We start from the raw sequence: 72089 nt of genomic DNA, 5'->3' as shown, positions 1-72089 counted from the left end.
TTTTAGATTGTAAGCCTGCAGGGGCCAGGGCTGCCTTATCTTAACTGATAAGGCAAGCTGCTCTGGGAACCATTTTTGTTGTTCTTGTTGAAAAGCCTGGAACAAATGCTCTCAGAAAACAAACAAAAATGGTCTGTCAGATCTGCTTAAAGGAGAAGACTGACCCTGACTGGTGCACAGATCAGCAGCAATAACAAAAGTTGGCCAGGAGTGGTGACTGAGATAGGGGAGCAATTCAGACAAAACCACCCAGAGGAATGGGCCTTTGCCCTGCCAAACCTCCAGGGTTGCATACCTATATGGCCAAATATACATCATCCTAGCTGTTCATGGTTTAGCCAGCCACCTGCTGTCCAGCACCTTGACATCTCTCATCCAACCATAGTCCTTGGAAAGACATTCACTACCCATTTTTCACTGTGCATACTAGAACCCTCCTTGTAGCTAATATGGGGCTGTTCTTCATTTTAGCATACAGTCATAAAATCACAGAGTTTTAGAGTTGGAAGGGACCGCAAGGGTCATCTAATCTAATCCCCTGCAGTGCAGGAAACTTGCCCAAAATGGGGATCAAACCCACAACCCTGAGATTAAGAGTCTCCTTTTTTTAGTTTTTTATTTATATTTTCAAATTTATACATTTCATTAGTTTCACAATCAATTTAACATTTCAAAATTTGACTTCCTTCCCCCTCTTACTGCGGTTCCTTAAATTCATTTTTTCTGTCTTCTGCATATCCATACTCTTATAAAATTGCAGGTTATTACATTAATCCCGCTAATATTTTTATCTGTTTATAATTTATCTGGAAATATTCAATAAACCATTTCCATTCTTTTATAAAAAGTTTGTTATCTTGATTTCTTATTTTTCCGGTAAGTTTTGCCATTTGTGCATATTCCATGAGTTTTTCTATCCATTCTTCCTTTACTGGGACTTCTGCTTCTTTCCACTTTGGGGCAAGTCACATTCTTGCTGCTGTAGTAGCATACAGAAATAAATTTCTATACAATTTAGGTAGTTCTGTCCCTGTAATTCCCAAAAGGAAAGCTTCTGGGTTGTTGTTGTTTTTTACAAACGTTATTTTAAACATCTTTTCCAGTTCATTATATATCATTTCCCAATAAGCTTTAACCTTACTACAAGACCACCACATATGATAAAAAGAACCTTCCTTCTCTTGACATTTCCAACATGTATTTGATTTAAATTGATACATTTTTGCTAATTTGAGATTAAGAGTCTCATGCTCTACCAACTGGAGAGTCGTTAGGTTCCTCCTTAACTGGTTCATACCAGATTGATGGTCTCACTGGTAATGTGCCCAACCTAAATTCCACATCGCTCCCCTTCCCCACTTGACTCAGGGTGTGCTGTGAGGACCACTGAGCAGGAATCTGTTTCCTAATTGCCTTGCATGTAAGAGATCAACTGGCTTGACTGTAATAGCAAAATTAGAAAAACACTATCAGGTGTTGTCATTTTTACTCCATACAGTGGTACCTTGGTTCTCAAACTTAATCTGTTCCGGAAGTCCGTTCCAAAACCAAAACGTTCCAAAACCAAGGCACACTTTCCCATAGAAAGTAATGCAAAATTGATTAATCCGTTCCAGACTTTTAAAAACAAGCCCTAAAACAGCAATTTAACATGGATTTTACTATCTAACAAGACCATTGATCCATAAAATGAAAGCAATAAACAATGTACTGCAGTCATACAATCAATCAGTCAATCAGTAGCTGAAGTGGGTTCCACACAGTCACAAAAACAAAAAGAGTCGCATAAACAACAACACAAAATAAATAACAAAGACAGACAGACCTCAGTGTAACACTCAAAACGGAAGTGTGGCACTCAAAACAGAAGCATAAGACTCAAAATGGAGCACGTTTGCCTTCTGAAAAAAGTTTGCAAACTGGGACACTTACTTCCGGGTTTGCAGTGTTTGGGTTCCAAGTTGTTTGAGTACCAAGGCATTTGAGAAACAAGGTACCACTGTACTGTATTTTAACTTGGATGGGTCTCTATGCCCATAACAAGACATGATTTCAACAACAAAAGATTAGTCCTGGGGGTGGGGAGCAGATGGACCCCTGCTATCTCCAAAAGGAGAGGCCAACGCAACTTGAATTTCCTTTGTTCCCACAACACCTGCCCCAGGGATGTTCCAGGTGAGGAATGTGGTCTGGAGGTGCAAACCTTATTCTAACATCAGTTACAACTGGCTCTCAGCTCCTTTTGATCATAGCCCAGGCCTCCATTGGTGGTGAAGTTCACCGTAAACCACCACCCACAACTAACTAACCCACAGGCCTTGGAGTCCTTCAGAACAAGCATCGAAGGGCAGAGTGTTCTCGGGTTCTTAGAAAATGTACTCACCACGGATAACAATTAGTTCTGAAAATCACCTGGTTCCCTCTCTCAAACACCCCACGACCTCTTTTAATGGCAGGGCTGTACTGCATTAGATGAAATTTGGGGACATAAGCAGAGGGATATAAATCCAGGCATCGCTTGAAGAGCCAAGGTCTCTGCAGAAGTCTCAAACGTTCCTGAACTACTGCAAAGCCTTGCAAGGATGAACATTGTGCTGATTACTATTGTGTTTGCTGGCACCTGCTCAGCAGTTCCTAAGTACGAGGTTCCTGTACCCATTCCGATGATGCCAGACTTGAATCTAAAGAAGGTAAACAACAACATTTTTCTCCTTCACTTATAACTAGGGATGGTGACCAATTTATCAATAATCGAGCTTGCACAGCCTTGTTCACCAGCTTACAGACTTTGCAAGCTGACTGTGCCCTCTTTATAACCCACCTGTGTTTCCACAGAGTGCAAGGTGATGTACCTGGTTCTCCCCTTCCTCATTTAATCCCCACAACAACCCTATGAGGTAGATTGGGCTGAGAGGCAGTGACTGTGAGCTTCATGGCTGAACAGGAATTCGAACCCTGGTCTCTCCCATGCCCCAACCCAGTGGTTCTCCAAGGCTTTGTTGTACCACACTGGTGTGGCAGGAGAGGATGGCAAGTTTAGCAGGAAGAATCAAGGACCAATAAAGAAAGATTTAAACATTTCAGTGTAGTATGTATATATAGCATTGTTTTATACAGCTGTACCTTAGTTCTCGAACGCCTTGGTACTCATACGTTTTGGCTCCTGAACGCTGCAAACCCGGAAATAAGTGTTCCAGTTTGCGAACGTTTTTCGGAAGCCGAACATCTGATGCAGGTTCTGCTCGACTGCAGGAAGCTCCTGCAGCCAATCAGAAGCCGCTCCTTGGTTTCCAAACAGTTTCGGGAGGCGAACGGACTCCAGGAACTGATTAAGTTTAAGAACCAAGGTGCTACTGTACTTATAAAGTAGTTGTGTTCTGTGTTATTAATCAAGCACTGCTAGGAGTTGCTTCTTTTCATTTTGCAATGTGTTTATTATCAATAATAATAATAATAATAATAATAATAATAATAATAATTAATAAATAAATAAATAAATAAATAAACCTTAATGTGGCTTGAAAAAAATTCCATTCTGAAAGAGGGGCCCAGAGTGGGAAGTCTGAGACCACTATGCTACTATAGCTACCAGTCTACAATATATATTAAAATGTCTTTCTCAATAACACACAAACAAACCTCTTCTTTGTAGCTCACTGGTAAGTGGTTTCCTATTGCAACGGTACAGTATGACAAACAGACGAGAGAAGTCTATGGCTATTTAATGGAGCCCCAAAATAATGGAGAACTGGTCCTCAAAATTGACGTTCCTAAGTAAGTCTGCATCCACTGCTATGATCATTATCTACCTTCACAGTATAAAGGGAAGGGTCCTGAGGCTTGGCCTGTTGCCTACCTACCCCTGCCTCTTTCAGCAGGGAGGCTAGGTTGTACACCCAGGGGTCCAACCTTAGCTGCATCCCTGGTCCCCGAAAGTCAATTACATCAGCTGAGACTCTGAATGTCTATTGGGCAGCTTCCAGTTGCTCCCTCTTCTTCTGAAACTGGGCAATGGGCCCCACAGAACTCCAGGACTGGCCTACTCCAAGCTGCTGATGGGGATGATGTCACAGGAAAAAAATGGGGGAGGGGCTGGGAAGGGGAAGGAGTTGAAAGGTCAGGACCATCTTGGCAGGCTGGGACAGAGGAAACCATATTTCCTAAAGGCACTACAACTTGATTCTCAGAGGAAACATGGCCCTGGTAGAGCACCTGGAACCCCTGTGAAATCTTGTGCAGGGATTGGGGGGGGGGGGCGTGCTGATTGGGTGGGGAAGCAACTTGACAACCCTGCCTTTCTTTCCAGAAATGGAGAATGTCGGCGTAGAAGAGTTGTTCTATACCCTATAAAGCGGGCTGAATTTGATACTGAAGGTAAGTTTAATAGATTTCTCCATTATCTCCATCAACACACGCACGCCCTTTCTTTTGCATCTGTGTAAGTGACTTCCATGGCTGTTAATGGATCTTTTGCGGCTCTTTTTTCAATAGATGAGAAGACTACAGTACACATTGTGGATACAGATTATGAGACTTACCATATCATCCACTTCCTAATGGAGCATAATGGCATGCTACAGCTCTATGGTATGTCTGGAGCTTGTTTGGGTGCCCTAGGTTACAATCTCTTTTGAAAATCTCACCCTTCCTCCCAGTTTGTCTAAGGATATGTAAATACCACCACTAATGGCCAATAGAGTAATCCACCACCCACTACCACAAACCCGCCACTAGATTTGTCACAATACTTTGAGCATCATGATAAAACACCAACAACAAATTTGACATAATCTACTGGCAATTCAAATTTTTGTCCCCACGCCAACCCTGCGAGGCAGGGGACCTTAAGGCGCTGGTTGGCATGCTCTGTGCAAATGTGCCTCACAAGCCCCTGAGGGTTGCATCAGGATGGGACAATTCAGAATGGAGAAGGAACTTTGCCCTACACTTCTGGTTTTTTATTTCAAACCTCCTCCTTCTGAAGCTGTTCTTTAAAAAGGGGATGGGGAGGGAAGGAGTCCGACAAGAGGGATTTGTTAAGAAACTAAACAGCATGATGCTGCAGCAAAAAAAGAGCTAATGCAAATCTCAGCTACATCAGCAGAAGTATTGTGTCTAGATCCAAAGAAGTCACAGGACCACTCCATTCTGCCTTGGTCAAACCACACCTGGAATACAGTGTCCACCTCTGGGTGCCACAATTTAAGGAGGATATTGACAAGCTGGGATGTGTGCAGAGGAGGGCAACCAAGGTGATCAAAGGAATGCAAATGAAGCCTTATGAGGAATGGTTGAGGGAGTGTTTATTTTTGCTTGGAAAAGAGACTGAGAGAATATATGACAGTCATATTCAAATATCGAAAGGACTGTCACATGGAAGGGGGAGCAGGTTTGTTTTCTCCACCAGAGGGTAAGACTTAATCCAATGGATTCAAGTTACAAGGAAGGAGATTCAGAATAAACATCCAGAAGTATTTTCTGACAGTGAGAGCTGTTCAACAGTGGAATGGACTCCCTCAGGAGGTTGTGGACTCTCCTTCCTTAGAAGTTTTTGAGCAGAGTTTGGGTGGCCATCTGTCATGGATCCTTTATCTGAGATTCCTGCATTGCAGGGGACTAGATGACCCCAACTGTACCATTCTATGATCTATCCTCCTGCACTATGATGCTGATTCTCAATGCCAACTCCTTGTTTGTGTCTTAAGGCAGGGAACAGACTGTGTCAGATGAAGTGAAAGAAAAATTTAAAACTTTGGCCACAGATTTGCAATTCGATCCAGATGCAATCGCCTATGTATCCGAAAATAGTAAGGGCAATTAATGCTTAAGATTTTCTCCGTCCTGGTTTGAAGGTATGGTGATGATGATGCTAGCCGCTTGGACTCTAGAGATCACCAGGTATTATTAGAATATGGATATGAAGCCTGATAAGGAACAGTTGAGGGAGTTGGGTGGTGTTTAGCCTGGAGCAGAGGAGATTGAGAGAGGATGGGATAGTCCTCTTCAAATGTCTCCTGGGCTGTCACATGGAAGATGGAGTTAGCTTATTTTCTTCCCTGTTCAGGGAAGTTTTTAATGTATGACATATTAGTGTAGGGAAGTTTTTAATGTATGACATATTAGTGTATTTTTGGTATTTGTTGAAGCCGCCCAGAGTGGCTGGGGAAACCCAGCCAGATGGGCGAGGTTACAAATAAATTATTATTATTATTATTATTATTATTATTATTATTATTATTATTATTATTATTATTTCTCCTGCTCTGGAGGCTAGCTTTTGAACTAGTGGATTCCAATTACAAGAAAGGGGATTCCAACTAAACATCAGGAAGTACTTTCTTACATTATTAGGATTTATTAAATTTGAAGATCTCGGGACAGTTCACAGTATAAAAATACAATATAAAAACACAAAAATGCCGTATTTTTCGCACGATTGGACGCACCGGACCATAGGACGCACCTAGTTTTTTGGGGGGGAAATAAAGGAAAAAAATTTTGGGGGGGAAATAAAGGAAAAAACTCCTGCAAGCCTCCCCACTCTGCGGATGTCTGCCTGGCGCGAGGGGCGCTCTGCTTCAGGGCGCCCCACCCGCCAGGCAGCAGGCTGCTATCCGCAGCGTGGGGAGCCCTGTGGGGAACTCCTGCAAGGCTCCCCACTCTGCGGGTGTATGCCTGGCGCGAGGGGCGCTCTGCTTCAGGGCGCCCCACCCGCCAGGCAGCAGGCTGCTATCCGCAGCGTGGGGAGCCTTGTGGGGAACTCCTGCAAGGCTCCCCACTCTGCGGATGTCTGCCTGGCGCGAGGGGCGCTCTGCTTCAGGGCGCCCCACCCGCCAGGCAGCAGGCTGCTATCCGCAGCGTGGGGAGCCCTGTGGGGAACTCCTGCAAGCCTCCCCACTCTGCGGATGTCTGCCTGGCGCGAGGGGCGCTCTGCTTCAGGGCGCCCCACCCGCCAGGCAGCAGGCTGCTATCCGCAGCGTGGGGAGCCCTGTGGGGAACTCCTGCAAGCCTCCCCACGCTGCGGATGTGTTCCCGAAGCGCCTGGAGCTCTGCTTTCAGGGCGCCCGGCGCTCCGGGAAGCAGGCTACTATCCGCAGCCTAGACACGGCTAGAGGAGCGCTAATCCCGAAGCCCCAAGCTTCGGGATTAGCGCGGCGCTTCGCTAGCCCTGGGAGAGCCACGCAACGTCGCGGGGCTCTCCCAGGGCTAGCGAGACCTTGCCGGCGCCCAGAAGCTTGGGGCGCGCGGAGCTCAGCTTCGGGATTAGCGCGGCGCTTCGCTAGCCCTGGGAGAGCCACGCAACGTCGCGGGGCTCTCCCAGGGCTAGCGAGACCTTGCCGGCGCCCAGAAGCTTGGGGCACGCTGAGCTCCGCGCGCCCCAAGCTTCGGGATTAGCGCAGCGCTTCGCTAGCCCTGGGAGAGCCACGCAACGTCGCGGGGCTCTCCCAGGGCTAGCGAGACCTTGCCGGCGCCCAGAAGCTTGGGGCGCGCTGAGCTCCGCGCGCCCCAAGCTTCGGGATTAGCGCGGCGCTTCGCTAGCCCTGGGAGAGCCACGCAACGTCGCGGGGCTCTCCCAGGGCTAGCGAGACCTTGCCGGCGCCCAGAAGCTTGGGGCGCGCTGACCTCCGCGCGCCCCAAGCTTCGGGATTAGCGCGGCGCTTCGCTAGCCCTGGGAGAGCCACGCAACGTCGCGGGGCTCTCCCAGGGATAGCGAGACCTTGCCGGCGCCCAGAAGCTTGGGGCGCGCTGAGCTCCGCGCGCCCCAAGCTTCGGGATTAGCGCGGCGCTTCGCTAGCCCTGGGAGAGCCACGCAACGTCGCGGGGCTCTCCCAGGGCTAGCGAGACCTTGCCGGCACCGAGAAGCTTGGGGCGCGCTGAGCTCCGCGCGCCCCAAGCTTCGGGATTAGCGCGGCGCTTCGCTAGCCCTGGGAGAGCCACGCAACGTCGCGGGGCTCTCCCAGGGCTAGCGAGACCTTGCCGGCACCCAGAAGCTTGGGGCGCGCTGAGCTCCGCGCGCCCCAAGCTTCGGGATTAATGCAGCGCTCCGCTAGCCGCGGCTAGCGGATAGCTTCCTGAAGCCTGGAGAGCGAGAGGGGTCGGTGCGCACCGACCCCTCTCACTCTCCAGGCTTCAGCGAAAGCCTGCATTCGCTCCATAGGACGCACACACATTTCCCCTTGCTTTTTAGGAGGGAAAAAGTGCGTCCTATGGTGCGAAAAATACGGTACATAATAAAAAGGAGGGAAAAAAACCAAAAAAAAAACCACCCATAAGCCATCCCTCCCACAAATACATGTAAAAGGACATAGACTGTTCATCAGCCCAAGGCCTGGGTGAAGGGGAATGTTTTTGCCCAGTGCCTAAATAGATATAAGGGTGGTTCCAGGCGATCCTCCCTGGGGAGAATGCCCGCAAAATGGGGAGCCACTGCAGGAAAGGTCCGTTCTTGTGTTGCCACCTTCCAGACCTTTTGTGGAAGAAGCACATGAAGAAAGGCCTCACATGATGATTGCAGAATCCAGGTTGGTTCATGTGGAGAAAAGCAGCCCTTGAGGTTTTATCAAGAGAAGGTTTTCCCCACATGTAGATAAGCATTATGGATCCTTTAAAAAAGAGAAACCCTACTGATATCTGAGAGCCAGTCTATTGTTGGCTATGGAGCATGGCCCATAAGGAACAAAATAATCATCATCATCATCATCCTTAACTTCTTCTGTTCCCTGGACCCAATCCCACATCTTGCTCATTCACTGACAGCATTTCTTTTCATCCACAGATCTCTGTATATAAGAAGATATGGAAAAGGTAAGACAATTAGTCCTCTGCACACTTACCTGGGAGGTCATAAGCTTTATGGAATTCAGTGGTGTTTACTCATGAGTAGACACATCTAAGGCAGTGGCGGAGCTTCATGCTATGGCACCAGGGGGTGGAGAGCAGGCAGGGCTGGGGCTGGCTCGTGTCCCAGGGGCTTTAAAGGTCAGCACCAACACTTTGAATTGTGCTCGGAAACATACTGGGAGCCAATGAAGATTTTCAGGACCAGTGCTATACGGTCTCGGCGGCCACTCCCAGTCACCAGTCATCAGTCTAGCTGCCGCATTCTGGATTAGTTGTAATTTCCGGGTCACCTTCAAAGGTAGCCCCAGGCCTCAGGCAGAAGTCTCCATGAATACTGATAATTTTAGCTAGTTCAGACCTGAGACCCCTCCAGCAACTGAATCTGACATTGACATCTTCCTGCTGATTTGCTGATATTATTATTAAGATTATAAGGATTTTATGTACTACCCTCTACTCAGAGGTCCCAGGGCACTTATCACCTATGGCCTGGAGAGTAGGAACATTATCATCTGAAAACATCGGCAAATCAGGCTTTTGTTAAATGACCAGGGGCAGGGTCCAGAGGAATACAACTGCAACCTTTGTGGGTTTTCTCCATGGGCCGAGGCCCCCACCTCTTGCTGTGATAACGGGATCTCTTGTCTTTTGCAATTCCATGCAGAAAGTCAAAAATAACATGGGAAAGATGTCTGCATGAGGATGGGGATGGAGGAATCGTCCTGGAATCTGCCTCCTGCATTGCAAATACCAACCACCATTGTGAACCATTCCATTTGGAAAGAAAACTTGAATCATTTGGATCAGATATATATTCATAAATGGTATTCTAATCACATAAGTGGTACTGTTTTCTCGTCTGTTGGCCTAAGAGGAAAAAAAAACTATTATGTGTACACCCCAAATTCATAGCACTATATAAAAAGGAAACTTCCTGGATTCCAAGATCCAGGCTTGGGGCAAGTACTCTTTGGTGAGAGAACTCCAGTCGAGATCACAAAATACGCAGCAAAGTAAAGCATGGAAATATAGGTTGTTGGACCTTTAAAATATACTCTCTAAAGTGAATTCCAAAATGTCCCCATTAAAAAAAAAACCTTTCTAAAGTTTCCTTCTTCCCCCAGGAGACCACAAGCTTGGAAAATAAAACGTAGTTTACTTACAAACTCATCAAAGGTCAGGTTCTTGGACTTCAGAAAATCACATAGGCAGTAACACTTGTCTTAGTTAGAAAGTAGTGGAACTTCCTAAATTTCACAATTCACAAAATGCCTCTGAAATGAAAACAGCCTCTCTCTTTTTCTAATTTCAAGGTGCTGAACCCAATAATGATAATAAAATTTGTTGACCGGCTCCTGTTGAGGAGATACAAAGATGGTCATGTATAAACGACCCAGTCCACATTGTGTACATGATTTCACTTGGCAACATTGCATTTCATACTCCTGATTGCACAATATGGTGCCATATCGCATCATACACACCAACCCCAGGACCAATGACCTGCAGTTGAGTCATGACATCTCGGCTTTATGATCTCTGACATAAGATGATGCTCTCATTAGTGTAAAGCAAAGTCTCACAGGCATCACAGGAGGAAAGAAGTGGACAGTAGCATAACCAGTTCTGCACAGTGAAGGACTTCCCGTTCCTTAACCTCTGAAAGTATTTTTGATCAATTCAGACAACAACAAGGGAGGCAAACTGACGTCAGGTTCTCCTCAGCCTTCAGCATGTAATGATGATCCATACGTCTGCCTCAGAAAATAATTGGCAGCCAGCGCAGTTGGGCCAGGATCAGTGTAATATGCTCAACCATCTTGCCCCAGTGAGCAATCAAGTCACCAAATTCTGTAACCAGCTGAAATTTCTGAACTAAGAGGCAGTGGTGAAGCTGCATGCTGCACTACTGGGGGCAGAGAGCAGGCAGGGGGTGTGGCGTGTGCCCTGGGGGGCGTGGTGCACATCCCGGGGGCATGGTACGCCGCCCGCGAGGGCGTGATGCGCATTCTGGGGGCGTGATGTGGCGCCTGTGGTGGCGTGACGCCTGGGCACATGCGGGGTGGTGCACGGTGCGTATCTGGGGGGAACGCCATGATGGCACCCTACTGGAATAGTGGTACCGGGGGCGGTCTGCTCCCTCCTTGACACCGTTCCTCTGCCAGTGTTAAGAGGTAGTCATGAAATTGTGAGCCTGCCTGCGACTCCCAAGCCTACCCCGAGCCGTCGGGGAAGGGACAGAGCTGCGCCGCCTTGCCAGTGGCCTTCGCCGCTTACCCCTTCATTTTGACTGTTAGATTGTGGGTGAACATATCAGACGACAAAGCGATTCTTCAAACAACTCTTGTTTATTCACAGGCCAGAACTGAACTGAACTGAAGGGTTCAGCCAGCCTGCTTATATAGAGCTCCACTACAATGCAACTGTAACACTTTCTGTAACTATCCAATCACTGAACGTCACTTTCAATCCCTTATTTGCATATGTGGACATAAGTGAAAACTATGTACAGTATCCCCCTCCTGGCCCAGGGTGAGAACTTCAGTACATAACATTGACAGCTCGGGGAGGCTTGGGAGTCACGGGCGGGTGGAGCACCATTGCCCTGCGCTCTCGGGCTGCTTACTGGGGGGGGGGGAGCCTCCTCAGAGCTGTCAAAAGGAAGAGAGAAGGGAGGAAGGCTGCTGGAAAAGCGGCGCAGCTCCCTACCCCCCCCCCCAACCAGGAAGCAGCCTGCCATGGGCGTGTTGCTCCACACACACCCCATGGGTGTCTTGCTCTACCCCATGGGCGTCTCGCCCCACCCCACTGGGATGCTTGCCCCTCCCCCATGGCCCTGCCCCCGGGTACACAGCATGTGTGCCATTCCGCATGCCAAAGCAGCTAGCTCCGCCTCTGAGCTCAGGCAGGGAGACTGCTGGACAGCAAGGTGGGAGGCAACTGGACAGACAGCCTGGAGAGAGAAAGTCTCTATTTTTAAAAAGATAAAGGTAAAAGACTCCTGGACAGTTAAGTCCAGTCAAAGGCGACGATGGGTTGTGGCACTCATCTCACTTTTCAGGCAGAGTGAGCCGACGTTTGTCCACAGACAGCTTCCCGGGTCATGTGGCCAGAATGACTAAACCACTTCTGGCGCAATGGAACACTGTGACAGAAGCCAGAGCACATGGAAATGCTGTTAACCTTCCAGCCGCAGCGGTACCTATTTATCTACTTGCACTGGTACACTTTTGAACTGCTAGGTCGGCTGGAGCTGGGACAGAACAACAGGAACTCACCCCGTTGCACAGATTTGAACTGCTGACCTTCCAATTGGCAAGCCCAAGAGGCTCAGTGGTTTAGACCTCAGCGCCACCTGCTCCCTCAAATCTCTATAAAGGTAAAGGTAAAGGTACCCCTGCCAGTACGGGCCAGTCTTGACAGACTCTAGGGTTGTGCGCTCATCTCACTCTAGAGGCCGGGAGCCAGCGTTGTCCGAAGACACTTCCAGGTCACGTGGCCAGCGTAGCACACGGAAATGCCGTTTACCTTCCCGCTAGTAAGCGGTCCCTATTTATCTACTTGCACCCGGGGGTGCTTTCGAACTGCTAGGTTGGCAGGCGCTGGGACCGAGCAACGGGAGCGCACCCCACCGCGGGGATTCGAACCGCCGACCATGCGATCGGCAAGTCCCGCTCCCCAACCCTCAAGTGGGCCTGGTGTACATGGTGGGTACAACTGAGTGACACCAACTGCACCCTGCTCAGCAGCCCAAGTCTCATTTATATAGACCAGATAAGCCTCCTCATCCATAATCAGATCATGGGTGAGGGAGGTCTTATTGTGAGCCGACACGACATTCAGTAGCAACACCCAGAGATGCCTGGACTCAGCAGAAGAACATAAAATATAATTAAATAAAACATTGACACTTCCAGGCTGCTGAGAGCAACCCAAGCTTTCCCACCTCTCCATAAAAAGGGGGTGCTAAAATCGTTGATGAAGGTTGGCAATATTCCCATTGACCTTTGGAGTGGGATCTAGTCACAGGTTGGCTCATTAGATTCCCAGCAGAACAAGTGGTGATGAGCACAGTGTCCTATATGTTTCAGATGATGCCTACTAATGAAACAATTACCGGTACTTCTCAAAATAACCCAGTAATCTTCCTTTCCGGTGCAGAAGTAGCTTCAAAGAGATGGGTGGGTGGATACTCTTGGATAAGTTTTGAGGAAGGAAGATCTATACTGACACTGCAGATCTTGCCCAGTCTAGAGACCATTGCAAGGATGAAACATCGACTGTTGAGTTTGGCATTGACCTGTCTATACTTGCTTCATGCTTCAGCCCTTGTCAATGTTCAGCCAGACTTCGATATCACAAAGGTAACCACAAACGTATCTCCAAATGGGTGTTTTTATCCAGACCAAAGCAGAAAGTAGAGGGTAGGAGGGGACACTACATCTGTCAGCTCTACTTCTGATGGAGACACTTGTCCCATTACAAAATGGCAGCTATTGCAGTGTTGTGGCAGCAAGAAAAGTGTTGAATGCCTCCCAGCAGTCAGTTCAAGGCTCCAAAGCCACAGTGAGGCTATGATTTGACACTGCCATTTTGGGTCCTTGAACTTTGGAACACAATGACCACCTGTCTTGGGCTGCGGGCAGGAGGTAGGAAATATCCCAACAATCCTTTAATCTAAGGAGGGCACAAAATAGTAGCACATGGAGATCTTTGACATATGTAGCCAATGGGATTTGGTCTCTTATTTACTCAGGCGTTATGGAAGTTGTGAGCACTTCCAGTAGCTGTGAACTATATGCAAGTGAGTGAGAGGATGTTATCTTTGTTCTGCTGTTTGTGTGCCTATATGTGTGTGTGTGTGTGTGTGTACACACACACACACACACACACACACACACACATCTCCAATATGCTTAATTATGGTTGGATAGTGTTTTCGAGGTTACCAGCATGAGTTTGACCAAACTGCGGGTAGTAGTGGAGGACAGAGGTGCCTGGCGTGCTCTGGTCCATGGGGTCACAAAGAGTCGGACACGACTAAACGACTAAACAACAACAACAACATGCTTAATTAATGCATGAAGGGGTTAATACTTTAACATAAGCTGTCCCACCAGCCTTAGCTATGCCCTCAGCTTGGGAGGAATCTTGTTCTCCTTTAAGTCTACCTGGGAAGCTCTGTATGTAAAGAGGTTTGAACTGGTTGCTCCAGTTCAACTGCATGGCTCTCACCAGCCACTCTTGAGTTCCTATTCCACTAATTTAGGAACCTTCATCACTTTGTAGCTATGCTGTGTTTTACTGCCTGTGCAACCTTTTCTGAAGCACATGAATCTGACCTTTGGAGGGTTTGTAAGGAAAGCAGTTTTTCACTGACCCAACATGTGGTCTTTTTCCTATGCTGGAGAAGCAGGAAATGTTAAAAAGAAACTGCTTAAAGGGGGCATTTTGGAACTCACTTTACATGGCAAACTTTAAAGGTCTAACAGCCTATATTTCCACCATTTGCTGCTTTTCAACATCTATACGAAGCCACTGGGAGAGATCACCAGGGGAGTTGGGCTGGGTGTTTGTGGATGTTTGTGGATGATACCCGGCTCTGCCTCTCCTTCAAATGAGAACCAGTGAGCGCAGTGAAGGTTCTCCGTGAGTGCCTGGAAGTGGTTGGAGGATGGATGACGGCTAACATATTGAGGTTGAATCCTAACAAGACAAGACAGAAGTACTGTTTTGGGGGGACAGGGGTGTGTGGATGTGGGGGACTCCCTGGTCCTGAATGGGATAACTGTGCCCCTGAAGGACCAGGTGCACAGCCTGGGAGTCACTTTGGACTCACAGCTGTCCATGGAGGTGCAGGTCAATTCTGTATCCAGGGCAACTGTCTACCAGCTCCACCTGGTATGCCAGCTGAGGCCCTACCTGCCTACACACTGTTTCACCAGAGTGGTGCATGCTCTAGCTATCTCCCGCTTGGACTATTGCAATGCGCTCTATGTGGGTCTACCTTTGAAGGTGACCCGGAAACTACAACTAATCCAAAATGCAGCAGCTAGACTGGTGGTCGGGAGTGGCTGTCAAGACCATGACACCGGTCCTAAAGGATCTTCATTGGCTCCCAGTACGTTTCCGAGCACAATTCAAAGTGTTGGTGCTGACCTTTAAAGCCCTAAACAGCCTTGGTCCAGTATATCTGAAGGTGTGTCTCCACCTCCATCATTCAGCCTGGACACTGAGGTCCTCCTCTGAGGGTCTTCTGCTAGTTCCCTAACTGCAAGAAGCGAGATTACAGGGAACCAGGCAGAGGGCCTTCTTGGTAGTGGTTCCCCCCCTGTGGAACGCCCTCCCATCAGATGTCAAGGAAATAAACAACTATCTGACTTTTAGAATACATCTGAAGGCAGCCCTGTTCAGGGAAGTTTTAAATGTTTGATGTTTTATTGGTTTTGCTATTCTGCTGGGAGATGCCCCGTATGTTTGGGGAAACCCAGCCAGATTGGGAGGGGGGGTATTAATGATGATGATGATGTTGCTGCATATTTTATTACTTTAAATCTCTGCTGGGTTCTCTTACCAAAGAGTACTTGCCCCAAACTTGAATCTTGACATCCAGGAATTCTGCTTTCTATATACTATTCCCCCACCACCACTACCATCAAAGAGTGAGCATTGCTTCCTGAAATGATGTGAGTGGAAAGAGGATCATTCCAATGCATGCATTTTTGGCGAGGAAATTGACTTAACTCCTCTTTCTAGTTTGCTGGAAAATGGAACCTCATTGCACTGGCTATGAAAGAAGGTCAACCATCAGAGGACAACAGGATTCATACTACAGTTGCATTTGATAATGGAGTCATCGCTTTCAAAACACGGGTTCCAGTGTAAGTTCTCTTGAATTACTTTGAGACCACCTTCCTTTGTTTTGCAAGGCCCATCAGTTCACTTGCTGGAGTGAAGGGGCGGGGGTGGGGGCACTAAAATGCAATGATCTGGAGAGGCTTCCAAATTTCAGCTGCTGCAGGTGCAAATAGTGGGAGGAAGTTCACTTCTGCAGAAGTGCCATGATCTTATATTTTCTTTCCAGAGGGAAGGAGTGTAAAAGATTGCAGACTCATTTTTCCCCAGATGAGCAGCCTGGAATATACAGGACAGGTAAACAGCAAGTGATTCACTCTTCGTTCAGGGTGGAAGGAAATCACAATATTCCAACGACCCTCCCATGGGAAGCCAAGTTGTTTCCAATCCACCTCTATCCCCCTCTGATAGGGGCTTCCAGTTGGGGGCTTAATGTTGCAGTTGGGGACTTGAGATAATCACAAATGGATTACTGACAATGGGTTTATTTAACATTGGATTTTCGCTGAAAAGGGAGAAATCTGATTTAATGCGGGGGGGGGGGGTCCAGAAACTGGTATTCAGGAGCACTGCTGTCTACAACTGTGGATATCAGAGCATAGCTACTGTGACTAATAGCCATCAATAGATCTCCCCCACCCTTTAAAGCCATCCATATTTGTGGCCATCACTGCCTCCTATAGGAGTCCCACAGTATAATAATAATAATAATAATAATAATAATAATAATAATAATAATTTATGTCCCCCGCCCATCTGGCTGGGTTTCCCCAGCCACTCTGTGCGGCTTCCACAAGACCAAAAATACACCAATATGTCATACATTAAAAACTTCCCTGAACAGGGCTGCCTTAAGATGTCTTCTGAATGTTGTTTATCTCTTTGACATCTGGTGGGAGGGCGTTCCACAGGGTGGGCGCCACTACTGAGAAGGCCCTCTGCCTGGTTCCCTATAGTTTTGCTTCTCGCAATGAGGGAACCGCCAGAAGGCCCTCAGCGCTGGACCTCAGCGTCCGGGCAGAACGATGGGGGTGGAGACACTCCTTCAGGTATACTGGGCCGAGGCCGTTTAGGGCTTTAAAGGTCAACACCAACACTTTGAATTGTGCTCGGAAACGTACTGGGAGCCAATGTAGGTCTTTCAAGACCGGTTTAAGTATGCACTGCGTAAGAAAGTGCTTTCTTTTAAATGTCCCAAGTCTTCCAGCATTCAGAATCATTGGGTGCCCTTGAATTCTAGTGCTACGAGAGAGGAAGGAAAGCTTCTATCCACTTTCTCCAGCAAAACCTTGTATGGTGATGTCATTGCCAATACATTGGAGAACTGGGGTGGGGGTGGAATCAATTCTACTTGGAACTGCGCCCCCCCCCCAAGGCATATGCCCATCTGAGGCAACTGCTGCACCAAACTGTAAGAGAAGTGTGTGCCCTTAAAGGATCTCTTTTGTGGTCCTGATTCAGATGCAGGGAAGACCACCATTTACATCATGAAGACAGATTACGTCCATTACGCCATTATTTTCGTTTACACACAAGAAATGGAGGTCCTGCAGCTATACGGTATGTGTCTTCATTGATGGGAAAGAGTGTGTTGTGCGATGTAAATGTGAGGCTACTGAATGTGTCAGGTATACTGGCTAGCTGCAAATATACAAGTGTTAGATCCTCTGAAGGCCTTCCTCCACTCTCTGTTGTGCAATTTGAAGCAGAGATGAAGTTTCTTCATTTCCACTCCAAATCACCTCCACCAAAGCTCCTCTTTTATCATGAGTAGCATTTACCTCCCCAACCACAGAGCTGGTCCAGGAGAATATGATGGCACTGGTGTAGCATGGAGGCGGCACAGGGGCAGTTGCCCCAGGTGCAAAATGGTTGGGGGAAACAAACTTTCAACACTTGCTGCTGCCTCAATACAGCAGCATGCTTCTGTTGCTGGGCTCCACTGATAACAGCTTCTCCATGCAAACCAGGAAGTGACCTCTCCAGACAATGGAACGACTCTTCTTATCTCTACGGGGGACACAGATGCCATTAGGCAGTTCAATGTGCATATGTACTCCATCCGTTTCCCTCCCTCCTCTCTGCGAGGCCCCAGGTGCTGGCAACCCACGCTAGGCCACTGTACCATGGTCAATGGTATCCAAAATCACTGCACCATGAAGAAGCAAGAGCAGGCCCATTCTCTTCTCTAATATAAGTCATCCATTGTGCTGAGCAGAGTCATTTCAGTGCCAATCCCAGGTCAAAAATCAACCAGAAATGGGCCTAGATAACTCGTTTCCTCTTAGCATGCCTGAAGCCACAGGACCAATGTTCTCTTGAGCACCTTTCCTGAAAAGGGAATGTTTGGAACTGCGGGTGGTAGTTGTCATACATGCCAGATGTGCTTTGTCTTATAAAGTCTTCTCTAGTGGGATATAGCTAGAGAAAGGCAGGTACAGAGATACAGACAGGAGAGCAGGAGTAAAGTGAAAACGGAGTCTTTTGGGCCTGGGCATCGTTGCATTGCAGAAGGGCTTTAGAGCACTCTGAATCTGCAGCAGCATAATGCGTTATACAAATTGGCTCCCTGAAGGCACACACAAGCAGCTCTTCTCCCACCATATGCCTCTAAAGACTTTCTAAGCTAAAACTAGTACAGCATATTTTATTGCTGCGGTGCAGTTAGCATTTGAAAGACTATTCAGCCAGCACAGCAGATATTTCAGAATATACTGATGTGATATTATACACTGCATCTGCATTGCAATGTTGGGAAGCCACACAGCATGGATTGTTTATAGTGTCTGTTCTATTCCCCTATCCCCTTTAGAAAATAATAATAATCTAATAATTTTATTATTTATATGCCGCCCATCAGACTGGGATGCCCCAGTCACTCTGCGTGACTCCCAACCAAATATTAAAATCACAATAAAACAACAGCCATTAAAAACTTCCTTTTGAAGCCATCCACATCCTTTTTGTGGCAGGTTTCATCCTTTAACTATGTGCTTCAGATCCAAAATGCGTTTGTTGCTTGAGATCCGAAATAAGTATGTTCCATCTCCTTTTTTCTCCCTCTTATTTCTCAATGTGACAACTTTCTGGGGGGTCTGAAGTCAGGGAAGAGGAAGCATCAACCGAAGTGATAGAAATATACAAGGAGATTGCAGCGTCAATAAATCTGTCTGTCGACAAGATCATCTATCTTCAGAGATCTGGTAATACGAGGTTCTCTTATGCCTTATTATTTCCAGATTTGAGATAAACAGTGATGCAATTTTCTAGCAATGATGATCAAGGTAGTTTATGTTGGGGAAATAAGTAGTATGACGTATATCCTGATTGCCCCTGGTTGGTGTTTACTTGCATTCTGTATCTTGGTCCCAATTCCACATCCTGCTCTGAGAGCTTATCTCTTTTATTCCACAGATTCTTGCACAGATGCATGAGTAAGACACTTGAACCTGGAACTGTGTGTGACTGCAAAGGTGAATCAAAGTTGTTAAACCCTCCCATTTGGAAAGAAAATCAGCTGGATCTCATTCCCATAAATGTTACAAGATGATGCACCAATACCACGACCAGTCACATAATTATCTTGAAAACTAGTCGAAACTGAAATAAAACCATCCAAGAGCCATATAAATGTGTTCAATTTATTTTCACTTAATCAATTTATTCTACGAATCTATAGGCCACCTTCATAACACTTCAAGGGGTTAGCACTGCAAAAATGTGTAATATAAAGGAAAGGAAATCACCGTATTATAACAAGAAGTTGCCGTTGTAACAGCAATTATAAGAATTTTAAAAGACATTAAGAGTTCTTCTTTGTGCTCTCTGTGCAGATAATCATAGAAAAGTGGGTGTGGCCAATGGGAAAGGTGGATTAAGGGCCACGGCTTTGTTGCAAAGCACCTGCCTTCCTTCCACGCAGAAGTTCTATCCTCATCAACATCTCCAGGTAGGACTTCCCTGGAGCATCTGGTTTGCTCCAATTCTGGCAAAATAGCTCTTTTCATATCTTATAGGCAGACACAAACACCAGCCTGTTCTCCACAGTGACAGTGTGGAGTATCACTTCTGTGTGAGTTTGTGTGTGTGATGCCCCTTTCAGTTGTTTTATGACACATCACATGGAGGGATTTCAAAATTCCCTCCAAAAGAAAAGGATTGACAAGATTTAGGGACATACACAGTACAATCTGTTCAGGACCATCCCATCCTCTGTGAGGAGGAATCCCCAAAGAGTGTCCTGGAAGCATCAAGAAGAGGATATAAGCCGAGGTATGTCAGAGAGCAGAGAAAATCAATGGAGTGTTGCTTGGAGCTGGTGCAGAACATATTGATGCATACCACCCAAACTCTGAGGGGTGCAAGATTCCAGGTGCTTAACCTAGGGTTCATGTTTCCTTTTGGAATGAGGCATAGTGGAGACTGTGGTATCTTTATGATATATGGTTTATTCACAAATATATACAACCTGAGACAATGATGGAGGGGTTCACAGCTAACACCCCAAAGGGTATTGGTCCTCTCATAGCCACAGCCTTGGATTCAAACAAACATCAGAAATTGTTCTCTTTCTCTCCAGCTTGCTGTGTTTCCTTCCAGGTCGCATCCCTGCCCCCAAACACTCAACCCTGGCTCTCCCCTGCCCTGAATTGAGGGGTGGTATTTGCCATCTCCCACACTATCCCTTAATCTTGCTTAATGGTTCATCACCCAGGCTATCGCCTCATCAGGAAGATAGCTTGGCTTGATTTAGATTTTATCACTTGCTGGTTCCAGTGATTAGTGGGGTCTTGCATCCAGTTTAACTTCCCTAATTCAGAACACTATATAGAAAGAAGAATTCCTGGATGCCAGGTTTGGGGCAAGTACTCTTTGGCATGAGAACTCCAGCAGTTATTTAAAATCACAAAATAAGGAACAAAGTACAGGATGGGAATATAGGTGGTTAGACCTTTAAAATATGCTCTTGAAAAAGAGTTCCTTAATGTCTTTTACAAACTTACTTTCTCAGGTTTCCCTCTCCCCCCCAGCATAAAAATCACGTTACTTAAAAACTCTTCAAAGGTCAGGTTCGTGGACTTCAGATAACTGCACAGCCAGTAAATCGTGGCTTAGTTAGAATGTAGTGAAAATTCCTAAAGAACACAAAAGTGGCTTGTGCGAGCCATGCAGCTAAGCTGGATCAACCAGTTTTCCACACACCGAGTTCATCAGATAGATTGGTGTGTTTGTGACAATCAGCTTGTTGACCTATTTCCTCCCAAGGTGAGGGGAAGTGACCTAGGTTAAGCCTGGCAGGACAGCTTACTTTATGGTATTAACCACTTCATGCATTAAGCATATTGGTTGTATGATGCTGGTTATCCCACAGTTGGGAGTCAGAGAAGCAGCTGGAGTGTGTGGTGAGACTGGCAATTGGAAAGATGAAAACGGAGGACAAAGAATGAGAAGAATGAGATGGGAGGGAGAATGGAAATGCAGGGGAAGGGTTTGGAGGAGGAGAGCCAGCTAGCTGAAGTTAGGGTTCAAGAATGGGTATTTAGCATTTCATATGGATGATCTGTTCTGGGCATTACTTTGTATATACATACCCTGGTCAGCGCCTAGGACTTGCCGATCGCATGGTCGGCGGTTCGAATCCCCGCGGCGGGGTGCGCACCTGTCGTTCGGTCCCAGTGCCTGCCAACCTAGCAGTTCGAAAGCACCCCCGGGTGCAAGTAGATAAATAGGGACCGCTTACTAGCAGGAAGGTAAACGGCGTTCCGTGTGCTGCGCTGGCTCACCAGATGCAGCTTGTCATGCTGGCCACGTGACCCGGAAGTGTCTGCGGACAGCGCTGGCTCCCGGCCTCTAGAGTGAGATGAGCGCACAACCCTAGAGTCTGTCAAGACTGGCCTGTACGGGCAGGGGTACCTTTACCTTTACCCTTAATACTGGTTTTAGCTAACTGTGTCATGGTCTGAATGTTCTCAGGCAGGAGCATTTTCAAGCCCTACATGGGATCTGGACCTGGAATGCTCCCACACAGGTGCATTGACTGCCAAGACCCCTTCAACCAATAGAGCTAAATAAACGTAAAACATGTTGATGTCACAGGAGTGAAGCCTTTTGCATGTTACAACCGTTGGCACAAAATGTATTGTGGGTTTACACAATTTGACACAATCACAAGAGGGAAAGTGCTACTGTTTGCTCTGATATAGCCATCTGTTTACTTCATCATTACCACATCTCAACCTTTCCTATAAATAATGAACTTCTGAACAGATGGTATTATCAGTGTTATATGGCTGTTGTAGAGTGCTTCTATCTAGTACTTATCCAGGCAATGCATATTGTATTTTTAATAAGACAGAGGCGTAGGTGTCTTTTTGATCAAGGTGGCTAGTCCAACTCCCTGCAATGCAGGCATCCTGTCCACAGCCATATATATAAAATAATTACAACAGAAAAAAACCCTCTCCCACATGACATATATCGATAAGCCTCCATTTCATCCCCACCTAACTTCCAATGTGTTGGAAATTTTAAAAAGGACAAGAATTTAAGAAAAACACATTTATAAAAATTATGTCTTGCTAGCATTCCCCCCCCAGTAGTTGGAATAACTGTATTGCTTATATATCTATACTCCGTACCGTATCACAATTTCAAGTATTCTTTTTATTTTTATTTTCCCTTTCCCTTTCTCACTGAAAATTTTCAATAAAAAGTAAGTATGAAAAAAAGAATTTAACAAAAATGGCAGGAATGCTTTATGGCACATAAGGTATTGGAAAAATCATTTTAAAGAGCGATCCTAGGATATTCAGCTCCATTAGATACACTGTACACACACACACACACACTTGAACTGCATGAATGAACTAAATTACCAAAACCAAAGAATTAGCACCCCTCATAATCACAACAGCCAGGATTCTCTGTGCATAATATTTGAGAATACAAGTTACACCCGCCTTCAGGTAATGGATAAACCAAATGGTGGATTTTGAAATTAAACTCACCATGTGAGAAAAATGAAAAATACAACTATGGAGCAAATTTACTGTAAACTTATCTCCTTTTATTCATTTTTGTAAAATGAACACTTTATAATGAAATATGCAGCTTTTGTTTTTTAAAGGTTATTCCAGATACTGTGTATAGTTTTGTCCCATGTTGTGTTGTAAAGTTTTTTTGTTTTTTTTTAAAGTAACTAAACAGTAAAAGGAGGCAGAGAACAAAATGCAGGGAACTATTCTGGCAGGATGCAGGAGTGGTATCTGGGATTTTGTGCATTTGGACTACTGAGTAAAAAACAGGGCATCGTCTTCCAGAGGCACCAATCTTCCTCGGGTCAAGGCAATGGTGTTTTTAAATGTCTCATTTTGGCTTCTCTTCTGCCAGAACTATGCTTTCCAATACCACAAACTCTAGATTACAGGACTAGGTGGAATAACATGCATACAAGAAACATTTTCGTAACATTCTTCCTGTTAGTGTTTGAGAATGGGCAAGGCCATGTACAAAGATAGGAATAAAATGCAGCGGCAGAATCCCACGTTTGCTCGGGTTTTCATCAGAAAAGCAGGCAACAAATCCTTTTTTAAGTTTCACCAAAGCAATCCTCACTATTGCACTGAACAATTAGAAGGGTTTCAGCCTCCATAAACCTTTGATACAGCAAACGAACAAACATACAATCTCAAAATTGTGTGTTTTATGTGACAAGACACAGGCCTGCTTGATAGCTTCCCATCTGGTGAAAACTGGATGCTGGAGTAGATGTGCCATTGGTCTGATTTAGCAGGCTCTCTGTATGTTCTTAGCATACTGAGAAAACTCCTGGCTTCATTAATAGCACAGAAAGGAAATTTTAACAAACAGCATTTTCCACCAGAGTGTCATAGTGACGAAAGGAACTGTTCCCTAAAATGTACTGGCAGGCTTATGTGAGATTTTCCCCAACCCACTTTGCAACGAACCGCTTCTCTTTGCAAGATCTTAGTTGCTGGTACTCAGCTATTCATTGGTTGCCACTAAACAATACTTTCAAGTTGGGTTGCTGTCCCTAGGCTATCATGACTTTCACATGTAGCTTATCTCAGGTGTCACCACTATCAAGGATGGGTACAATACTCTTGGTAAGGGGAAACAAGAACATGGGTACTCTGTGCATTTTATATTAATTGCTTTACTGAAGTTGCTCTTGAGATGCAATTTGGGGCTTTCACAGTTGTCTACTACCATACTAGGATGGCAATTTAGTGTTTGTCCATGATAAAAGGATCTGAACAGATATATTTAGAGTTCATTATTTGGCCAAAACTGCTAAAGGTATTATTAAATTTGAAATACTCAAGCTAGTGAAATACTTAAAATGGTCATGGCTATATCTCTGTCATGGATATTCATGACAGCCTATATTCCATCAACATGTGGGATATTTGTACAGAATGATTTTATGGTCATAGTTGCTAAGGCAACTTTCCATTAGAAACAAAATTTTTGAAGGCCTTAAGCCTTCAGCCAAAAATAAATGCGTAATTGCAATAATCTAGGGATACTGCTTTGCGAGTCAAGACTCCCTACAGAAACATGACTTGCTAAAGTGATACAGATTCCTCCTTCAATCCTCTCCCCAACCAGATTGTGTATGTCTTGATTGGTATGCAAGATTAGGTGGAATGAGGCACAAACTATTTGTTTACTGACATGCGGAAAACTTCCAATGCCAAGGCTTGATCATTTCTAAATAATCAGGATGAACTGTGCTGTTAATGAGAGAAGTAAAAAACCCAAACTCAACCCCACCCCCATGCTCAAAATTCTAATAATCTAACAAATTCCCATTAGGACATGAAGCTTTGCAGATCCCCTTAGATTCCACAGAAGGCAGCTGTGCACTGTTGGCATGTATTCAGAATCCGTACACATGTATAGTACTAACACTGGGAAGCAGGTTTCATCAAAGTAACACAGAGGTCAACTTGCACGAGGAGCCAACTGATTTGACCACAATTAGTTACAGAAGAATCACATACACATAATTTTCTTTAATTGCAGTTTATTGAGCATCTTCTATTATATGACGAAAACGTTATTCCCACTGATGCCATTTTGTTTCAGTCTCTGGACTTTATGCCACCCTGCACCATTCCCTTCACAACTGGAGAAACAAAGGGCAACGAACAAAACCCATAAAAAGAAGGAAGGAAGGTCTCTTGATGCTTCATATACCCTACAGAAATAAGAGAGAAATGGTCACCGTAATATAAAACCAGGGAACTGGAATGCTGGGGAGGGGGAATGGAGAGACAAGTAGCACAAAAACCACCATCAGAGTAGTTGGCTTCGTCGTTGGTAGCCACCAGAGACTCATCAAGGATACTGACTAGCCTTGAAGATGGTTCTTCATTATTGGGGAAGAAAGAGGTATAGTAGAAAATATGAGCTCAGGTCAAACAAGCATGTTGCTACCATTACCCCCCTGCCATGCATTACCTGTCCTCTGGCGAGATGGTGGCAGTCTCTGGGGCTGCTGACCCAGCATCAGAGTCCTGTGAAAATATTGCATAGAAAGGGGGGGGAGTGCATAAGTAGTTTCACAAGCTCAACAGTACTCTATTCTCCTGCAGTTACAAAGCTTGCCTCTGGAAATGTCATTTGGAACAAAAACAGTTCTGGAATTCGTGGAGAAGCAGTTTTGCCTCCAAGGCCTTCTAGAGCAAACTGTAATCTTGCTTATTCCTCCAAACACTGGGTCAGAGGCTGGTGGGGCTCCTGCTACCCGCTTTTCTGAGGGACAGGTGAGTCTGTGTAAAATCTTCATGTGAAAGGAAGGGGAAAACACTTTAGTAGCAATTCTCTTTGCTCCTTTATCAAATGAATTTGCAGTATTTGCCAGTACCTGCAGACTAACCATATGATTGAAAGTCTGCTTTAGTCAAAACTAAAAATCCAGTAGCCCAAGAACTCAAGACTGTTAGGACACAAGTGGAATAAACTCTGCAGGTTGCACAAAGTAAGCAATTTGAACGTGTTCTTTTAAAATGCACTTGAGGGAAACTAAGCCCCTCCCTTCTCTTATTGCATTCCACTGCAGCAAGAGTTTCTCTAGAGTTCAGCTTCCTTTGCTAATAGGGCTTGACTGGGCAGGAGAAGCGGCGGATTTTTAGAAATACTGGAATGTAGCAAGCTAAGGCAAGAGGGGTTTCATTCTCTTTACTGACACTGCTTTTCATGCAAAAATAGATCCAGCCTAACCCCCTGTTCTGCATATGAACAACACACACGTACACGGTTGTCTTGTCACATCTAGTTTGACTCATAGATGGTCATGTCACCTTTTGTTCAAAGTTTCTATTTGGATGGAAGAGTAGCTTCACGCGGAGCCCAAGGACTGATGAGGCTGTAGGGAGCAAGAGGGAGGAATCTTGAGAAGACACAGGAGTGCCTGGTAAAGAAAGTAGCTGAGGTCTTGGAAGAGGAGACCCCCAGAATGCGGCAGCTAGACTGGTGACTGGGGGCGGCCGCCGAGACCACATAACACCGGTCTTGAAAGACCTACATTGGCTCCCAGTACGTTTCCGAGCACAATTCAAAGTGCTGGTGTTGACCTTTAAAGCCCTAAACGGCCTCGGCCCAGTATACCTGAAGGAGCGTCTCCACCCCCATCGTTCTGCCCGGATGCTGAGGTCCAGCGCAGAGGGCCTTCTGGCAGTTCCCTCATTGCGAGAAGCAAAGCTACAGGGAACCAGGCAGAGGGCCTTCTCGGTAGTGGCGCCCGCCCTGTGGAACGCCCTCCCATCAGATGTCAAAGCGATAACTACCTGACATTCAGAAGACATCTTAAGGCAGCCCTGTTCAGGGAAGTTTTTAATCTGTGATATTTTACTGTATCTTTGGTTTCTATGGAAGCTGCCCAGAGTGGCTGGGGAAACCCAGCCAGATGGGCGGGGTACAAATAATAAATTATTATTATTATTATTATTATTATTATTATTATTATTATTATATAGAGGCACGAAGGAGGGCAGTGTAAAAAAGCTGGACAAGTTATTTCAAATTACACCTTTTTTCCATGACAGAACTGAAGGTAGTGTGCCTGGAGCTTCCATGAGCTTTGTGTAGCTTTAAACCATTACTAGCCTTTATGCGGCGTGTATAGGGTGCTGGGGGAGAAGTAGTGCCTCTGGTGGGGGACACGCCATGCTCCTTCTGGGGTAGTTCGTCCACTATTCGTCCCCACCCTACAGTCAGCTCTCACCTGTGGCTCCTAGAAGCTGTCAGAGTGACAGCGGCCACATCCTGGGAATGGCATCGACTGGCTGACTAAACCAGGTGAGAGTAGCTGATGGGTCTCAAACCCTTGGTGAGTTAGGGACTTCCCCTGAATGTGAATACAGGCTCCACTGGATTGAGCAAGAGTGGGTCCAACGGTCAAGAAGGCAGTTTCCACACGTGCTGTAGAGGGAAGTGAGGGACAGATGGGACTAGTCAACCTGGGAAGGTAGCTCATCTAGGAAAAGGCAAACTCTGATCCTAAACCTCTGTTGACTCATGAGATATATTCAGGAGAAGAGCAAGCTAAGGAGCAAACCCTACACAAAATCCGGAATGGAGTGTCTAAGATGGTTGGATGGTGCCTGATACGTCTCCTTCCTGCAAATCCTGCAGCCAAACAAGGCCAAGACGGGGGTCTTGTCATCTGGGCAGCCCAGGACCTCCATACACACTGCCCAAGCTTGCTTCCCAGGGAGGTCACTTTAGTACTTCTAATGCAGCGGTTTGGCTGCGCCCCTAGAGGTGCACTCCGTTGTCTATCAAGACAGACAGATGTGAACAACAACAACAGCAGCCCTTATGTACAGGACCATGAAAAAGAAGAGCAAAGAGAAGCATGGGTTGGAGAAATGAAGGCACTGAAGGAAAGCTGTATTAGGCAGGACGTAAAAGGGGCTCTGGAAACTAGAGATGGGAGTGGGAGAGGAAGAATTTTGCATATTAACTCAATCAGTGAAGAATCTGGCTGTATATCTCTAACTCTGTAGCAATGGTTTCAATTTTTTTAAAAAAATGCATGAGAGTGCAGTGTCTCTGGCTTTTTTCTACTCCCCCTTTTAAGCACAAATCACATTTTATTACAAGTACTCAACTGAGAGATTGGTCTGCAGTACTTATGTAGACCTACATATCAGGTGGGGGGCAGATGGGCTGACACCTTGGCTCTTTGTTAAACAGTGGCACAGCAGCAAAGGAAGATTGAAGTGCTGGCTCCTAATGCTCCTCTCTCCTTTTCACTTACAAAGCTTTCCTCCCAGCTGCTTCCCTTGGCCCTCCAGTGACATGAACACACTCATCAAGTATGCCAGCTGGGAAAAGCAGGTGTGGTGGAAAGACTACATGCATGTCTGCAGTATGCACTGAAATCAGCATTCTTTAGCCACATTAAAAAGAGAGGACCTGGGTGGAAGGATTCTAGGTTATTGAATTACTCCTTAGACACAGGTGACTACTTTTACTGAATTTAATTTTATTATTTACATTGTTTTTAGCAAGTTTTTATATGAAATGAGCTTAGGGAGGCATACAATCAATGGTCCAGTTCACACATCACTTTAAACTACAGTTAAGTTAGTGCACTGGGAGAAAACCAGGACCACATCACTCTTTCCTAGTCCTGCTATTCTGCAATACAGTGGTACCTTGGTTCTTGAACTTAATCCATTCCGGGAGTTCGTTCGACTCCTGAAACTGTTCCAAAACCAAGGTGCGGCTTCTGATTGGCTGCAGGAGCTTCCTGCACTCAAGCTGTGAACCAGTTCAAGAGGGAGTGCTATCCCATCTTGCACAAACTGAATGCCTCCTACCCACCCACTAATCACACCTCCAGCTTATCTAGGTTGAGCTTCAATTTATTAGCCCGCATCCAGTCCATTACTGGAAATGAGGTTGCCACATCTGAATTAGAGGGAGTTGGATGACGCCCACAAACTAAGGTCACTTCAAGCCAAATTCTTGGCCATCACTCAGCAAGTTCAAGTAAATATCATTGGGGTGGGGAAGCCAGGGCCTATTCAAGATGTTTTACTGCCTGAGACAGATCAGCAAATGTTGTCCAGCTGCCACCTGCTCCACTGCTTCCTCCTGCTCCAGCGTTTCTCCCTCCCCACGCTCTGCACCTCCAACATGACTGTTGCACATTGCACTGTGAATAAAGGCCTTGATCCACCCCACTGTTTCTCTAAGTCAGTCTGTCACATATCTCTTGGAAGTCTCTTCAAATGCAAAAAGGGTGCTTAAGATACCTGCTCCTCTAAGGCACCCCTACCATGTGCTCTGTTGGTGGAAAAAGGTAACGTTGCATTATTATATCATTCAGGGTTGCCTTGCTTTTTCTAACTGAAGTTCTGTCTTGTAAGCATATCCAGTTTCCATGCAATTTCCCCCCCTGGAATAAGACAGGCAGCCCAAAACTCATGTTGTGCTTCTCAGAAGTGTCATATTTCAGACACTCAAAAAATCATTGAGAAACAAGGGGCACCTTGGTCTAACCAAACACAGAACAAGTTCACATATGTGGCAGCACCAACAAATTGTTTCCACAGAATCCTATTACCCACAAGCAGTACTGCATGGATTCTAGTGATTTCTGCAATCCCAGCAGCCATTCACTTGCACATTAACTCTTCTTATCTTACACAAAGCTGTTCAGATGGCAAACCATGAACATTTGGTGGAAATGTCTCATGGGTTTATTGTTGTTTATATTGTGGTTAAAATCTGTGGCACATTAACTCCCAGATTAACTGTGATCTAATGGGCACAGTAATGATCACAAGCAAGTAGTTGTAAAAGATCTCTTATGGCAATTGCTTGTACAGCTACAATTGATTTCCAACATATGAAGTTTCAAGGGGCAGTTTTGGAAAAAGTCTGTAGGGAAAATATGAAAGTCGAAGAAATCTTACTTTAATATGTTTTGAGATCATAAATATTTGCTTCTCATTCCACTCAGCTGCTGATAATTTTCCCCAATGAGTTCTATTTCTAACTGCTCATTCCACACAGCATTGCCTACATGAAGTATGAGCCAATGGCTCTTTAATGCAGAACATTCCTTGGAACTGAAAATCTGGGCCACAGTGAGATCAAATGTCAAATTTCACATTCCATTTCTGTTATAATGAAATTTGTACAGAGTCATTTCCTTCACCTTGAAATACATGAGAAGTATAAATACTACATGGAAAATGCCTTTGAAATGGAAGTGATCTAGCAGTACTTTTTGGAAGAAAGTGTTACATTTTTTTAACATGAGCAAATGGATGCCCTGGGGGAAGGTTGTGATAAACTAGTCAGCAACAATCTCTTATAAAGTACTGTGTAACATGAAATCCAGACAAGCACACACAGGTCTGTCAGCCCTCCACAATGGCTTTTGTCAGTATTCCAGATTAAGGAGAAATGTGGAGTGTAAAGATCCATTATTGTGGATAAGAATTGACCAAGAGTCAGACTCACCATGCAGATTGACAAGTCAGGGAAGCTGCCTCTCATCTTTGCACGTTACACCAGCTAATGTTTTGGAATCCATCTCTCCACACATGGCAGCATTCTCAGTTCACGGGTGCCATCTGAATAAGTTCCTTCTTCTGCTGCCACCTACCAGTTTTATTACTCTGTTGCAGCACAAGGGTATATAGAAGAAGTTCTTGTTCAGCTTGCAGAAAAATCATACAATGGGGATCCTTTTAAGGCACCAAAGCTTATTTCAAGCTTTCCCCCATATCCACCCACACCCTTCAAAAAGAGTTCTGGACAGACGATACTCAGTAACAGGCTCTGGAAGGCCTCCCTACAGATGGAACTATCTGGATAAAGGACAGATTAAAATGGGATAGGCAAATACCACCTGGCGCTGCTACCATGTGACTTCCATACATTTCAATAGGAAGGGGTGTGCAGCAGCTTTGTTGGTTGGGTTGAGCTCAACTAATTTCCAGGTACTGTAGAACCTAGAAGGCTATTTAATTCTTTCTTATAGCATATTAGTAGCTACAGATCTGAAACACACGACCTGAGCCACATAGAACATCACAAAGCCAAACAACTTTTACTGAAGACCTTAACACCTTCCTGGGCTCCCAAAGGGGAAAAAAGTAGCACCTTGTTTTAACCTTTGTTGGGCACTGTTCACAAACACTCTTCCCATAGACTCCTACTGCTTCAACACCACTCTCACCCCTGCCCCCTTGGATCTCTCTCCTCCCAGGAGCAGGGACAATGCTTCCTGAGGTGTTCCTAATCCATTGAGAATACTTTTATTTTCAGCAAAGGGACTGCAACTGATTATCTCCTTTAAGATGTCAATTCACAAGGGCGCAGCCAATTTAAAGGAAGAAATCTGCAGCATGAACTTTTCCTTCACGAGAGCTTTAATTGCTCACCAGGCTTTCAACCACCTCCTTTAAATTAGCCAGGTGTTTGCAAATTGACAGGAGGAGGGAACACACTGCAAAAGCATGCATATATCTATCATTGTCCCATTTTTCATAGAAAACAAAAATTACAAGAGAGGGTGCATTTGTCAAAATGTTTGCAAAATTATTGTGCCCTCTTCAGCTAGCTCTAAAAGGTACAACCATTTCTTTCAGCAATCAAAGGACAAAAATATATTCAGAAGTAAACCTTCCATGCCAAGTGAAAAGGAGAAGAAGTAAAAACAATATGCAATAACAACTGTGAAATCTTAAAACATAAAAAGTCAAATCCTGCACTAGCGCTGCTTAAAAGATGTCCCAAGCTACAAATTTCAAAACGTGATATGGCGTTAAACTGGCAAAGAAACATTTTGCTTTAGGCGGTGTGCACACAAAATGTTAAAATACAGCAACACTGAAAAATGACTTATTTCCAACTTGTACACTAAAAAAATGATTTTAAGAGTGTTTATCTGAAGCATTATATTCTTCCTCATTAGAAAGTACCTTCAACATAGGCTATATCGTTGCAGTTGCAGCACTATACAAGTTTTGGGCTGTTAATAAGTAGTTTTCAAAGTTATCAAGAGATCATTTGAATCACCAAGTATTACTGACATGAGTACCGTCCTCAACAGGACATACTAAAAATGTCTGAAAATGTCACCCTCAAATGGCCTTAACAAAGGATAACCACCCTCCTCCCTCCCAGCCCTGCTATAAGAAATTAATTTTATATATAACTTTGTACAGCTAGTTTTTCATACCTGTTATTAATTGATGCCGATTAGTTTTGTGCTGATTGTGCCCCTGGAAAGCACCAAAGCCCTGTAAAAACTTAAGCCAAGAGTGTATATGGGGGGGGGAGGGGGAAGGGAGTGAGAAGAGCAAGACAGGAACATGGGAGGGTGGAGATGGCAGAATTTATGGCATTACACACCATCCCACCACTCCTTTCTGAAGCAGTGCATGTTGTTTAAACTCATCCTTGCCATGATCCTACTTGAACACATGGATCCTGAAAAGGTTTATTAAAACATGGCTCTAGCAAAAAAAGCAAAAAACAAAAACAAGAAGAACTCAACATGCTTCCTAAGCCTCATTCTTTCTGGACAGTAATAATATTAAAACTAGGGTGTTAGAAGAAAGGAAAGCAATGTTAGCAAACATGGGATGATCAAAAGAGCTGAAAGTTACCTGCCAACAGGTCGGTACTGGATGCCACCAAACTGCTGCGTTTACTGTTTTACCACAGGGGGGAAAAGTTTAGGGAGGAACATTCTCAAGGATTTTTCACAAGCTCTTTCTCTTGCCATCAGAAAGGGGAGAAGGGAAGTTTTTCTCTGGATTGTTTGACTTTTTTGGCTCCTGAAAAGTTTTGCAAAGAACAGTAAGAAAGTGTGAACTGTTAGAAACATCAGCAAAATGAATTATATGTATATAAAAGTTTACATAGCAGAACAGTGTTCCCCAAGAACTACAAATTCCCACCCTAAAACATGGACAGTGCATTAATCAAATAAAAGACATTCAACTGAAAACTGGTACATGAGGGGAGTATGGAAACTTCCAACAATGGTCCAAGCCACCATCAGATCATCCCAAAAATCACCCTCCAAGGTCAGGAGACTCAAAATAAAAGTAAAAGAAAACTAAAGGAAAAAGGTAACATTTCATTATTAATCCTACAATAATTTGCATTTTAGGAATTCCTAGAACAGAGAAAAATTAAAAATAAAAAGAGACAGTAGCAGCAGAGGTTACCTGTCTGAGCACCTACAATTCCATAGAGAGAACAGGAGTGGGTCGTGAGTCTCACACCAGCCAAATAGCTCATAAACCTTCTCAAAAAGAGTGAGCCATGAGAAAGAATTGTACAAGTTGATACGTCTTACATTGCTTAAGCCCTTACACATTTAACCTACATGGGCTTTGCTTTTCTAAACTGGGAGACTTATTAGAAGTTTAAATGATTTATTCCATTTGTTGATTCTGGTAAGAGTCCGGTGCAGCACCTCTCGTAGAGTTCTTTTTAATTTTTATAAGCATCGCAGGTCCAGAACATTTTTCTTAGGAGATAATCCACATGAGGCATTGCCGGCAAAGTCAGTGAAGCATGATCACACAGTTTGAAAGGTGAGTGCAACCCAACAAGAACAAAAGTAGTCCATGAGTGTGCTGTCCTTCCATCATTTATTACTGATGATCTATCACAGTGTTCCAGAATGAGAGGAGGGTTTATAAAATTTATCAAAACATTAAGACATTAAAGATCTGAAAACATACAAAGCTATAAACACAATCTGCATTTCTACACAATACAAAAATGTATGAAGGTAGCCATTTTATCTGCAGAATTTGCTATGTAGAAGTACAAACATATTAAAAATACAAATAAAACATATGGAATTCATCAAGCTCCACCCACCACCACACATCCCAGCAACTTTGCTTCCATTTGTGTTATGTCATTGGCTATGCTGATACTATGACTTCTGTCTTACCAAGAGCTCATTTCAACATAAAGTTTCAAACTATGATCAGCAACGCTGGTGCTCTTACTGTAGTTAAGTAAATATTCTTCAGAAAAGTGTGACATGTAGCATTAGCTTGTGTGGAAGTTTCACCCTGATTAGTAAGAGCATGATTTATTTTCTTTACCTGATAGGTATGTTGTTTTAAAAACCTTCTACCATGACATTTCCCTGGTGGAGCTACGATAGGCAGGGTAGGGGATGAATCTACAACCCTTGTTTTTTTTAAGTACAATTTCCTGTGAGATTTTAGTGCAACTTTTCTTCTCCCACAGATTAGCCACAATTTCCTCCAATCTCACAATACATCCATGACCATCTCATGACAAGTAGACAAATCAAAGCTTGAAAAACTCTTCATGTTTCGTTTGTGTTTGTATGTTGTTGTTTTTTAGAAAGAAATGTGTGCTTCATTGCACTGTGTTTATACTGATGTAAACTGGGTCTAGGAATTTGGGGTGGGGAACAAAGACACATGAGTGTGAAAATCAGACTTCTCACTACCAGTTTTGCTCAAGCAACGTAGACTAAATGCAGCCCATATCAGAACTGTCAAAGAGTTACCAGTTCCTTCCTGGATTCACTTTGTTTCTTTTCAGTGAGTGATTCAGAGATTTGTAAAGTTCTATCAGATAACAGAAGGATAATTCTTTGCTCAAATTCCTGAAATATGCTCAGTGTTTCAAAGCACATATAAGGAAAAAGATTACCCAACTGGGTCGTCAGAGAAACCTGTATTTTAGAAGACACATGTAGCTGGCAAAGGGTTGAAGAACCACCAACCAGGGAAAAAATTGTCAAAGATTGGGCTTTGCCTGAGTTGCTGGGTGTTTGGGGTTTTTTAAAATGAAAACCTTTGTATCTTTTGTTCCAACCTGGGCACTCAATTTGCTTCATCAGCTAATGTCAACAGTCAACCTTCCACTTGATTTAAATAATATTTAATTCTACAAAAAAAGAAGAGTACATATTTTAAAAAACAAAAAAAATGTACAAACAAGGCATGACCAAACCTCCATGAAAGCAGGTTAACACTTTTCTGTTTATTGCCGCCTGACGCCTCTCTGCGTAGTAATCCTCAACTGGTGTGTATTTAAGATCCGAGTGAAGGTTAGACAGCCAAGTGGAGAGGATGGGCCAGAGGAATGAAGCTCAGAGCCTCAGAAGGCAGAGGGGCCAGGCTCCTTTGAGGCATCCAGATAAAAGCAGCACTGTACACATAAGCTGCCCACCCTCCAAAAACTTTCCACAAACCATCTTCCTGTTGCAAACATTTTACTATGTGGTGTGTTTTTTTTTTTTATAAAAAGTAATAGGATTCTGTATATATTGTTTCCATGTTGTACACACCCCAAAGAAAATAAATGAGTGAGAAATGGGTGAGGAGGAGGAAGGTGAGGCCATTAAAACAGACCCAAAGCTGCTGTTTTGGTTCTTTTATCAAATTTAATAAGAAAATGCACAGCCAGAAGTATCAGGATTGGGTAGGGGTTGGGAGAGGAGATCATCAGGCATTCTGGAAAAAAGAGTGACGAACTGGACAGACAAAAAACCAATGACAAAACAAAGCAAAATACAGACACATACATAGGGGCCTGAGATCCACAGAAGTGTGGCCTTAAATCATATTCCCATTCTGGCTGGGCCTTACTAGCAAAGTGTCCTATGTTGTTGCCCAAAACCTGCTTATTTCTCTTCAAGATTTATTCTTAAGGAAGTCACTTTAGATTTTAATGTGTTCTGCAGAGAAACGTTACTAATAGTAGTAACATGTTAAGTTTACTCCAAGGTGGTTGTGAAATTTGCAACCACTTCAACCCTCCTCCACACCCCCTCCCACATTTTTCAGGGTAACAGATTAAAAAAAAGGTGTCTAGTTTTTGTTTGTTAAATAGTGGTGATGTTAAACAGTATGGGTATTTTCAAGTTTGGCCACTGTTAAAGATGCAGGCATGGAGAAGGAAGTGTTGGACGAGCATGTATTAAAAACGAAACATTAACATAGCATATATCTTGCAAAAAGGACTAAAACACTAACAAATACAAGTCAATGCACATTTGTTTTAAACTAGTGTTATTCTTTTTCACATCGGATTAAACATTATTTTGTACACCAAAAGTTAACAGTGCTGTTTATCTTTGCCTTTTGCGCAAAAGAAAACATGCCACTTCTGCCATCAATGAACAAGACTGAAATTTAGACACACCTTCTCCCCCCACCCCAGGAATTAAAATAATTTCTTAAAAATCCACACATACTAAAATCTTTCTCCGAAAGAAAGTGGTTTGTTTTAAATATAAATGTATGGACATAAACCCATCTGTTAATACTGAAATGGCAGAAGTCACAGGTTTGGTTCAAAAGCTCATGCTGAACTAATAAATGCTGCACCCTGTTTAATTGCTTTAAGGGCCAGACTTCTGAGGCCATTACAGACTGTTTGTCAGGGATGCGAATTCTCACAGATCCTACAGATGTTAGATGGGAAATGCCGATATCTAGAACCTTTGGATGAAACAGAAATTGGCTGCCCTAACCTATAAACTCCTAATGGGACAAAAAGCAAGGGGTATAAAATAACCAATAGGACTGAGCGCTAATGAGGTGAGGGGATGGTTACAGACAATAGTTTACAAATGCTTTTGGAGAATTAAAACTTCTAAGTTCCGAAAGCACAAATCAAGCTGAATCACTTCCCAATGAACCCACATGCTCTGCAATGAGTTTAAAAATCACAGTGGCATCCCTAATGTCGCAAAGGTTCCAACCCCCTCCCCCACACAAATGCAGGTTCTTAACTGGGCATGACCAAAGGGAAATTGGCTGTCAAAAATATCAACTAAACGTATGTTCTGCAAAATCAATAAGTAGCAAAAAAGCAGCATTCACAGAACATGCGTTTTGATCTTGATCCCCAGGCTAAAACCTCCCTTCACCTCCATAAGCTGCTTCTGATATACAGCACTACAAGTAGTTGTTGTTGTTTTTTAAAAAAAAATGTACAAGAAAGTTGGTCATATTTATTTACATGTGGCATCACTCCACCAGGAGCTTAATCTCATTGGCTATTAGCTGGTTCATGTTGAATATACCCCCCGGGAGCTTGGTGAGCAACTCTCTCTCTGTGGTTTCAGGGTCGCTGTCGACAGAGCTGGAGCTGGCGCTCATATTGTCGACAGTGGCGCTAGCTGGAGGGCCCAGCTCTGGCTCGCTAGTCTCGCTAGCCGTGGACACCACAGAGAGCAAGGACATGCGTCGTGTCAAGCGACCGGGGGGAAGAAGGGAAGCGGCATAGTCCGCTATGATACCAGCTACGTCTAGATTACAAGCCTTGTCAAAGGCAATGAAACCTACATTTGCATTGGCCTCGCAGACGTAGAACGAGCCATCATCCTTCATGAGGAGGTCGATGCCACATACATCCATCCCCAAGATGTTGGACACCTGGATTGCCAGCTGCTTGCCTTGTTCACTCAGCGAGCACATCATTCCTATGCCACCTGGCAAAAAAGAGAAGGGGAAATCTTAGAGTGGGGCTACTGAAGGTCTACCTATTTGGGGGCTATATCTTAAAAAAAACCCACGGACCAAACAGGTAGAGATGCGGGAGCTCCATAATAAATAAGGCTGAAGTCTTGGGGAAACATTTAGGGAAGTCTGTATCAAAAAGATGGAGTCCACCTGAATGACAGAAAACCCAACAGCTAGTGCATAAATGGATGGGCATCTGACATGGATGTTTTAGTTGATATTCCTGCATTGGAAGTGTTTGGACTAGATGACCCTTGGTGTCCCTTCCAACTCCACAATTCTATGAAAACAGGTGACAGAAAAACTTTTCAATCCAGCAGGGGATGATGAGCGAGATAAACAGATTCTATTTTTTAAAATAATAATTGCTTAACAGTATTTGAATACCAGCTTTTAACCACACTGCTTCTGAAAGTGGTTCACGATTAATATAGCTTTACAGTCAAGATGATAGTGCCCTCCTCACATTTGGTTCAGGATCTCACTCCATGAGAGGTAAAGCAAAAGGAGTGAATGAAATAAAAGTAGGCATTTAAAAACTTGGTGGGATAATCAAAGCCCAAGATATGTAACCATGGATATAACAGCCACAAAAAAGATAAAAGTGGTCCAAGGAGACAACGTTTCAAGATAAAATAAGTGATAATTCAGCATATTTCCAGTCACACAGTTCATTGGCAGTAAATTGGCACGTACCACATCACTATTCTTTTATATTTGTGACCAGATAAAACCATATAAACTGAAGGAAGCCTACTAGGCAGTATTCTAAATACCATTATCTTGTCTTTTGAAAAAGTTGGTCAAGTCTCCAATTTCAAAATCTAATTTTTAATGTAATAGCTTAATTATTTGTAATTGCACATGAAACAGCTGCCACTTAAATTAGATTTTAAACCCTCCTTTGCCGGCCCCAATTCCAACCAAGAATAAGCACACTTCAATTCTTACCAAGCGAGCAATTGCTCTGCATTCTACCGTCTGTTGAGCAACGCAGCATAGTGCCCACCACACGACCTCCCACTACGATGACACGAACATCTTTGCCATGGGATTCTTGGACATATTTTTGGAATAGATAAGGGGCCTCATGACGAATTAGATGGCTCAAGTCTGCCAAATGGTGCTTGTCTCTTGCCAGAAACACAGCTTTACCTGCATAAAGACAGTATAGAAGGTGAAAGGGGGAGGAGGTCAGTGAATTTTCTGCATATTTCTAAAGGGTATGAAAAACATAATCCTTAATCTCAGTGCTGCAAAAAAAGTATCCTGGCAGCACTGGTGCATGTATGAATAAAATTAAAATTGGTAAAGCGCTTTGCACATTTAGTGCTATAAAAATAGCAAAATTTGAAAAACAAAACATTACCTTAAAGCAAACTCACAATTTCCAACGTTTATTCCAGTTCTCAACTCCCTCAGTATAGGTCTGCCAGTATCCTTCAATCTTGGCCTGTACCATTCCGTGCTATTCTAGTAGTACTAGGTTGCAAGAGCGTTTTGCAACAGGTTTTGGGTTCTCTAGACACATAAAACAGAGGGCTGCACCAATCACAGTCCAAAGATGACAGCCGATTCCAAGGTGCTGTGTATGATTAGCTGATGAACCCAAAATGAACCACTCCCAATTAATTGGCAGCTACTAATTAGTGCAACAGTGAAAAATATAAAAATTATTTATTTGCCAAATGCAAATCCACGGGAAGTATTAGAATTCTCAGTATCATTTAAGATAGGAAATATTCTTTTGTTGTAAATACCAGTAAGCTGAATGCAACAAAAAATCTATTTAAAAAAATTATCCCTAGAAAAATGAACCCTGAGCCAGCCCTAAAACTAAACTGACACAGACAGCTGCCTCAAGTGGTTTTAAGGCCCCAGATGTAGTGGTGATGCAGAGCAAACAAAAGGCTGACTGCTCTCGACAAGGCAGGAAAGGCAACTGGAGATGTGGCAGCCCACTTCACAGAAATCTGTGCTCCTGCCTTGCCCACAAGCGGTCAGTTTCTTAAGCCCTTAGGTCCTCTCAGTACAGTGAGGCTTCACAATACATTGCTTCTGAAACAGCCATAACCACACCATGCAATTCTTGATCTCCAGCCCTTCCTCTTCCTTAACTGACCTATTCAAACTACCTACTTGCCACGAAACACACAAGAGCCTGGTGAAATGAAGATAAGTCATTCCTTTTAGCAACTGATAAGGCAAGCAAATCACTTTTGCTTAAAATGTTTACTTTAGGGAAATATTTCATCCCTGTATTTATGCAATCCTGTGTCCACAGGCCTTGGACTTTTGCTTACAGGCTAATTCTTTCTTTCAGACAACCCCTGAAGCCCCAAACAGCTATTCTCCTGCAAGAGGCCACATAACAGAAACACAAAACATAAGCATTGTCCAACAGAGGAATTTCAAAGGGAAAATCCAGCATGAAACAGCTGGACTGGAATATAGAAGTTTGGTTCTATTCATCTGGGTACGCCCCACTGCAGATGTGGATTTACTCAGCCATGCTTAGATCACTGTGTCCTCACTAGGGCTGGGTGATAAATTGATATACCATCCAAAACTGGTTTTAAGTCCATATCATGATATCAGTTTCATATTTTTGACGTGGCAATATATTGCGGCTCATGATGTGTCTGTGTTTGCTATGCAAAAATCACGATGTGGGGAAAACTGTGAAGCCAGCCAATGCCTCTGCACAGCTCCATCCTTATTTCAGACATCATGATATTATCAGTATATCACAATGTTCAGCTGGTGATATATTACAATGTTGAAAGCCAGATATCGCCCAGACCGTCTCCTCACCAATTACTGCTGTTTTAAGTTGTCATTGTGTTTATTTCACATACATTGAAGCTTTTTCTGGAACAACTGTCTGGGATATGTGTGGGTGTGCGTGTGCACATGCATTTATGTGTAGCAAACATTTGCCTGTGGTGTTCCACACCAGAATTTCATCTGCAATCACCTCAGTCCAATGCACATGGCTGGTTCTGCAGGCCTGGCAACAGGATTTAAGTAATTATATGTTGCTTCTGACTGCTCCTTTGACTGTGTGGTCAGAGTTGCCCCACGAAGCATAAATATTAGCCCTGCCTACCCAGCTACCCCTTTTCGCTGCTTCCATGTTTGTTACTGTCTAGATATCCAAAACAAGGGTTTTGCCTTAATTCCACATCCCTGCCACCACCAAAAAACAGGACTTTAACCATTATTTCCTAAATCACTGCTGAGTTCATGGGTTGGTTTCCTGTGAAAATGTTGCTTGCTCTAGTGTTTCCACTCCCCCTTGCTGGCAAAAAGCTCATTCTCCCAGAGATGCACAAAACCTTTCTTATTGGGAGCCTATGAATTCTTCAGGGTTAGCTTCAAAGAGCGCATTGCACCCTAATCAAACCATGCTAACATTACACGCAACTTAGAAGGCCACTGGGAGAAACAGACCGTATGGTGATCCTGCATATATGATAGTATCGCAATTACTATTATTTTAGTCCTGCAGAATGTTTGCTGCCGCCCCGCCCCCATATATATGTGTGTGTGTGTTTTCTTGGTTTACACAGGTATGCACAATGTCTCTTTTTTCAAGTTACATTTTCCATAGGTCAGTTTAATTTGCTGAGACATTAGGGTTACATTAGGAAGAAAGGGGAGGGGAGAGTGGGGGGGAGGGGGTCGCCCCTCCCCGTTGTAAACTACTGTATCTTTGCTTACTAGTCAATAGCTCTAGTCTTAGTATTTTCTTAAAATACTTGCTCAGAATGCAGTAATTTTATTTTGAGAAAATAACCCGAGAACCCTGCTGAATCAAACCAGCATCCTCTTTTCACAGTGGCCAGCCAGAAGCTGACAGGAAGGCCACAAGCACAACATGAGTGAAACAACACAGTCTCCACTTGTGTTTCCCAAGCAACTGGTGTTCAGAAGTAGAATGCCTCTGATACAGAGGTAAAATACAGCCATCATGACTACGGGTCATTGACCACCTTAACCTCCAGGCTATCCTCAAGGGATATCCTGAATCTTTGTTTTAATGGCTTCAGGTTGCATTTTTATTGTAATGATACTGTTTGTTTATTACACTGTAGAGTTTTAAAAAATATTAAGTTTATAAATGCTCTAAATAAATAAAATCAGAAACTAGAAAAGCTTTGTTACAAATGTTGTTCGATAAGCTTAATATAAATCAATCACTTAAACAGAGTTTAAATTCTAAATTCAAATGCTAACACCAAAATTATCACTAAATTATACTTTACGCTAGCTGTGAAAAGGTAAGAATTTTTGTTCCTCTTATTAAAATGATTCAACATGCAGAAATACACATGTGATTTTGTAGCTAAATAAAACACTTGGTCTTCTACTTATCCACATGTTGAGAGAGGTACACCACTTTAGTTAAGAGGTCTAGGCAAACCTCATTTGCCCATTTCCACGATGTCTTTTTGATGTGTTTGGTGCTAGGCCCGATTGCGCATCATTTTGACATGCCTAAATTGGTCATTGCCTGTACATCAGTTTGTTATTCAGGCAAGGGTTGATACCACTACATCACTGTAAAAACCTGCATCTTCTTGTCAAGGCTGTGCTTAGGATGTTTTAAGTGTTTCCGAAATAGCAAGGAAGCTTTAGACAAAGAGCAATCCTTATTCAACATTCCATAGCAATTATGCACAGATTCTCACTCACCTCTATGACCACGTGTGTTCTTCACAACCATGGGGAATTCCAACACTTCTGCTTCATCAATCATTTTGGCAAAATTTTCATGACCACCTGGACAGAAAAAATATATATATATATGTTGCCAGTGAAGCGTTCAGCCAATTTCTAGCAAAGGCATATTCCAAAGGCCAACACAATTATTTAAGAAGGCAACCCTGGAACCCAGATTGTTCATTTTCACATCAGAATCTAAACAGGTTATCTATTCTGGCCATAAGCGGAATAGAATTTCCTATTAATTTACATGTTGCTTAAAATGTGACTTTCTAATATCAAATCATCATCATATTATAACACCGATGCCTTTTCTTTCCTCAATTTTAAAAAGCCTACAATTATAGTAGAAATAATCTCAGGCCTCATGTGAGGCAGTGTCCAAGCTGCTCTGCATGGGAATGCATTTCTCCCAAAAGATCCAGTTTGCTTCCTTTTTGTATTTTTTGTATTTAGATTTTATTGAAAGAATTTCAATTATCAATTTGCTTCCTGAGGGCACTGATCAATTCAGATTTCATTGGAAGTGCAAATGATATCCACAGCATGCAGCGTCTTGTACCAACTAGGGCTGGTATGCAAGCTGCAACTGCTCCTCAACAAATACAGCTTGGCCACAGTGATCCATGCCCTTATAACTGCTTGACTGCACCAATACAATGTGGGCTGCCTTTGGTGATTTCCCAGAAACTTATGTAGACTCACAACACAGCTGCTGTGTTACTAACTAGGACTGGCTATAGATCTCATCAGAGCTTACAAGAGCTGCACTGGCTGCTGCTCCATTTTTGAACACAGTTCAAGTGTTGCTCATTCTTTACAAAACCCTACATGGGGCTTTGCTTCTTGAAGGTAGGTCTTTTCCCACACAAACTGGCTTGAACCCTTCATTCTTCATCCGAGGCCCTTCTTCTGATTGCCTGCCCTTTGAAATTAGGCATGTGGTAATCAGGGATACGGCCTTCTTAGACCTGGTGCCTTAAATATGGCTACCTTTAAATCTGTCTGGAAATCCCAAATGGTGTGGAATGCTGCTGCCTGGTTTCTGGTGGGAGCAAGGCGACTGGAGCACATAACTTCAAATCTGTACAAGTTACACTGGTTATTGGTACACCTCCCAGTCCAACTGAAAGTGCTAGTTCTGACCTTAAGAGCCCTAAGTCATTTGGGACAGAGTTGTTCAAAGGACTGCCTACATTCATATGAACCTGCCTGGATATTAAGAGATGCCTCTGAGGCTCTGCTTCTGCCTGTGAAGTCTATTTAGCTGATGGCCATGACAAAGAGCCCTTCCTGTGGTAGCCCCAGACTGGAAATTCTCCCTGCGCACACATTTTTCGCCGCCACCAATTCTATGCATCTTGCCGTAAAAAGTGATGATCACACACATGGTGCAAAGTCCAGGCATTCTTTACTCAGATACTTGCGTATAAAATATCCAGTGAGTAACAGCCCTGAGTTATCGGATTAAATCACAGCCTGTTCTTTCTTCAGCTGAAAATATGCTACAGATCGCTACCATCTTATGAACTCTAACCTTCTAAGAAGACCAAACATTTAAAGCCTTGTTCTACTATCTCCCTTCATTTCCCTCTTTCATCAAGCAACCAGAGACGAGTATTCTGAAGCGCCAAGCTCCTTTCCAGGCCAGAAACTGAATGCTTAGTACGGGTGTGGGAAACCTTTTTCAGTCTTGGGGACCACATTCCCCCATGGACAAACTTCCAAGGGCTGCAAGCCAAGTAGTGAGCAGGGCCAGAGCCAAAAAAGTGAGCCAAACAAAAGTGACTCGTATCTTTGTACTGTGGATTAGATTCACGATACAGGAAAGTCAAAAGTTTACCTGCACACTCTCCCCCCCCCTTCTGCCTTCACCAAGGCAAGACTTGTCACAGTTCAAGAACGCATTCCAGGCAGGCAAAAGTATGCAAGGAGTATGGCTGATGAGGGGCCTGGCCCTAGATAGTCCCGATGTCTAGAAAGAGAAGCTTGGAGAGCCACATTTGACACACACCCCGGGCCTGAAGTTCCCCACCCTGGCTGTGAGGAAGCTGTTCTCAAGAAAACCCTGCTACATTTGCCATTCACAGGCCAGAGAAGCACCTGACACATAACCAAAGGGGCCTATGCCAGAGGTTCATATAAGACAAACTGCCTCCCATCCTTCAATTAATGCTTCCTTCTCCCTGTAACAGCAGAGCTATGGAATCAAAGGAGGAAAATTAGGTGTCAGCAGGGTGGTAAATGGGAAGACAAGGCTTAGAGGCACAGGCACTAAAAACCTGATTAGAAGCTAGCAGAACAAGCCAGAATCAGCTCTGGATTTTCCTTGTTCGGAGGAATACGTGCGCTGTAGGACATCTTGCTTCTCTTGGCAGCCCTACATTTTAACCATCTGGCACTTGAGGGGAAGAGAGAAGCCTGAGTCCAGGTCCTTGTATACACACTAAGAAAAACATATTTCTAGCCCTCCACAGACTGAATTCTTAAATACAGTCTGATGGACACATCTATCATCCTGAACATTAACTCCTAACTACCCAGACCTAGAAAAGCAGCAGCTGGCCTGCTGAGGGGCAGTGAAAAAGCAGAATGAACAGTGAGGTAACTTATGCTGTTAACCACCATTAATAGGCCTATGCCTCAACAAGGACCACAAAATATGATGTAATGCATAGGAGAGTTTGTTTAGCTACACATTTATCAGGCAGACAATGTTTCTAGGATGGTCACCATTATAAGAACATACTGTTGCTAAGCTTCCATAAGTAAAAGCAACAAAAGATAAAAAAGCGGTGGGGGAACGGTACCTATCATCAGTGCATTAATAAAAAAACCAACATGCCCATTCCTCATTCATTCATTTTGTTTACATACCACTTAGATACCAATTCAAATTAACCATTCAATAAAAAACTTACTTAAAATGCCTGCTGAAATTTAAAAATCCCAGTGTTCAAATGCATTTACTGGTCCTCACCCCATCCACCACTGCACCCAGGCAGAGGTTGAGATATTGCAGTCTCTCCTGACTCAGGTGTTGTGGAGAAACAGAACTGCATGTCATCAGTGTACTGATGAAACTTTGCCCCAAAATGCCTTCCAATATAGAATACTAGAGACAAGACAGTGCGCTCCAGTGCAAGGATCACAGGGCCAAAATCCCATCTCCCAATGTTATCCCCTGGACATATCCCTGCAGGTAGGAGCAGAACCACAGTAAAACAGTGGCCCCACGGTTGGTCACGAAGGATTCCATTGTCAACGGTATCACAAGTCGCTCACATAGAGAACTAGATACAGGGTCACACTCTCCCGGTTCCATTCTCGAACCAGTTCAACCAATTCAGTTCTAAAACTGCCGGAATCCAGATTGAAACAGATCCAGATAATCCTCTAGGAGCTCCTGCAACTTTTCTGCTATCACTCAACCACCATATCCAAGAATGGAGTATTTATGACCAGGCGGTAGTTATTATAGACCACAAAGCCCAGGGCAAGCTTCTTCAGAAGTGGACACACTAATGCCTGTTTAAGAACAGGAGGCCCAACTCTATTCTTATTTGCCACTTGGCAATTTGTCACTAGTCAAGTTGTAGAGTCTTAATTCTTTTTTTTTTCATTCATTCAGATTTCCCCAAACCATTCAGAGTTTTAGTAAGGATCTCACGTGCTCCAGGTACATGGTCACTATGGACAATAGCATTATTTTAATCTAGGTGGCTTACCATAGGAAAAGGTGTCTGGAAGAGGCACACCATGGCCAGCTAGCTCCTGGAAAGTCCAGAACTTATTGACACAATTAAGTATGGCTTGGGGGCGATTCATGAGCCGGCAGCCCATCTTCTCCAGATGGCGAAGAACTGTAATGTCACTGTCACTTTGGACCCATGGTGTTGGCACACGCACCACCACTACCTGTGGGTAAGCAGTGATGAGTTCCCCGTTGACTCGAAGACCTGCAGCAATAACAAATGAAGGAATGAATGAGAATCTGATAAGAAAACCAAGGGCCAATCCTCCCCTTCCCACAAAAAGTAAATAAAAGAATGCCAGCTCTAGGTAACAAAAGCATTTTAATAATCCATGTGACAAGAATGATGGAATTAGCCACAGATACACACTACTGATCCATCACTAATGCTCCAGAATACTCCAAATTGTTAACTTAAAAGTTTATCATCTTTTCAGTCTGCTTTTTTCAGCCTAGAAACCACACCCTACTTTTACAATGGTGGAACACTTTCCCCATGATCTTCTGCCAGTAAGCAGATGTCTTTATTTTTGAGTTTCCAGAGAGGCAGTCATATTAAGTGTCTTGCAGCAAAACTAACCTGCAACTCAACATAACTCCATGCATGACTGAGAATTGGTTTGTGCCTTATTTTGGATCAAATTCCTGAACAAAAGGGCCAGATTTCTTTTAAAAAAGAAAGAAAGAAAAAAGACAGCAGGGGAGAAAGAAAACAATATTCCTAGCCTGGGAGGTCATTTTGACTTTAAATCCCCTGTAAAGAACAATCCATAAAAAAGAAAGGGGACACACACCTTACATTATATGAATCATTTCAGAAAGAAGTGGCTCAGCAACATTGGGGCTAACACACATGCCTCAGCCCCTAGACCAGGAATGGCTAACCTGTGGGCCTGCCAAAGTTGTGGAACAACAATTCCCATTATCCCTGACTGCTAGAGTCCAACAAAGGGTTAGCTATTCAACTGCACATGTGTGATTGCCACTACTGAGTCCCTGAGTCCCATCATCAAGGCAGCACCCACAGGTTCTGTGAAGCTGATGAAGTGACAGGGAAACAAAGCCATCCCAGCTGCCTTCTCCTTCTCTGCCCTCAACAGGGAAGAACACCTGCCATTTTGAACTATGTGTTCCCAAGCCCTAGTGGAAGTGTGGGGAGAAAAGCGAGGCTGATTTGGTGTTTGATTTGTGTCTCAGGAATACACGTTCCCCCAATGGGGAAGAGCCTTTGAATGGTGACTGGTTGTTCCTAGGAAACGAGGGAGAGAGAAGATAGGAAGAAAACAGTCTTGGCAATTTAACTTATGCCTCCTCCAAGTGCTTCCTCCAGTCATATGGGAAAGGAAAAATAACAATGGTGCCATGCAAGGCATTCTCCTTTTTCTTGTGGGGGATTCCGCCCCCCCCCCCAGGCTCCCTGGAGCTAAGGAAAAGGCAATAGAAAACTAAACACAAAATGTTTTTAAATGTATATTTTTTTATAAGCTGTAGTAGGCACGCCAATCAAGCCTGTTATCTGCTCTCAGGCAGGACAAATTTGGGAAGCTCCCTTAATTTAGTGCCCTGCTTGTACTCAAGAGGGGGTGCTATATGCACAATGACTGCTCCCCCCCCCCCCCAGCAACCTGGAATAATTTCTTCTGGTTTCTCCTGTTCTCTTGGCACCTAAGATACCTTTCAAATCTGAGTATGTAGCTGGAGTATAAAATGCCTTAGCAACCTTAGCTGTACATGGCTTAGGTTGCTGCCTGCCCTGCCCCCACTGGACATTTTTCAACCTCCACATTTACGGAAGGCAGTAAACTAAGCAAGTTCATGTGCTGTGCTGTGCTATCCCTTCCCCTTCCCCAATCCTGACCTCATAATTTTATAGAAAGAGCAGTAGACGACAAGACACCGCTGCAGCACACTTCATTAGCTGCAAGCGAGCACTGCCGCATTGCAGCTGACTTGTGCTTGTAAAGAAGTGTGGTTACAAAGAGAGATGCACATAATTTCAGATCAAATTCTCAAGCACTGTCACTAACCAAAACAGGGTATTTACAAACTAGATACCAATGAAGGAGCCTATCATGATCTCTTACACGTGCTAGAGGATTGTTCCAATTTGACAGAAAGATGACTGATGTTATCAAGAGTGTCTAGTCTGCCATGCATCCTCTCCTAAATCTCAAGTAACACCCGCAATATTTCCAAGACCATTCTCAACTCTGCATGTACTGCAGCGAAATGAACTCCCAGAAAAAAACCTCAAAAGCATTGGGGGAAGTAGCTACCACTACCACATCTCTAAAGAGTCACAGAAAAAAATCATCCCTTTGTTTAAACAGCATTCAGACAAAGTGCTTGTCAACAGTCTAAACATTGGTTTGGCCATCTCATCAATATCGAGTTGTTTTATGCAATCAAGGTTGTGCAAATTTGCACAATATTGCATTGAAAGGAAATGGAAAAGCCACTTACATCTTCCACAGAATTTCAGAAATGTAACTGTTAACACTGACTATTTAGCATAATGTCACATTTGCAGCATAAATCTGAAGTTAGTCAGGGTTAATCCGTTTAACTGAATTGACTTAGGTTACTGCCTTTTGTTAGTTTCAGAAATATAGTCCAAGTAGCAGTAAAATTGAGTCACCTCTACTGAGATACACTAGTGATTAGCTTCTATTTCTAAAAATACAAGACAACTCCCCCAGATGAAAAACAGAATCTGCCATTTTGGAAAAAATGAACGTTTATTTCAGTTTGTCTATTAGAAGCAGCTGTCAATCACCAGACTACCATTGCTACAAGCAGAGGTACAGGCTAGAAGCTACATTTTGAGCCGCACGGAGACTTGATTAAAATTGACAATATGCACAAAATTCCTCTGCTGTTGATTTTTTTGCATTTAGAAACATTTTTATATTTTTAACGTTTTAATCAGTTTTGTTTCTTTTGTAGGCTGCATCCACACTATGGCATTACTACATATGTAGGTCATTGATTGTGTGTTTGCACACCTTTTGTCCACATAAGAATTTTCAGATTTAGTGCCTCCAAATTCTATCTAGCTGTTTCCCAGACATGTTGGTTTGCAGTTTGTAGAAACAATTTTATTTGTTTAGCTCTAAGCCATAACAAAGAGAAAAAAGACATTCAGAGTGGAGTCACAAATGTGTTTCTTAATTTCCTGGCAGCCAACTCAAATAAAGAAACACACATGGTAACTTAATTTTTATTTTCCCACAGCAAAAAGCACACAAACTTACTTGAGGTAACAAAAAAATTCCTGCAGCTAAACTAAGACGGATATTTTTCACAAGGATCTTTCTACAGAGGACATTGAGTAATGTGGTGAACAATGTCATCTATAACCATTTTACAAAGACACAGAAATTCTGTTCCAAAGGTAATTTCTTACAGCAGCCATCCAGAAAGGTAGAGAGTAAAGCGCTAGGCCTTAATTCTGTAAAAGCAATTATACGTGCAGCCAATGTAATTAACTCCAAGCAATTAGCTGTCTGATGTTATCGAGACAGGAGTGCAGACATGATGAAAATGTGGGCTTGGGAGAGCATATCTTTGTTTGAGTCTGTCTTGCCATGTGACACCCAAAATCTTCCTGATGCAGTTCATGTGGAAAGCGTTGAGGCGTTGCTCCAGGTGGGTGTAAGTTGCCCATGTCTCACTACCAGAAAGCAGTGTGCTCAACACACAAGCCTGGTAGATCTTCAGCTTGCTATTGGCAGTTAGCATTACATTTTCCCTTTTGGAGAGATGAGCCATCACTCTAGCTGCCTTGCCAAGAAGCCTGTCCAACTCAGTGTTGATGGAGGTTGCTGCTTACGGTGAAGTCCAGATAAACAAAAGGCCTGCTGGTAGGTAAATAGATAGACAATCCTACAAATTGACTGCAGATTTGATAAAGTTTGGTGGGACAAAAGAAGAATCCAGCTTAGCAGTTGAGAACAGACCTTATACTTCCTTCAATTCAAAAGATTTGCTTACTTTCAGAGCCTGATAGAATCTAGAGCCTGACCTGTGACAGGAGAGCTTTTTTTAAAAAGGCAGGAGAGTAGAAACCCAACTGAATAGCTGATATGGGGCATTTTCAGTCTCTCTTCAGGGTTGCATGTAAAATTAACATGCACTGAGTGAAGTATTACTTCCTTTTGTCTGTCCTGATTCTCCTGCTATCAGCTTCATTAAATAGCCCTGAGTTCTTGAGTTATAAAAAAGAGGAAGAGAAGTTTCCCTCTATCAGTCTTCTAGACACACATTAACTCTTTAACAAATATGTATTTCTAATACTCTGGAAATACTTTTAAGCACTTCAGAATGAAAGAGCAGCAGTAATCTTAAAGAATAGTTTAAAAGCACTTGACAGCCAGTTCTGTGCAGGGAAGGTCAAGGCCACAAGAAACTGGAGTTTACAGCAATATGTTGCTGTGCTAAAAATAAAAATCTGAGGGTGCACTAAGGGCTACATGGCTTTCTATTGTTTCAAAGTGGTCATTTTAACACCATGATTAAAAACATGAGACCTCTCAGGCTAAGGCCAACTTGGGAATCAGCACTGAATTGAATCAATGCCCTATTGAGTTCTATGGCAAAATTCCTCATTAGCTGTAATCCATTCTTTTTGGGTTTTATGTGTCCTGAAAATACATTTTAGTAACTGAAACAGGCCAAATATAAATTAGTTTCAGATTCAGAAACAAAGAGATCCCACAAAATTATTTTTTCTAATTGATTTTAGAAAAAGTTATATAGAAACACAAACCACAAAAGGGAGAGGGGGAGATAAAAGAAAAAGAGAAGAAACAATGGGAGAAGGAAAGAAAAATAAATAACTTCTGATTAGTCTATCAACTATTTGTAAACATTATTCAACTCATCCACTCCAGTATTGCACCTAACAAAACCACCTTCTATAAACCAACATTATCTTCAGTCTTCAAACCCAAATGCCATTAATTCATTTTATCGTGCAAAAAATCTGTAAGAGGTTTTCGATCCTTAGCAAATGTGTTAGAAGTCTTTTTTCTCTGATTAAACATGTCAATTTCACCATCTCGGCTAAGTCCAGTAATGTTAACAACCACCCTTCCATTGTTCGTAAATATCAGTCTTTCCACCTTTGCACATATCAAAGTCTTGCCGCCATGATCTTCTGTTGGAATAAAGTTCCATTGGGGTCAAAGTTCCATTGACCCCAAGTCCCAGCAGGAAGAGATAATTAGAGAAAGGGATAATTTGCAGATCCCATGCCCATCCAGGCTCTTAACATGGCTTTTGGGCAAGATGTTGATGTTGTTCACCCCCATCAGGGTTCCCAGGAGCCGACTTCTCCACTTCCATCTCCATACGTAAAAAACAGCTTTTTCAGAGCATCAGAGGTTAATCCCCTCTGTTCATTCTTATCTCTAGAGTGAATTCAATAACCAAGATTTATGCCCTGCTTCCATCAATCACCACACAATTATCTCCATCAGCAACCTATCAACAAAAGACGTTCAGTCCCGTGTCCCTTCCTTGGAAGTCCGATCCCTTTTTAGAGATCAGTGTAACATTGCCTACTTCCCAGTCTTCTTGTAAAGAGATCGGTTTCAGGGCCATGGCTCATCTTCCGACAGTGGCAGTGCTGTGGGCTCAGGCGGGAGAAGAGTGTTGCAAAGCTGGAGATCTTTGGTAGGATGCTGCCACGGCCTCAATTGTGGTGCACACGCTGGGAGGTGGCAATGCAGTTACAGGCAATGGTGAAGTCTGAATACGGTGTTCAAAGCTTATGAATAGGGGTGTGTGCTGCCACCTGTGGTAAGCTGGAGACCTTCTGTCGGAGTCTTCTGTATCTGTCAGGACATGGCTGTTGTGGGGACTCAGGAATTGTCCCCCACATTTCTGATCAGATGCACACAGTGTGTGTATAGAGGCCGGCTACAGCGGCTGCCTGAGTGGGATGGGGGAAGACGACAGCAGGTGCGACCGCTGCTGTGGCAAAGAGGTGGCGGTGGTGGTAGCACCTGCTGCCTATCCTCAGGGATGCTCCTACCACCAACCCGCCCGCCCACCCACCTGTTGCAAGGTACACTTGTGCTTCCTGGCCTATTGTGGCTTCTGCTGTGCCTTTGGCTGTGGGTACTTTTGGCTCTGGGGTACTTTTGGTAACTGCCCAGTCACATCTCCCTGCATATGCATGTTTTTGGGTGGGTGGGGGCCTACAATAGCCTGTGTGGGCATTTGCAAGGTGTGCGTGCCGCGAGGAGCAGGGTGTGATGGTGATCTCTGTGACCTGGCCCTTCCCTGGTCATGTGTTGACTGGCTGCTGCACTAGGCACTACTGGGAACACCATGTGCACTTTATCTCGTTTGTTTGCATTCCTGTGCTTGTGATTGCAAGATGCTACCCATGGGCTATATGTGAGCAGCCTCACAATTCCTTTGCATCTGATTACGGGGCCCAAAAACTCTCTCTGTGCATCAACAGAAGGCCACAGTTCCCATGGTGATGCTGGCTAAGCTGGCTCTCCTGTAGTTTTTTTTCCATTTCCCCAGAATGGGCCCAGCCTAGATAGCACTTCTTTCCACCTAAGAATCCTGAAGAAACTCTGGATCTGACATACTATACGTCGGCTTAATAGAAGCTGAGGTAATTTATACTAGCTTTTTGTGCTCAGGATCACTCCCTTAACTTTGTAAGCCCCCTCTGCCCCCTGCCCTTTTTTGTGACATCTTTATAACGTTTAGGGGCTACTTCGAGGTTTGACGCCGTGTGCGCATGATTGCGAGACATTTGGACACGCCTAAATTGGCCATTGCCTGTACAGGAAAGTATTTTGTCCAGTACAATCACCTTTCTTATTTATATAAAGACGGGATAAAAGAACAAATAAAATCCTTTCAACAGAAAATGGGAGAAATAAGATCACAATTAAAAGTATTTATGAATCAGACTTTATTAGAAGTAATGTAATATGAAAACTAAGAGTCAATATGTTTTAAATGCATCTTTGTCATAATCCAAAGAAAGCACTTTTCAAATATCACTTGCTGTTGTATGTAAAAAACAAGTTGCCCAGCTTATTTGGAAAAGTGGACAACAAAAGGCACAAGAGAAATTTCCAGGGGATAATGGAATTATTTATGGGGGAAATTAATATAGAATAGATTCTACACTAGAGGAAAACTGATTTAAGATGTTATCACAATAAAAATAAATACAACAATTTATTTATTTCATAAAATTTATATACTGCTTGATTGTAAAACAAACAAACCTCAAAGCAATTTACAGATTAATATTTAAACAATCAATAAAACTCGATTTATTGCTGGAAGTGTGGAAACAAAAGTGTTTTGACCATTGTTGGTGGTCCTGTGTTTATACTGAAACAGAGGAGTTGCTAGCTTTTGTCTCTCCAGATGGTAGATGCCAACTCCCATTAGCCTCAGTCAGCATCAAGGACTCTGGGCGCTGGATACCAACAACATTTAGAGAGTCACAGGTTAGCTACCCCTGTAACTAGATTTGTTTGGAATCAAATATTAAAAACTATTAATTTCAGCTTCAAAGTCTATGTTGGGATCCCCAAAAATATTCCCATTAGCAATATTTAAAAGGAACTGCACCCAAAGATAAATAAGAAATATTATTTTATTACAGGTGCAGTCAGAATACCATATGCTAAATACTGGAGGCAATGTGCTCTTAGGTAGCTAGCTAGCTGCTAAATAAATATTTAGCATTCTTACATACAGCTTTTTTTTTTTAACCTCAAAGTGATTTATATCAAAACAAAACATATCAAAGAATCACAAAAACAATCAAGATGGTAAATAATAGTAACACCACTACAGGCTTTTAAAAATAAGTTAAATTAAATTAAATTATTGCCTCCAGGCAGTGGTTCAACACCAATACCAAATTTCATTTGGATTGGATGGTATAGATATGTAGAACTTAGTGTCATCAGAATGCTGATTGCACTGGCCTGTAAAACCCCAATAGCTGCCCCCAACAACTTCAAATAGTTGTTAAACAGCATGGGGGCAGGATAGAGCCTGACAATGTTTCACGGGACCCAGCAATGGGGTCAATCAAATATTACCCACTGCTACTCTATGAAAAGGGACGCAGGTGGCGCTGTGGGTAAAAGCCTCAGCGCCTAGGGCTTGCCAATCGAAAGGTCGGTGGTTCGAATCCCTGCGGCGGGGTGCGCTCCTGTTGCTCGGTCCCAGCGCCTGCCAACCTAGCAGTTCGAAAGCACCCCCGGGTGCAAGTAGATAAATAGGGACTGCTTACTGGCGGGAAGGTAAACGGCGTTTCCGTGTGCTGCGCTGGCTTGCCAGATGCAGCTTTGTCACGCTGGCCACGTGAACCGGAAGTGTCTCCGGACAGCGCTGGCCCCTGGCCTCTTAAGTGAGATGGGCGCACAACCCTAGAATCTGTCAAGACTGGCCCGTACGGGCAGGGGTACCTTTACCTTTACTCTATGAAAATGACCAAGAAGGCAAAAGCAAAACCACTGTGTTATCAAGGCCCCAACCCACAACCTGCAGAGTCACTCCAGAAAAAGACCATAGTCAATGTTGTCAAAAGCTGCTGAGAGAAAGAGTAGGTTTAATAGGGTTGCACCTCCCTCATCTCTCCCTTGATACAAGTTATCAATTGGAGTAACCAAAGCTATAGTGGTGCCAAAAGCGGGAATAAAGCTGGATCGAAATAGATCAAAATGCATCTTTGAGGGAGGGGGTCTGATAATTGTGCCTGTCACCATGAAAGAGATTGTGGTGTGTGTCCCCACCTTAAGAGGCCCTGGATCCAGAAGGTATTGCACAGCTGCAAAATACCCACTTCTTGAGCAAGGTGTTCAAGAGGGTTATGGCGCTACAGACAAGCTTGATGAAATATAGATTATTTATCACCCCATAGGCCCGCCCAATCAACACACTTCAGTTAGTTCATATAAGCAGATATAAGCAAGGGTTGAGAGCAAAAGTAGTTGGCAAATTATAGAATTCAGCTGTCTTGCATAAAAATAACTTGAGACTTTATGGGTGGGTGTGAAATCAAGATATTTTTGAAAATGAGTTTTCTGCATGGTGCAGGAACACAATCAGAGTTGCTAGAGTAGGAAACCTGTTTCCATTGTTGTAATTTAGTGCTTTCACATGCAAATAGTACCTCTAGAAATTTGAACATATAGCTCTGCTTCCTGAAATAATTTAATGCAAGATGCCAGGGACTGAACCAGGAAACTCAATCACTAAGCTCTAGCCTCTGCCTTGAGAGTGTCACGTTTGGTTTGACAGATAGACTGTTTTGACTTAGACCAGGGAAACGTAAATTCAAATCTCTACTCATTCATAAAACTCACTTGAGCCAGACATACAAACTTATTCTCTCAAACAAACCTTTGGCAGATTAATGCATTACTTTCACTGGAAAAAAATTAGGATGAGATAGTACAAGATGGCCAGATAACAACATGCAGCACCATCTATACTATACTGTTGCAAGAAGATTTGAGGTGGTGAACTCTTTGCTATATTAACAATAAAAGTGAAATTGTCTGTTTTGCTTGCATAGCAGACTAGAATTACTCCAAGTGCATCAATGTAATGCCTGCCCTCCAGCCACACTACAACTGTGATCATTCCATGCCAGTGTTAGAAACAGAGATATGAAAGCTAGGAGCTAAATGGCACCTTAAACCTAGGTTATGGGTGCAACAACAAAATGTCTAGGCGCACTTTTTAATAATAAGAATACAAAGCTGAAAATGAATGAACTGCAGCTAAAATATTATGTTCACTTTTCATATGGTCTAGTCCTTCTCCTGCCCACCCCACTAATATTCTTAAGAGGGTCTCTTCTCCAGTCTTCAGAGTGTAGCTGGAAGTGGGGAGGCAGAAAAGGGTCCTCCTTTCCTTCCACTCTGCAGTTTTAATCTGAAATCTTAGGTGCAGCACTGTGCCCAAAGCTCAGAAACTGCTCTTGCTAATCAAATTCCCTGTTGCAAAATGTGCCTAGAACAATGGGAGTTTTGAACGCAGTTCCATGCACAAACATCAAATCTCCCTGTAGGAGAGACAAGCACAGGAACAATCCATGGCCACTACAGCCACAAATACATGTTTACTTAATATTCTCTAAAATTCAACACACATTTAAAAGATAGTAAAACTGATTAGGCAGTAGAGATTACATGGAGAATACAATTATGTAAGACCATCTCCCAACTGTCTTCTCCACTTCATTCCAGAGCTCCAGGTTCAATTCATTAGCCATGCATCCATTTTGTAATCTGGCAAGCCTGTCACACAAGATTCTTCTTCCTCTTCAGCTGTCCTTTATCCTCCCCTGTCTAAGCAACCTTGCCACAAGCACATTCTTCATTGCAGTGACTGACTTGACATATCCCCAGGTGGTGACAATTTGCCATGCAACGGCTGTAAAGGGCCAGCTGCTCAGCTCCAGGTTCACATAGCAAAGGCCTATTTACTTTGTACAAAGAATCGTAGCGTTGGAAGGGACCCAAGGGTCAACTAGTCCAACCCCTGTAATGCAGGAATCAAATGCAAGCCTCTTATTTACAATTGTCCTACAATGGCACCATCTTTACAAAGCCACTCCCCAATTATGTCATTTCATCCACAAAATCATTTTTAGCAAATAAGCTCTGCATTAAGTGGTCCTGTAATAAAAGCTTCTTTCCAATATTACTATTTTATTACAGCGGTATATCGGGTTAAGAACTTAATTCATTCAGGAGGTCCATTCTTAACCTGAAACTGTTCTTAACCTGAAGCACCACTTTAGCTAATGGGGGCCTCCTGCTGCTGCATGATTTCTGTTCTTATCCTGAAGCAAAGTTCTTAACCCGAGGTAATATTTCTGGGTTAGTGGAGTCTGTAACCTGAAGCGTATGTAACCTGAGGTACCACTATATTTTGTAGATGCTTACTCCCATTTTAAAGCTGTGTGGAACAGTGGATCACAAAGTTGCTCACAGCAGTTGGTGGCCTAGGCACCTCTGGGGAGCATGATCTTCCTGATTTCTTCAGGAACATGGTGAAGGGAAAGGGGTACAGTCCCTTCCAAGAGCTGATGTCCCTTCCAAGAGCTGATGTCCCTTCCAAGAGCTCAGGGTAACAGAAACAAGACACCACATCTCCAAAGTGCAGCAAGGAGGACATCATCATGTGAACCACAAACTGTGTTTGAATTACAAACCTATCTACCTACCCACAAACAACTAAGCTTGCTTCTTCCAACCCAAATTGCAGCAAGGAAGGCATTTTCAGTGAGGAGGGGGTTTGCAGGGAAAGTTTAACACTTCCCTCATCAACTGCAATCCCTCTTCCTGATTAGCCCCCATGGCAATTAGGCTTGCAAAAAACAACAACAACCCCAAAGCTCATATTGTTTCCAACAGAAGGATTTTTGCAAGCCTAATTGTAGTAGAGGAGAGGTAAGACAAGTAATGATGCTGTGGGGCTGACAGGGAGGCCCCTGTGGCTGCCCAACCCTGCTGTGCTATGTATAAAGAAGTCAGAGTTGAAGTTCATATCCAAGCTGAAGGTCTGCATAGTAAAGTCCTCATCCTTTCTCATAAAACAATTGGGCTGGAGTAGAGCCATGCCCATTGACTTTGGAAATGTTGCCATAAGAATCACAGGAGTCAGAACAGAATTGGAAACCTAAGTTATTTGTACTGTGAAAGTCTCTGTAGACAATGGTGGCGTGATCTAGTTCCAGCAAATTTTTATCTGCTCCCAAGAATTCTGCAGGAGCAGCAGTAGAAAAAGGGACACAGTCTACCCTGGTGTAGAGTCGCATGGAAGTCTATGTCTCAGCCACCATTTTAAAATTAAGGTGTAGCAAGAATATTAATAGCTAGAAATTGGAAAAGTGAAATCATACCAATAAAAGAGGAATGGAAGGATAAATTATTTGAATATCTCGAACTGGCAAAAATGACGGTTGAGATTAGGAGACAGCCACAATTTTAAAATTAAGGTGTAGCAATATCAGGGAATACATGCAGAGCCTTTGTGGTGAGTGAAGCTTTAATCTCTGCGACTGCTTCTACCCAGCACTTGGTACTCAGAGGGCCTCTCGAGCACTTGACAACCTGACTGTACACATGGCAAATTGGGGCAAATAATCTCTCTTAAACCAAAGCATTGGCAAAGGAGGCTGTGCTTAAGCCACTGATTTTTAAAGAGTTGACGCTCAGCCTTGAAACAATACTCAGGCAGAAAAATACGACAACGCTATTTGAAATGAAACACAAACTTTTCTTAGTTTTGCTTTTTGGCATTTATAATTTAACAGCTCACAGGCAAAGGCATTAGTGCCTGCAAGATTAGGCCAATGGCCCATCTAGTCTAGTATCTTGTTCTCACAGTGGCCAACCAGATTCCCACGAGAAGTCAGAAAACAGGACCCGAGTGCCATCACACTCTTCACAATTGTAATTATCAGCAGGTGGCATTCAGAGGCATAGCTGTATGATACACCATGTCCTCCCAACTGTCACCTTTCCATACAACCTTTATTCTTACCAAGGTTTCCTTGCTCAATGGTCAGGACCACTTCATCCATCACCAAAGCTCGGAAGTCCAGGTCCTCTTCACAACATTTGGCCTTGAGTGCTCTCAGGATTTGTTGTTGAGGGTAGTCTTCCCTAATTCGACGATCCGTTAAAAACCAGAGCCTGGGAGCAACCGAACTACACATCTTGAACTAGTCCCACAGACGTCAGGTCTCCTTTGAAAGGAATGTCTAGAAAATTAAAGAAAGAAATTTAGCACACAGAAAGGTTTCTATCTTTCTCATTTACTACTATTTATTTGTATAAAATGAGTAATGCATGTGATCAATTTAATCTCAATCCATTTCAATCCAGACTTCAATTGTGCACATGCCACACTCCTTAGAATGATTGCATCCTGAGTGTTCTTAAAACTGTCACCTTGGCTTACAGCATCCATTTGAAATCCCAACTGTGTTACTGAGGAAGATGAAAGCTGAAACATTTAACTAAACTGTCTTTGATACAACTGTTTCAATCAATCATTTATTTTTCATATATAAATAATGTTTGACAGTATCCTTTTAGGATCCAGGGCCTACTTAGGCTGTTTGTTTGCTTTAAGATTGGCAAGCAACACATATTTACTTAGTTCTATAGCAAAATATGGCAACATCAGGAAGATTAGTAACACTACTAAAAATGCCTTCACTGATAATCTCAAATACCATAGGGGGAGGGAGGATCCCTGTTCCTAAGGAGAATTTAATCATTTCCATAAACCATACATGCGAAACCTAGTATGAAATATCTCAAGGATTTAATACTGAGGTAGGATGGTGAAAGGGCCTGTATAATGAAAGGACGCCTGACTGGCAGTCAGACATTTTCATTCCAACACCGAAAGTGGGGCAACAAGAATGAGCTGTGCCCCTATCTGTACAGCCCCACCACAGGCACCCTTTCTTGGTCATGCTGGAGTGTGACAAATGTCAGAAACCTGAAAGTGGGTTTTATTACAGAACTACGGAAGTTGCCCTATAGTTTAAGATTTCTTGGCTTTTCAACACTCTTAGGTTTTATAATAAAAATCTTAAAAATCAAATAGTTTGTCATATTGGTATGAAATCTGACACAAAGACTCAACTTGATGAGAGGTATAATTTGGCAAAGAAAGTTCTAAAGAAAATGGCTGAGTTTCTACTTTGAGGTCCAAGGATCATACATTTCCTCTCCCTGCCAACCAATTCCTCGTTCGGAATGTTTAAATTATGTGTTGTGTTTTTTAAATCGCAGGCCTGTCACTTTCACTGGTTTGCAAATCCACTGTGGATTCCTGAAGTTACAAGTTTCGATGCTCATTTTAATCACTGTCAACTGATCCAAGGGCAAATTATGCAACATGTCTGAATGTCAGATCGAGACCAAGTGAAACCTGTTTCTCCAAGAGAAAATGACCCAGCAATGACTTGGGCAGACTATAGTACTGAATGTCAATAGTTAGAAAAAAAAGTTTCCTGTTCCTGCTCTATCAAGGGCCGCATGCTGATGGTGGGAGAAGCCAGAGCCAACACTGGGGCAAGGTTAGCTCACTTTCTCCCCGCTTACCCCACATTCTTCCTTCCTACCTGCCTAACAATATGCTAGAGAAAGTGACTGACTGTTCTTGCCAGAGGGCTTCCTGCTCCTCCTTCCATTTTTGCTTCCCCCTTGCCCTTTCCAGGCTCCTCCACCTGTATGAAATTAGGCCAAATGGGAGCAACATCCCATGTGTACAAGAGGATAACATATGTGCTCCTGCTGCATGCATTCATGCATAGTTACTGCTACTAAGTGTGTGTGTGCGCGCGTACACACACACACACACACACACACACACACACACACACACGAGGAGTGTTTGCTGCATACATGCCAGCATGTAATAGTGCACTTGTGTGTTTCCTGTAGCATAGGGGAGCAGCAAGTGTAACAATGGGTGTGAATCTGAACTTTTTCTGTGGATATAAAGAGAGAGCCCCATTATGAGGTACCTTTATCTTAAACATGACCTGGAAGGCATGAGTACATATCCTGATCTCCTAATTCTTAATGTAAAAATCAGTTCATTAATTCCATCTCACCACCAAAGTTTAATGATCACCCCCTGTAAGGAACTATCAGGTTTTGCATGGACAATTGCATCTTCCTCCAAAAGGTCATGATTGAGGAAACATGCTACAGTGGTGCCCCGCAAGACGAACGCCTCGCAAGACGGAAAACCCGCTAGACGAAAGGGTTTTCCGTCGCGGAGGCGCTTCGCAAAACGAATTTCCCTATGGGGTTGCTTCGCAAGACGAAAAAATCTTGCACGTCCCCGCGGGGTTTTTTTCACTTTCCCCCCCCTTTTCCTAAGCTGCTAAGCCGCCTTTCAGCTGTTCCGCTGATAACCCGCTTAACAGCTGATCGCGAAAAACCGCTAGACAGCTGTAGCGCTAATCCGCTAAGCTGTCAATGGGGTTGCTTCGCAAGACGAAAAAACCGCTAGACGAAGAGAATCGCGGAACGGATTCTTTTCGTCTTGCGAGGCACCACTGTATAAGGAAGCTATATAAGGTACAGTCATACCTCATGTTACGTTCTTTCAGGTCATGTTCCGTAGCGACCTGGAAGTACTGGAAAGGGTTACTTCCGGGTTTCACCGCTTGAGCATGCTCGCAAAATCTAATACTTGCTGGAGGTGTAAACAGGCAGAAGGGACACTGTTTCACATGTGATGGGGTTGCAAAAAAAATTAAGAACTTCTGGGATATTATACATGAGGAGCTAAAAAAAATGTTTAGGCAAACCTTTATAAAGAAATCAGAAGCTTTCCTTTGGGGCATTTTAGATTCAGATATCCCAAATGAAAAAAGAGAATATTCTTATATGCTACAACGGCAACAAGAATATTAATAGCCAGAAATTGGAAAAGTGAAATCATACCAATAAAAGAGGAATGGAAGGATAAATTATTTGAATATCTCGAACTGGCAAAAATGACAGCTGAAATTAGGAGACAGTCTAACCAAAAATTCCAAAAGGAATGGGAAATTTACAGAGATTATCTAAAAAAAACAGTGTCCTGAAGTCAAAACCTGGATTTGCTTTGATTAATTTTCACAAATCACAACATGGATTACAAGTATGGTATGTGGAAAACTGTGGAAATGAAGGAAGGATAAAAGGAGCAGTTTAACAAATAGACAAAATAGATCAGGGTTGAGGCAGACGAAAGTCTATTAGAGAACAAAAGGAATTGGGATTAAAGAATATGGTGACATAAATCCGTATGTAAGAACTTATGGATTTATGGTTGTATGTATGCGTGTGTGTGTGTATTCCATTTTGGTTGTTTTTGTCATTTTATTATTTTACTGTGTGTGTTTGTTCATCAAGTAAGAAAACTAATAAAAAGCAAACAGGAAAAAAATGATTGAGGAAACATGCAAGATAACCAGTTAGTTGTTTTGCAGGAGGATCATGACCTTTAGATTTCAAAATGGGTAAGGTAAACAAAATGACAGACAGACAGGAACTTGTAGTAAGTAAACAATGGTACAAAGGAATACTCATCCAGAAAGACCCCTCCCCTCTCCATAAGGGTGCATTGGTAGAAAATTGTACTTAAAATTCCAGATTTGCAATTGCTGGGTAGCTCACAGGCTCTAATGGGACCCTCTACTCTCAAGGACCAGCTTCATGCATCACCTGACCATGGACCAAGAAACAAGTGAGAGAGATGCTGTAGCCTTGCTGGTACAGTAAATCAATGGGGAGAGCTCAACTCTTATGCAGAAGGTACAGATCTCTCATTCCTGAGTTGGGTTCCTCTTAGGGATACCTTCCCCTTTTCCTCTCTACTTTTAATGTGAGTTTGTGGCAAATTGCTGTGCCTATTCTTCAGACTTTTGGGTGGTTAGGGATTTTTTTTACTCTTTAAGATCAAGGTGGGTATGTACTGTATGATTTTCTATTCGCTTATATGTTGCCTTGCTGCCCGAAGCAGCATCCATTATTATAATTATAACTATTAAATTTGTATGCCATCCTTTATTCATAGATCTCGGGGGTGTTCTCAACATAAAAATATAAAAACACAAAATACCTGATAAAAACAATAACAAAAAGCCCAATAACCCCCACCCCACAAACACATTTTAAAAGGGTGTAAGATGTTCATCAGCTAGAGGCTTTTTTAATTTCATGTATGCTCCTTTTATTTCATGCAATAAACCAGTCTTTCTTTATTCCTCTGATGTGTGAACCTCTTGCTGGGCATGAAGTTACAGGTAGGAACACATATTCATAATGAACACACACACACGGACTCCAGCAAAAAATCCTAAATCTTTTGTGAGTGTGTGTTGAGAACAGCTCATAACGGAAGAGTTTCTATTCCTTATTTGTCTGCCCACCTGTTCCACCACTGCTTCATGCAAGCCACTGAACAGTGCAGTGCCAGTACCACCCCAAAGCTCATCAAACCATCTTCTGGGGCAACAATGAACTACTCCGGGAGTGGAAAGCCTTTTCTCTCTGGTGTGCCAAGATCTTTATCTGCCCAAACCCTGCAGGCCAAGTTTGACAGGTGGATAATAATGTCAGATTATAGCTAATGACTAATTTAGGCATGTCTGAATAACGTGCATGTACGGTGGTACCTTGGGTTACATACGCTTCAGGTTACATACGCTTCAGGATACAGACTCTGCTAACCCAGAAATAGTACCTAGGGTTAAGAATTTTGCTTCAGGATGAGAACAGAAATTGTGCTCCGGCAGCAGGAGGCCCCATTAGCTAAAGTGGTGCTTCAGGTTAAGAACAGTTTCAGGTTAAGAACGGACCTCTGGAACGAATTAAGTACTTAACCCGAGGCCTCTAGATGCGAACGGGATCCGTTCTGGAGCCCCGTTTGCATCTAGAAGCAAATGTAACCAGCGATGGCACGTCTGCGCACGCGCACGGCGCTTTTCGCCGCTTCTGCGCATGACGTCATTTTGAGCGTCTGCGCATGCGGCGAAACCCGGAAGTAACACTCCGTTACTTCCGGGTTACCACAGAGCGCAACTCGAATGTGCTCATCTCGAAGCACATTCAACCCGAGGTATGACTGTACGTTGAAACCCAGAAGTAGCCCCCAAACATCATAAAGACATCACAAAAAGAGGCAAAGCAGGCTTGCATGTGCTCCACTGACATGAGCGGGGGGTTTTTTACACCTCTGAAATGTGTTCCTAATAGAAGTCACTTGGAAATTCATTTCACTTGGAAGTCACTTGGAAAGTGAGGGCCACACCTTCACCTGCCTCCCACCTGATATTGTATATGGTATTACGGGCAGGGGAGGATGGTTTGGGAGAAACAACTCTACACACCAGATTAGGACACCTGCTTGACCTAATTTAGCCCACAGGCTAGGGGTTTCCCCAATCATGGATCACACTGTATGCCTAGCACATTTGCTGCACTATTGGGCAAACCAGGAAAGCAATAAACAGGAACTAAAAGGGGATAATAAAAAAACAGTCTAACTTGCAAGTTTGGTATAAACATCATTATGATAAAATATATGATGGGGGACTGCCAGCCCTGGGACCTAATTAGATCGACCAAGCTTCCCCATTTCAGCCAAGTCATGCCCAGCTGCCCTACATTGGTTGTCATATGGGGCACCAGGCATGGGGCCGATGAAAGCCCAACTCAATATAAAAAGGGTGTCCAGGCACAAAGCCCTATTAAAAATGCAGGGCAAAAACAGCACTTTTAAATGGGCTTTTGAAGGCCCCTGCAGGTAATAAAAAGTTACCCGACATCACCGTGATGTCAAGTGTTTGCCGTGCGGATGGCTCTGTCCCCTTACTAAATTTTACCCGCATGGGGAGGGGAAATAATGACCTGGACCGCTGGCCAGATTCAGTCCCCACCCAATATATATCATGAGTTTTCAACACAAAGTGGTTTCATTTCTAACTAAATAATACAGTGGTACCTCCGGTTACGAATTTAATCCATTCCAGAGGTCCGTTTGTAAACCGAAACTGCTCGTAACGTGAGGCACGCTTTCACTAATGGCACCTCCTGCTGCTGCCGACGCACGACTTCTGCTCGCATCCCAGGGCAAAGGCCGCAACCGGGAGCATCTACTTCGGGGTTAGCGGAGCTTGTAACCCGCAGCGTTCACAAGGGGGATAGTACGTAACACGAGATTCCACCGTAGAAGCAAAGTGTAGTTAATTTTGCCATGCCTCCTATCCTACTACAAAAAGGGTTCTTAGGCCAACTGTGGCAGCCTCAGCTACTTAAAATGAATAAAGTCACTCACAAAGTCTCTCTTGATTTGTCCTTGACTAGAAACTTGTGTCACCTTAAGGGTCTGTTTAAATACACTCATAGTTGCAGACACCATGCCTCACACTGACATTGCCACACTTTCCTGCAACTGTAGTTAAGATGACTCAGGAGGTTTTAAGGCTGGTCTGTTCTTGCTTGGTTGAGTTTAAGCCGGTTTAAGCATTAAAAAGGTGGGAGAGATACCTTCTTGCATTTGCATACAACACTTCCCAGATATAATCTTCATGCAAAAAATGCTGCTCACTATACTAATATGTTTAGCAGAAACATATGGGGACCAAACCCAAAGTTGTCTTCAGATGTTAATACACACCTAGGTCGCACTATTGACACCTACTGAAGAATTAGTTATTAGTTATTCCACAATAATAATCCAACTAGCTAAATAGTGACTCCACTCCCACCTTTCAGAACTTTTTATAGGTACTGCATAAATTCAAAGTCGCATTAGTTGTTGAAAGTTCAGGTCAGTGAGTGTTATGTATTCTCTGGATTAAAGAGTTTAAGGCTGTGATCTCGTGCTTGGAGTACAAAGCTGAATGTGAACATAAAAAGCAGTTCGCTATCAAAAGATCACAACACAAATGGTTACCTGGTCTCTAAAATGCCTGGCTTATTGCTATCACAAGCCAATAAGAGCACTATTGTGGAATTTTGACTGAACTGGATAAGGCAGTTATCTCTTGCAGTCTAGTCCTTATAAGGTGAGCATTAAATACATCAAAATGGCCATCTTAAGAGTAGCTAGAGACCTGCAAATCTGCTTTTTATATACAAGAAACATTTTCAAGCCTATCCCCATATAATTGGTCTGCTTTAAGACAACAATGGTGCAAACATTGGAGAACCTAGTCTCTGTGGACCATCAAGCCATTTTCCTGTCTCCTTTTAACTGACAGGAACAGAAGGAACTGTTATTATTATTATTTATTGAATTTATATACCACCATATACCTGCAGGAACTGTTGTTCTGACCTAACTTCTTCTGTCTGCAGTGTGAGATTTTGCAGCAAGAATGCAACCAAACAGATTTTATATGGAGCTCTCTTGCAGCAATTTTTCAATCACATAGTATTGTTTCTCAACCTTAACATGCAGCAGCCATAAGCTGTAATTTCTTTACCAAATAAAATAAAATCAAGTATTCCTTTTCTATGCCAGGCAATAAAAATGAGTAAGATGTTTCCAGATGTTTTTCACCACTAGACCTGAAGGCAATTTATAAAATGTACACCACTTGGTATGAGATCTAAGGCATGTGATTTGTGATTGTGACCTATTCCTTCATTGTCTGTGGAAAAATAGGGGGGATGGGTGAGGAGAAAAATCAGAATTAGTTCTTTGCCTACTACTTGAGACAGACCCAGTTCCAGGATTCACAAGCATCTACTCGAACTGAATATAGTAATTTATTTTTGTGAGTTTCCATGTATATTTTGTATCTTTCCTTTCCACTGAGGGGGAAGCAAAATGGCATGAATATCCTGTTAAGAAAACAATAATCTACAGTAGCCTTTACCTAACATCATTGCATTGCACTATTTTATTCTTTAACAAAATTTGTAAACCACTTGATTGTAACAAAACCTCAAAGTGGTTTACAAAAAATAACAATTAAAAATATCAACAAAAGACAGTTAAAAACAAGTGTTTTAGAAAAACGTAAAACAAACCTAACTAGAATCAACAAAAAAACAGATTAAAACACATTTAAGTTTTTACATGTCTGGATAGGCTTGCTTAAACAAACATGTTTTAATGCTGTCTTGTATACTGCAAGAGACTATTATCAAAGTAAGAATGTTTTATCACTAGAATGCATCCTGAATTAGTCAATATAAACTACTGTACAACACTAGTGCACAACATCCATCACAATAGGCATAGTATACACTGCATAGCCATAAGAACATGAGACTCTGGTGATGGGGCAATGGGTCTCTGCAGAGACTTTGTGTAATTACAATGGGGTATTGTGGATGAAATTCAGCCCAATTGTCTGGGTTAGTAGAGAGGTTTTGTCTCTGCTGCAATATTATCCTTGAGTGTCCATGGGAATGAATGACAGCCAGTCACCTATAAGGGTGAATTAAGCATAACCCCTGATTTCTCTACTAGAAGGCCTTTTTTTGCAACATTATTCTTTTTTTCTTTTTTTTTCTTTTTTTGCTGCATATGGCAGCCATTTTGTGCTGGCGCCCACGGCACTTTTATCAATATATGAGTACCAGCACCCCATTTTGTTATGAAAAATGCACTGCTACCAGCAATTCCTTTTTGTGGAGGGAACTATGAAACTTGGGTTCAAACAGTAATGAGACTGACGAAGGTATGAACACCAGAGCCCACCTAAATAGTGTGCAGTATCTCCAGCCCCCAGGCTTTCTGAAAGTAAGTAGGGAAACAACCAGTGCACAATTTAAGAGGATGGGAGCAGTAAGAGCTGAGATTTATTTAACAGGGAGAGGAGGCAAGAGAAACAACTTAGGTAGGTATACAAATTAAAGTCTCTAAGCAGCAGAACTGGAGTATGTGGAGTCCAATAATGGAGCATACACAAAAGTGAGCATTGAGAGATTGTAAGATCTGCCTGTGGCTACCTAGTCCTAGAAATGGGATGGGCCTCGAGCCGTTACGCACACTTGGTTTGGAGCTGCTGCTGAAGAAGTGCTGAGGCCTTTGGCAAAGATCTTTTTGATCACCTGCAGTTGTAGAGATGCAAATGATTGAACCTAGGACAGTCAGTACGCAAAGTAGGAGCTCTACCATAGAACTATGGCCCATATAAAGTGATGCACTCAAGGATACCACTGGAGTGGGGGGGGGGGACCTGTTCTGTTGACCGCAGGGCATTGATTCAACTATGTCCAAAATTGTTTACTACATCCCATAGAATTCAATGGCAGAACTGAACAGCCCTTGTCTGGGTGGCCCTACCCCTTAATATCTCTGGCACCGGATTTTGTTTCTTGGTGTGAAACTAGAAAATTATTTTTAAGATTACTTTAGAAAGCTAAATTGTTTATTTCATGATACAAACTTTCTTCAGGAAAATCTTCAGCCACAATGATGATTAAAGCCAAACCAGACTTGATTTTCAAATCTTGGGCACAAGACTTTTCCTTCACATATTGCCAGCGTGGGGAGGGGGCAATCTGGACAAGGATCCTGCCATGAGCTCAGGAGAATTTAATCCATTGACCTCTACTGGGGCCCTGATCTGAAGATGGTGTGAGCTAATCCGTACCATGACCATAGAAAAGGGTTAAAGCTCCTTAATGTCATATTCTCAATCTGGAATGGGGGTGAACACTAGGAATTTCTAGAAGAAAAGGCTTGCTCTCAAGGACCAATTACATGACAAATATGACATGTAGTTTGGCCCCTAGGCAGGAGCAACCCTTCCTATATGGCTGGGAATAGAAGTCAGCCTGATTGAATCCCACTAACCACAGTGGACAGGACCCAAAAGGTTAATTGCCACATAATGGAATTAATGTTCCTTACAACATATTCATTTAAATTACAGCCCAGTTGTGTAAATGTAAAAATAATTTAGCTAAAATACTACTTCAAAATGAGAAGATCCAGAGGAAGAATGGACAAGTGCAGAATTTCAATAAACTTAGGTAAAAACTTACATGTAAAGAGTTGGTTGAGACATAACACCAAAACATGGCTTGGCATTACGTCCATGAGTCTGGCTGGTCCCTCAGGCTCACAAACTCCACCTCCCATCTCCAGTGCCTTCTGCACAGCAATTTATAACCTCCTTTCCTAGTATGAGGTAACCCATAGTTTGCCACCTCATCCCAAACCAGCAAATTATTTACGCTTATCCAGCAGAAGAAACCAAGTCCACATGCCTGAGGGCCCAGCCAGGCTTGTTCATATAATGCCAAATCATGGTTTGGTATTGCCTCTGAATCACCCCAATAAAACAAATACAATTCCAAACCACATCTCAGATACTGTAAACCCCATTGGTTGAAAACTCTGCTCCATCATCTGTATAAGCAAATTTTGGTTCTTAGAACATAAATATTTGAATTTCCTTTCATTAATTATAGGCTCCTTTCAGGAATATGCCTTCCAAAGTGGCTCACAAGGTGTTAAAAGCATAAAATGAAGCACAATTTGAAATTGAGCAAGCGTTAACACAACCAGGGAAGCCTGCATACAGCTGCATATTCTGGCTGTTCATCCTCTCTCCATTATAGAAACAGCCACTGCAGCCAGGTGATAAACTACACACTTCTTTGAAAGCATCCGTACGTCAATACCACCACTACTCTGCATCCCTTTTTTATTTGCAAAAGACACCAGTCTGGAGAGAAAGGACTGTTTCAGCTACTGTGTTTGTCCAACTGCAGAACCATAAAACATTGCTTAATCTTCCAACTCATTCTGTGCATCCTCCCATGCATTTGGGATGTGTGTGTGTGTGTGTGAGATTTTTTTCCACTCACTTGTACAACTCATCCATATTTTTTGTACCATTATACTAAGAGTCATCCCCTTATGAGGGATAGTCTCTCCACACCCATTAAGTCTGCATTCCTTTTTGCAGGTGCCAGCTATTTCCACACAAACCCCAAACTTGTAATGCACAAGGCAAGAGATACAAACCCTCTTTTCAATGTTTTACACTAACACACACAGTCATCCCTGCTTCCCCACCACCACCACGCTCACCATCTTGAGGCACGTCTCTTCACCACATAGTAGAGTGGAGGTGGAGTGAAACAGAACAGAGTGAATGAATAAGTGAATAATGGTAGTGTAACTTACCCAACGCTTGGGGGTGGGAAGAGCAGCAATATCCAGAGACTGTTGCTTCAATCTTCCTTCAGTGCAAAGAGGCTCTTCTTGGGACCTTCTCTCTTTCTCCCCACCCCACCCCAGGGAGGTAATCAAGTCCTCTCAGTGCCTTTTAGCTCTTCAAGCTTGGTTTGGTCACAGAGCCTCCATAAGAAAGAAACTGTCATGTGAACTGTATTATCCTGGTACCCCAATGAGTGATGCCTAACTACTGCTCTGAAGAGTAAAGAAATGTGGGGGGACAGATTTTATATTCCTCCTCCCTCTAATGAAGGTTGATAAAAAATAATCTTAGGTTCTGAGGATTCAAAGTACAGTAAACTCCTCTTGTGTTTCTGCTCTCTCAGAACTGGGCCCCTTAAAAAGCTGCACCTGGCACCAGCAATATCTAGGAAAAAAGAATGAAAAGATCCAGGTTAGTTTACTACACTTAAAGCTTAACACAGTGGTGTACAACAGAAGACAAACTACATGGTTAAATTCTCAAATTACTAAAGCCCTGTGTAACCTAAGGCAACTTCAAAGGGGGAAAGAAACTGGCCTAACAGAGCTTTACATTTTTGATACAGTTAAAAAGAAAAAATCTGTGCCTCGGCGTTAGTAAAAACTTGCATTCAACACCCACGTCTTAAACGGAACTACTGTCATACAGAAACGAAGTGAAGCCAAATTAATGTGTAAAACTGTTAAGCCCCTAAGAAAAGCAAAGGTCATTGTTTCAGGCACAGAGTTTGCTTATACGGAATAAGCAGAATAATTACTACAAAACGCACGTTAGCACACAAGTCTGCAAGGATATTGTATTTTCTATCCAAGCTACCGTTCGTTCGTTCGTTAAAAAACAGATATGTTTTTTTAAAGGTCCAACAGAAAGGGCTTTAAGATGACACAAGGCAAAAATACACTATACTCCCCACACGGTAGCTTTTGCACGTCGACACAAACGCCGGAGCATCCTGCGTTCAGACAAAGAATTATAAAATAAAATATGCACGTGCGTTCCCCATCTTGAACACAGAAAATGAGTCAGAAGCCAATATCACGTCGGCAGCACGGCTTTTACACGAATGACTAACCTGGTTGCTTCTTTCCGACTCCTGTTCCTCCTCCTGCGAACAGCACTTTGGATTTAGGGTTGGGGGGTCGGGGGGAGAGAAAGAGATGCGTCGGTCTTCCGACCCCTCCCTGGATTATTAGGGAAAGAGGGTTAATAAAAATAAACTAGGGGGGGGACCTCAAACGGGGGGGTGGGGTGGGAGAGGGGGGAAGGGGAGAAGTTACAGCAAAACGAAGAGGGCTAAACCACCGCTTTGCGAATCCGAAGAACAAAGATTGGGGGTGGGGGTGTTTTTCCCCCCTCCCCTCCCCGCCCTCCTTAGTACCCTGCCCGATTATTTCCGGTGATCATGATCAATAATTGGGAGAAATTGCGAAGTAGGGCTGAAAACAAAGGGGGGGGGCGTAGACGGGTGGACGGAATCTGCCCCGCCCTCCTCGCGCGCGCTTTGAGGTGGGGGGGGAGCTTTCCGCGAGTCCACAACCCAAACCGTGAAAGTTGGGGAGGGGGGAAGGAGGGAGGGAGGGGCGACTTGCCCTCGTTTAGAAGCGAGCAATTAATGCCTCCCTCCCCCCTCGACTTAAAGGCAGGCAGGCAGGCAGGCAGGCAACCCACCCACCCAGCTCCCGCCCGCTCGCCCCCAGAGGCTGTTCTGCAGAGCGAGCCTCCTCAGAAACCGCCTCACGGCCGAGCTCTGCCTTCCCGACTGACCGACCGACGAGCCGGATGAGGAAAGGATGGGGGAAAGAGCAGCGGGCGGTGGAAGGGGGGGGGGGGGAGCGGACAGACCTAAAGAAAAGGAAGGGAAAGGGTTAAAAGGGAGGGGGACGGGAGAAAAAGCGGGGAGGGGGGGGACCGAAAGACGCGGCCGTCAGCGCGCGCGCCCGCAGCGTGAGGGGAACGAGGGAAGGCGTCGAGTCTGTACGCGGTGAGAGGGTGGGGGGGGGAGCGGGAAGGGGCGCCGCCGCCCCTTTTCCCTCGCGCGCCCGTTGTCTCGAAGCCCCCTCCCCTTCCTCGCAGCCAATCGGGCTCGAGGAGCGGGAAAGGCGCGCGGAGAGAGCGCGAGCGCCCCGCCTCCCCTCGCCGCCGAGCGCGCGCCCCAACTGGGCTGCCGCCCTCTGAGGTGGCTTGGATCGTTAAAAACTTGGGGTGGGGGCGCTGCGTGTGTGAGGGAGAGACAAGGGGAAGTGAGCTGGAAGCAGCCGGGGGGAAGTGCCGCCGCCGCCGTTCCTCCTCTCCTGGCTCCGACGCGGCGTAATGGTTCCTGGCGAAGCTGAGGAGATATTTAACCCCACGCACCCCAAGAATTCGTGGCCAGTTCTACATTCCCCCCCCCACCGCCAAATATATATATTTTTTCGTCGTATTCGCCCGCTTTGTAGGCCTCTGGAGTGAAAGGAAAACGCGCAAACGTAAGCCCGCGCTTGACCTGAGGTGCGAACGCCTCAGCGAGGGCTCTGAGGGGAAAAGGAGTGGAATAACGCTGAAAAGAAGGAGAGAGATGATCTGGATTTCAATAACTGTCACGTTCCTAAAAATACTGTCGGCGTCTTTCCATGGGGTGGGACACTCGTCGCCCTCCCCCCTCCACCATCAAACTGCA

General features: G+C 43.6%; 1 protein-coding gene across 21 annotated transcripts; it reads right to left on the bottom strand.

The window, feature by feature from the left end:
* Positions 1-24728: 24728 nt before the first annotated feature.
* Positions 24729-71417, bottom strand: RIMKLB (ribosomal modification protein rimK like family member B). 21 transcript variants are annotated; one of them, XM_077921416.1, is made up of 13 exons: positions 70506-71417; positions 69400-69817; positions 58267-58486; positions 45686-45916; positions 41928-42014; positions 38181-38384; positions 32928-37198; positions 31931-32531; positions 30205-30362; positions 26948-27144; positions 26025-26089; positions 25183-25504; positions 24729-24919 (listed from the first exon to the last, which is right to left on the bottom strand). In XM_077921416.1, exons 3-7 carry the CDS (start codon positions 58439-58441, stop codon positions 36735-36737), a joined length of 1161 nt encoding a protein of 386 aa, XP_077777542.1. In that variant the 5' UTR covers positions 58442-58486; positions 69400-69817; positions 70506-71417; the 3' UTR covers positions 24729-24919; positions 25183-25504; positions 26025-26089; positions 26948-27144; positions 30205-30362; positions 31931-32531; positions 32928-36734. The 21 variants fall into 21 exon arrangements, with proteins under 21 accessions (XP_077777542.1, XP_077777546.1, XP_077777534.1 ...); XM_077921420.1 differs by having other exon boundaries at positions 25183-25238; XM_077921408.1 differs by having other exon boundaries at positions 25978-27144.
* Positions 71418-72089: the final 672 nt, after the last annotated feature.

Source organism: Podarcis muralis, chromosome 17 (genome assembly GCF_964188315.1).
Source record: "Podarcis muralis chromosome 17, rPodMur119.hap1.1, whole genome shotgun sequence".
NCBI lineage: Eukaryota > Metazoa > Chordata > Lepidosauria > Squamata > Lacertidae > Podarcis > Podarcis muralis.
Note: the sequence above shows the minus strand (reverse complement) of the source record. Positions and strands in the feature narration are given on the sequence as shown.

Bases quoted from the DNA above. Each gene is read 5' to 3' on its own strand.
- RIMKLB (XM_028712967.2), bottom strand. From the start codon at position 58,441: ATGTGTAGTTCGGTTGCTCCCAGGCTCTGGTTTTTAACGGATCGTCGA. The intron at 38,385-41,927 runs GTGAGTGAGAAT...GTCTTTATGCAG, and splicing joins GAACACACGTGGTCATAGAG to GTAAAGCTGTGTTTCTGGCA. The intron at 37,199-38,180 runs GTAAGAATTGAA...CTTTTTTGCCAG, and splicing joins GCAGAGCAATTGCTCGCTTG to GTGGCATAGGAATGATGTGC.